At 44.4% G+C, this 72,089-nt stretch overlaps 1 protein-coding gene and 1 pseudogene across 1 annotated transcript; one reads left to right on the top strand and one right to left on the bottom strand.

Moving 5' to 3' along the window:
- Positions 1-6,787: 6,787 nt before the first annotated feature.
- On the top strand, positions 6,788-7,333 carry LOC148043084 (homeobox protein Hox-B5 pseudogene; annotated as a pseudogene).
- A 21,911-nt stretch (positions 7,334-29,244) lies between these two features.
- On the bottom strand, positions 29,245-70,357 carry TCEA3 (transcription elongation factor A3). Its single transcript, XM_087727538.1, has 12 exons — positions 69,903-70,357; positions 61,065-61,127; positions 57,447-57,552; positions 55,520-55,643; positions 43,056-43,103; positions 42,061-42,141; positions 41,564-41,641; positions 38,950-39,110; positions 37,361-37,417; positions 35,094-35,248; positions 32,638-32,856; positions 29,245-31,812 (listed from the first exon to the last, which is right to left on the bottom strand). The coding sequence occupies exons 1-12, from the start codon at positions 69,969-69,971 to the stop codon at positions 31,804-31,806; spliced, it is 1,170 nt and encodes a 389-aa protein (XP_087583664.1). The 5' UTR covers positions 69,972-70,357; the 3' UTR covers positions 29,245-31,803.
- Between the last annotated feature and the right edge of the window lie 1,732 nt (positions 70,358-72,089).

The following is a 72,089-nucleotide window of genomic DNA, read 5'->3' as shown; positions in this document are numbered from 1 at the left end:
TACAGATACTGAAACTTTTCATTAGGCTGCTTTTGAAGGAAAAGAAATTTTAAAAAAAAAGATCCAGAAGGAAATAAAAAGAAGTTCAAGTAGCTCAAGGGCTCATTCACTCAAAGTTCAAGAGCTTGCCTGATTAACCAGGATGGAGGCAGAGAGCTGTGCGCCCTCCTCCATCTGCGCATTTCTTCTTCCCCCCTGGCAACCTCAACTGCTCGTGCAGCGTTCAGAGAGGAGCCGGCAATGATACATATGCAAAATGACAAATGAGTCGTGTGGCATTTCTTGGGGGAAAAGGGCCATGTCACATTAGACGATGGACGCATACTAAGAAAGCCAACCTGGTGCTCCAAGATGAACCTTCTCACTCGCACATTTTAGGGGCTGGAGGTTAGATATAGATATCTATATTTTAATTTATAACTATTCTATATCTTAATTATATCTTAATCTATATCTATATCATAATCTATATCTATATATCTAATCTTTATCTTATCTATATCTATAATCTCTCTCTATATATATGTCTTAATCTATATCTTAATCTATATCTATATATCTAATATTCATCTTATCTATATCTATAATTTATATCTATGTCTTAATCTATATCTAATCTATATCTATATATCTAATATATATCTAATCTATATTTTAATTATATCTGAATCTGTATATTTTAATCTATATATCCATATCTATATCTTTATATCTATAATCTATATCTATATGTCTTAATATATATCTAATCTATATCTATAGATCTATATCTTAATCTATATCTATATATCTAATATTTATCTTATCTATAATCTATAATCTATATCTGCATGTCTTAATCTATATCTAATCTATACTATATATCTAATCTATATCTATATTTCTAATCTATATTTTAATTATATCTGAATCTATATATTTTAATCTATATATCTATATCTATATCTATATCTTTATCTTTATCTTTATCTATATCTAATCTATATCTATATATCTAATCTATATCTATATATCTATATCTTTATATCTATATGTCTTAATCTATATCTAGATTCTATATAGATAATCTATATCCATAATGTATATCCATATCCATATCTATATCTATACAGGTAGTCCTCATCTTACAACAGTTCACTTAATGACCCGTTCGAAGTTACAACAGCACTGAAAAAAATGACTTATGAGCATTTTTCACACATGATCATTGCAGCATCTGTGTGGATCATGTGATCAAAATTCAGATGTTTACCAATTGACTCATACTTACGACAGTTACAGTGTCCCCTTTTGCAACCTTCTGACAAGCAAAATCAATGGGGAAGCCAGATTCAAATAATAAGCGTGGTACTAACTTAACATCTGCAGTGATTCATTTAACAACTGTGGCAAGCAAGGTTATAAAATAGAACAAAACTCACTTAACAAATTTCTCACTTAGCAACAAACATTTGGGGCTCAATTGTAATCGTAAGTTCAGAACTACCTCTCTCCCCCCCACCCCTCTCTCTCATACACACACATTTACCTACCTATCCATCAATTTATCCATAGCATCAATGCCCTCAGTGCTTTTAATTAAATATATATATGGAATGGCAATTTATCCTTCCTAAGGGTAACCTGTGGCAGTGATTAATTACCTTTTTCTTAAAACAAAAGTCAAGGAAAGGGGGTGGAGAGACTTCAATTTTTAAAGTCCTTGAATCCAATTGATCTTTCCCTGAATCAGACTTAATCTATTTTTAATGTCATTGATTCTAAATGTAAATCTGTGCCTTTCCTACCACTTTTAACTGTCCGAATCAATTAGGATGGGTCCTTTGTAAATTTCTTCCTCTGGGGGCAGTTTTCTATCTTGTCTGATTGCTTCCTAGGACGCATCCCTTCTCCTGGTCCCCCAAGGTCACTCACACATTCCATTGGCACGCTATGGGTAAACCTTGGCAATAAAAAGGTGTAAGATGGACTTAGTATTTTTTTTTCCTCCTGTTGCATTGGTGTCAGAGAATTCCATTCTTACACTATTTTAGCACCAGTACTAAACTAGTCAGCAATTACTAGACCCAAAGCTGCATACTGCCCAAAAAAGTCTTCCTTTTTTTTTGTTTTTAAACAGCTTCTAGAGAGCATTTTGAGTTTTCCACTTTTTGAAGCAGGAAAAGCTGAAAAGCAAAATATGTAAAACAACATTAATGCAAAAGGAGAAGCAGAAGCAAAACATTTAGCCTTGTTCTACTTTTAAAAAAATCCTGGGTGGCTGGGTGGAGGAAAATTTGGCCTTGCCCCCATGCACCAAATGTCCCCACCCACTATACAATGACCTTCTTCCTTACAAATCCTCAAGACCTATGAGAACCTTTGATATCTGATTTAATTCACTGAATTTCTCTCTCTCTCTCTCTCTCTCTCTCTCTCTCTCTCTCTCTCTCTCTCTCTCTCTCTCTCTCTCTCTCTCTCTCTCTCTCTCTCATTCTCGCTCATTCTTCCCCTCCCTCTGTCCCTGCCCCTGTCCCCACCTTTCTCTCTCATTCTCTCTCATTCTCATTCTCTCTCATTCTCCCCCTCTCTGTCCCTGCCCATCCCTCTCTCTCTCTCTCCTCTCTCTCATTCATTCTCATTCTCTCTCTCATTCTCCCCCTCTGTCCCTGCCCATCCCCCCTCACCCTTTCTCTCTCTCCTATCTCTCATTCTCTCTCTCATTCTCTAATTCTCATTCTCTCCCTCTCTGTCCCTGCCCGTCTCCCACTCTCTCCCCTGTCATTCTCTCTCATTCTCTCTTTTCCCCTCTCATTCTCTAATTCTGATCTCTCTCTTTCTCCCTCTCTGTCCCTGCCCGTCCCCCCCTCTCTCTCCTCTCTCTCATTTTCCCTCTCATTCTCTAATTCTGATTCTTTCTCATTCTCCCCCTCTGTCCCTGCCCTTGTCCCCCCTCTCTCTCCCCTCTCTCATTCTCCCCACTCTCTCTGTCCCTGTCCCCCCCTCATCTCTTTCTCTCCTTCCCTCTCTCCCTCCTTCTTGCCGGCGCGCACATAAATCTTTCTCTTTGATATCTGATTATAGACTAGTCTGGGTAAATTATTCCACTGCAGAACAAAAAAGGTATTCTGTAAATCAATACATAATAATGAAGGCAATAATTCCTATCTTGTCTGTCAACTCATCTATAAATCTGTGTTGTTTTTTTTTAAAAAAAAAAAGAAAGGAAGGATGGAAGGGAGACTGGGGGAAGGAGGAAAGAAATGTCTCTCAGCCAATGATTGTTAGATATTTGCCGTTCGGATGAATTAGCCTGTTTCACGTCAAGAGTTTTCATCTCCCCTTAATATTGCAAAAGCACTTGTAAACTGTTCCTTGCTCTGCTTACACCCAGCAGAGACATTTCCTTGATTTAATACAGGAAGAAGAGTGAAGGGGGAAAACAGACGCAAAATGAGAAAAGTCTAGATGCGTGTGGAGAGGGTGAAAGTAAATATTTCAAATACATTCTCTTCTTCTTTTATTTAAATCAGAGTTATTATTACGAAAAATGCTTCAGACAGCCCACCCCCTGGAATTCACAAGAAGAAAATTGTGGGTGCTCCAACACTGGAGGTTTTAAAGAAGAGATTGGACAACAATTTGGCTTCCTGCTTGAGCAGGGGGTTGACTAGAAAGACCTCCAAAGACCCTCCCAGCTCTGTTATTCTGTTATTAACCTGTTAAAATCCCTTCTGCACCAGAAACAAATTCCTTGAATCTAATCACACTTGGCCAAATAAAGCATTCAATTCAATTCAAAGATGTGGTATTCAGCAGTTTTGGAACAGTTCGCCCGAATCAGCAGCGGAAATCACGGGTGGGCCTGCCCACCCGCCCCAGCTCTATGCCATCCTATTTAGGCATGTTTTTTAGGCTGGGCACATGCGCAGAAGGGGGCGTGCACGCATGGGGAGCCGGTGGTAAGAAAATGTGAAATCCACCGCTGAAGAGAGTGAATAAGGGGAGTACGTTCAGGCCTAGAAGATTCTCTTCCTATAGCTGTTCTAATACAGGTAGTCCTCAACTTACAACCACAACTGAGGCCAGATTTTCTGGGGCTAAGTGACAAAATTTGTTAAGTGAGTTTTGCCCCATTTTACAACTTTTCTGGCCACCTTTGTTAAGTGAAACGCTGTCGTTGTTAAAATAAGTAACAGAGTGGTTGTCAACTCTCCGTGTTGACATTGTCGGCTGGAGCCGAATCTCAGATTACAGTAGCTGGGTTGAGAAGAGTGTATCTATTGGGTAATGTGATTTATGACACAGACTGAGGGGAGGACAGGAACAGGAGCAAAGTTCAGAAGCAGATAAAGAGAGCAAAGAAATGGCTGAGAAGAAATATTGCCTAATGAAGAATGCCTAATGAAGCTGTTAATAAATCACTAGTTTTTGTATTAAGACATTGGCGTGCTTATTATGAATCAGGAATGGAATCATTCGGAAACTTTTCAGGCAGCCATTCCTGATTCATAATCACTCTCCGTGTTGACAGTGGTTAAGTGAAACTGGCTTCCCTGTTGACTTTATTGTCAGATGGTCGCAAAAGATGATCACACGACTCCAGAACACGGCAAACATCATAAATGTGAGTCAGTTGCCAAACGTCTCAATGTGACCATGGGGATGCCACAGCAGTCGTAAGTGTGAAAAATGGTCCCAAGTCACATTTTTTGGTAACGCCGTAACTTCAAATGGTCACTAAATGAACTGTTGTAAGTTGAGGAATACCTGTAAAAGTAGTTTTAGGTCTGCACGGTGTCCGATGCTTAGTCTGCTCTACCTGACTAAGCTGCAAGTACCAGCGGTCTCGACACAGCTGGGAAGAGCGGCGTGCTGGAGGCAGCTAGAACCACCTCCTGAGAGCCAATTATTAAATTTTCTGGAATTTTGTGAACCTGCGGAGAGCTGAGCTGAGCTACAATGCCTGGCCCGCTGATCAGCTGTTTGGTGGCAAGCAGAGCATCAGTGGCGGTTGAGCCAGACAGCATCGATGGGGACTGGAGGCCCTGTCTGGAAGGGACCAGGTTGGGGAAAGCTTTTCTCTTGAATAAAACAGTACTGACACATCTGAGCTGATTTGGTAATGCTAAAATCAAATGCGAATGTTCCCTAGGGCTGTTTGTTCTTCTGGTGATAAGGCTGCTAAGCCCAGAGTTCATTTAGCCTCACAATTCACATCGATTGATTGATCGATCTTCTCCTGTGCTGCTGCTGTGCATTTCCACCATTTTTCCTCCTCTTTACTTTCCTCTTACTCAAAAATCCCATCCCAGTGGTGGGATTCCATTTTTTTACTACCGGTTCTGTGGGCGTGGCTTGGCTTGGTGGGCATGACTTGGTCTGGCTTGGTGGGTGCGGCTTGGTGGCTGTGGCAGGGGAAAGATATTGCAAAATCTCCATTCCCTCCCGATAAGCTGGGACTCAGGAAGCAGAGAATAGATTAAGGTGACCAGATTTTCAGGTTGGTAAAGAGGGACACCTTTGACCGGGGGGGGGGGGGGGGGGGGGCTTGATTAAAAATTTTATATGGAGCAACAAAAATTTTCATATAACGCAAAAATAGTATTGTAGGTTTTTTTTTATTTCAACATAACTACAATTTACAAATATAAATTGTAACTGCGGCCAAACATCAAAATTTTGATCACGTGACCATGAGGATGCTGCAACGGTTGCTAAGTGTGAAAATGGTCGCTAAGTGTGAAAAATGGTCATCAGTCACTTTTTACAATGCCATTGTAACTTTGGTCACTAAGCCCATTATACCACCTTTCTTGCCACAGTTCTTAAGTGAATAACTCCAGCTGATAAGTTAGTAACATAAGTGATCTGTGATAAGAGCCTGGAGGAAACACTTTGTGGCTTTGAGGTGGATAGAAGCTACTTGAGATCGACCAATCAATCAGTCTCAAGACGTGGAGACTCTGGAAAGAGTGCAGAGAAAAGCAAGAAAGATGATGAGGGGACCAGAGGACAAAATATATGAAGAACAGTTGCAGGAATTGTGGATTTCTAGTCTATAGAAAAGAAGATCTAGGAGTGACATGATGGCAGTCTTCCAATATTTGAGGGGCTGCCCCAAAGAAGAAGGGGTCAACCTATTCTCCAAAGCCCCTGAAGGACAAGAAGCAATTGATGGAAACTAACCAGGGAGAGAAGCAACCTAGAACTAAGGAGAAATTTCCTGACAGTGAGGACAATTAACCAGTGGAACGGCTTCTCTCCAGAAGTTGTGGGTGATCCATCACAGGAGGTTTTGAAAAAGATAATGTACAACAGTTTGCCTGAAATGGTATCAGGTCTCCTGCTTGAGCAGGGGGTTGGACTAGATGACCTCCAGCTCCGGTATTCTGCATTCTTCTCTAAGAAAGACAACAGGGGCTGGAAAGTCCATTTAGTGGCTTGCAATGGCCATTGCAACCCTCATTCCACAATGTCGGTGTTGCAACTGTTGACCAGGGCTCTGGTCAAATCAGAATTGAGCTGGAGGGGACCTTGGAGGTCTTCTAGTCCTTCCCCCCCTCAAGCAGGAGATCCTATCCATTTTAGACAAGCGGCTGTCCAGTGCCTCTTCTTAAAATTTGCTGACCGATGCTGCGGCTGAGCTGAAGCCGGCAAAGCCCAGCACCCCTGCCTGCCCAGCTGAGGTGTTCCTAGCGGGGGAGGGGGAGGCACCGCTGCTATAACTCATTAATACATCATAAATTATCAAGCACGGGGGCCACCACAAACCCCACAAATCAAGCCCTCCAAGATACAAACCCACATGAGTTATTACTTTGTACATTCGTTCTCAGGACGCTACCCTAATGCCCCAGACTATCAGCTGTTAAATTATGGGGCCGGTAGATCCATGGATGGATCCTACAGAGATCCAGGCAACATGCACACCGGCTCTTACGGGGGATACAAATACAATGGAATGGATCTGAGCATCAGCGGATCAGCCACCACCACCTCCTTCTCCTCCTCCAGCCAATTTGGAGCGGTTGGGGAGAGCTCTCGCGTCTTTTCTGCCCAGGCAGCGCTCGAAAGCAGGTTAAGAGAGGCGTTCAGCTGCTCCTTGTCCTGTCCCGAATCTCTCCCTTGCACAAGCAGCACCAGTAGTGGCGGCGTCAACGAAAGCCGTGGAGGCAAGACAGCCGGGTCCTCCCACGCCAACCAGTAGCTTCTGTCGGCGCAGTTAGCGTCACCGCGTTTGCCGAAATAGATGAAACCAGCGCGTCCTCACGAACCGGAGAGCGGTTCTCAAGCCAACAACGGCGCCCGAGTTCAGACGGAGCCGAACGCCACCTCCACGCCGGCCGCATAAAGCCTGCCCCCTTCTTGTCTCCCACCCAACTTGTTTCGCTGAACGGCGGCCAAGTTCTAAACTGCCGGCATGACTTTGAAGGGCTGGATTGCCTTCCGCGCGGGCCGATGTGGAAGGCAAGCAGCAAGCCAGCACTTCAAAGTCATGCCGGCACTTTAGCGTGCCGGCAGGCAGGCTGGAGCGAGCGAGCGAGCGTGCTCCGTCCCAGTGGGTGCACTCACTCACTATGCTACCCCACCCATGCGAGCGGCAGCGGATGGGCGGGGGAGCGAGTTGAAGAAGGCGCCAAAATTAAGCGGGATTTTTTGGGAATGGCCCGGGATGCGGGAAAAATTATGGGAAGGCGTGCTGTCCTGCCAAATGCGGCACGTCTGGTCACCCTAGAATAGATGGGGGAGGGGCCAGTCAGAGGTGGCTTTTACCAGTTCTCTGAACTACTCAAAATTTTCACTACCGGTTCCCCAGAACTGGTCAGAACCTGTCGAATACCACCTCTGGACAGATCCCACCATAAGGAAGGGACATCCCACCAGGGATGGGCTTCAAAAAATTTAGCAACAGGTTCTCTGCCCGGTTGCTGGGTGGCCGTGGCCATAGTGGCAATGGCCTAGTCAGCCTCCTGCAACACGGTTTTGCCCTCCCCAGACTCCGGTGGTTTTCTTCGAACTCCGGGAGAGTGAAAACAGCCTCCCCAGGCTTCAGAGGCCTTCTGGAGGCCAAAAACTGGTAGGCTGAACTTCCAGTAGGCCCGTTTTTCACCCTTCCCGAGCCTCTGTATGCACCCTGCACTTACCTGCATCCAAATGGGGCCACGTGGGGACTGTTAGGAGGGGTGAGGAGGGAAGGGCGGGGCCAGCCACGAGTGGGATTTGGGGGTTCTCCGAACTGCACAGAATCTTAGCTACAGGTTCTCCTGAACCCCTGCGAACCCCCAGCAGCCCACCCCTGCATCCCCCCCCCAGTGGTTTCTCCCTCCCGTTTAGCAGGCAAGCTCTATTTCAGAGCTCCATCAAAAGAAACATTTGGCAGGCACCTATCTCAAGAATGCAACCAGCTCACGACTCTCCTCTGCTGATTATTCCTGCCATCCTCAGAAACTGTTCTGGCTGGAAATTATTTTTACTACCTCGGTTTCCAATTAATCCTTTCTCTGGCTCTGCCCTCCTCGTTCCTCGGTGATGGGAAGCGGGCGGGCTTGCTTTTTCTTCCAAACAGCCCCACCTTTTATTTCCCAGCGCTGTTTTTATCTCCGTTGTAAATCAGACAGGCTGCAAGGATAAACAGTTGGGAGTTTATGCTAATACGTTTCTGATGATAATCAACCGTTCTCTATCGGCAACCGAAATGGAAGGGCAGGAATCTTTGCTGCTCTAGCCGTGCTCCTGGGAAGCCACATCTGCCTCCTCAGAAGACCTTAATGATGCCTCCAAGTAGATTCCATAACCAGGTCTCCTGGGACCTCTTGCTTTTCTGCTAAATACTATTTGATGGTAATGTTCCAGCTAAAAAATGCAGTAGTACCCCACAAACAACTCCAGATATGAAAGAAAACACTAATAAAATCTCATCAGTGCCGCAAGCCAGGAAAGATAATTTCCATAGTACGCGTGGAATTGATGACGCACATGTGTCCTCCAGAGCAAAGTACCACTTCATAAAGCTGCAACTTCCCTATTGCTTTGTGGGAAGAAAAATCCATCTGGTTCAGTTCCAAGTGGGGAGAAAGACCCTGGAAACATGGAGGCTGGTTGGAAAGATGGTTTACTGATGGACAGGACCACTTGGATTTCGAGGTCCTGGATAGCTGATCACATGGAGAGTGAAGGTTATTTATAGCCTCTCTTGGGCCTTGCCCTTGAGCTTCCTGTTCCTGTGGCAACAGCATGTATTCTATTGGTTGCTGTAGGGCGTCATAGCTAACCTTTTAGGTTGTCTGAGTTAAGTTTGATTGAAGCCTGGACTCTCTGAGAGAGGCTTGTGTCCTGAAAGGGTGTTGGGTCATTCCTATTGTGTCTTAATGACTTTGTCCTGGTTTGGATCTTCAGTGAGGGCTAATCCCATCACCTTGAGGCTGAATGTCTTTTGTCTTGTAGATAGGCTGGCCCAGTCCTGCTAGGGCTGTTAAGAAAGGTGAGGTCTGCTTTCTAAGAGCATGTTTCTCCTTTAGGGAAATATAATATTCTGCCTTTTTAACATTTCATTCTTCTAGGAGAGGGGTGGGTACTCACTTTCTACAGCTTCTACTAGTGAAACAGGCATTTTGTTCTTCAGACGTGCCTCCTCCAGTTTAATCAAATGTACAATACATGCCCAATGCTGGCACAGAAATGTCTCATGGACAATGAAGTTGCCGGAGGAGACATTAAGGAGGTGTTTCCATTTTGGAAGTAGCTATAGGTGAGCTGACTTAACAGGGCAGCAGGCAGTTTCAGAAGGAAACTTCTATTGTTGTAACCTGAGAAAGGGATACATCCAGGGCGGGGGGGGGGATTGAAAAATGTTAGCAACCGGTTCTCTGCCCAATTGCTGGGTGGGCATGGCCATGGTGGGTGTGGCCTAGTCGGCCTCTTGCACCACAGTGGGGGGCATTTCCACCCTTCCCAGGCTCCAGAGGTTTTCCTCTAGCCTCCGGAAGGGTGAAAACGACCTCCCTAGGCTCCGGAAGCCCTTTGGAGGCTGAAACAAGCCATTTTCAGACTTCCTGTACTTCCAGTAGGCCAGTTTTCACCCTGCCCAGACTCTGGAGGCTTTCCCTGAGCCTCCAGGAGGGCAAAAATGGCCTCCCCCAGGCTCTGGAGGCCCTCCGGAGGCCAGAAGCGGGCACATTTCTGGATTTTCGGGAGGCCCTTTTTTCGTCCTCCCAGAGCCTCCGCCCGGGCTCTGCACTTACCTGGCATGATGAAGGGGCTGCTTGGAGACTCCTGGGAGGGGAAGGCGGGGCCAGGCGGTCCTTGCAACAACTTGCTCGGTGAATCAGATGCAAAATTAATATCAGTGCGAACCAGCTGAATCCCACCCCTAGCTACATCGTGTCTTCTATGGCTGGGTCTTCTATGGCTGGGGAATTCTGGGAGTTGAAGTCCACAAGACTTAAAGTCACCAAGGTTGAGAATCACTGCATTAGAAGTTCTGCAACTCATGATGCTGGGCTAATTCACAAGTCTTACCGGCTTGTCTTATGTGCTTGGCTTTATATGCCTTCCACGTGTACATCTGCAGTGTAGCTTGCTGACTGCCAAATTGGTTGAGGTGGAGTGAGGAGGTTAGGTTGCTGATCTAAGACAACCTTCTCCAAGGGGTTAGACCTCAACTAACAATTGGATAGTGTCGGGTTGAAGCAAAATAGCCTGGAACAATGACTCTCATTGTTCTTTCCTGGGGAGGAAAGCTAGGGCAAATCTAGACAGCAGACTAAGCAGAGACCTCACCCTAACAATAAAAGTGCGTACAGTCAAGGCTGTATTTTGCTCTGGGAGGTTGGGGGGAAGGAGGGTTGGAGAGGGGGTAGGGTTGGGGTGGAGGGAGGGAGGGAAAGGGAAGGGGAAATATTTGTAAAATCTATTAAAACTCTTGAATAATAATAAAAAAAGAATTCCCCAGCCAGCCATGAGTTGAAGTGCACATGCTTTAAAATTGCCAAGGCTGGACACCCCTGCCTTAGAACTTCAGCCTATTAGAAATACATTAGTTAGAGTTTCCAGCACACACATTTACTGAAAAGTGCTTTTATTTATGAATCACTGAACACCGAAAGATGAAGAAGGTGCCTAATCGTTTTATATAATTGGCACTATTTAATGAATCTTCCATTCATTATGGAAGATGCATTCCTTTTTTTAAAAAAAATTAACCATCAGGAGGCTTTTTGCCCAGACATGCTATAAGGCTGAGATGAGCCCCTCACAACTGTCCCCCTCCCCAAATGAAATAAGATGTGGTAGAGTTTATCCATCTTAATTTACATTTCCACCAATTCCTTTCTGTGCCATCTTTTCTCATCTCTGGAATTTCTAGGTGGTTAAATATTAATGTTATTATATTATGCAAAATATTTTTGAAAGCTTCTACTTTATTTTTAGTTAACATGATGAATCTTGCAAAGATCCAATTAGCTCCTTGTGACATGAAACCATCCCTCTCCTTTTCCCATCTCTACCATTTCTCGGCATTGGTAGCAAACTAGATATTACAGCTAGTCCTTGACTTAAGGTCGAAGTTACAACCAACCAATCCCCCAAAAATGGGGTCTTTGTGACCCAGATGTGAAGTTTTGACAGTCAGGACCCCTCTACAGTCCTGTGACCGAACAAATTTGTAGACAAAGGGAACAGCTAAAGAACAGGGGTCGACTTGGGAATAAGGCCACAGATGGACGATGAATGGCCCCTCCCAGAGGAAATAAAAGAAGAGCGAAGAGGGAGTGGAGTTTGCAGGAGACAATTAGTTCGCTTAATTGGTTCCTGACTCTCCGAGACTCCTTGGCAAGTTCTGCAGATATCAGCCTCTTAGGTCTCCAAGCCAGATAAGGTCTGTGACTGTAAATCCTCCCTTGAAAGACTTTGCTGGCTGTGAATGAGCAGAATTCACAGCAAATTAATATTAGGTTTTTTTTGTTGGGATAAGGAGTGTGCTTCAAGGTCTTGTGAAGCCTAGGTCAGAACATCTTTCACCCAAAATTAGATATAGCAACTTGCAGCCCTCTCTAAGCAGTTTATAGAGTTAGGGTATTGCCCCCGATGATTTGGGTCCTTATTTTACCGACCTCAGAAGGATGAAAGGCTGAGCGAACCTAGAGGCGGTTCAGGCTCAAACTCATGGCAGGGAGCAGAGTTAGCCTGCAATACTGCATTCTAACCACTGCGCCATCAATGGCTGTATAATTCCAAACATGGTTGCAACGGTGGGGAGAATGGCCGAGATATTGGGAATTTAAGACACTGCAATACGGGGTTAGGACTCCCCATTTCCAGTGGCTTTCTTCCCCTTTTTATTTTTCCTTTCGTTAATTTAGAACCATGTTTAGATGCAATAAACCCAAACCTTCAAAAGTACACAAATTCAGCAGTGGAAACAATCAAAAGTTGCACAGACTGAACCTTAAACAAGGCCAGATGTTTTGAAGTGTTTCCAGCCAAGAGGGACCTATGAAGGGAGATTTTTCAATTTCATGGCCACATAAAACTGGAAAATTGGGACATACAAACTGCAGATGACTCTGATATTGTTCACCAGGATTCCCGCAGGTGCTCCTTCCGTTCATTGAGTGGGGACATATGCTGACATCCTATCCTGGAATACTGCCTTCAAGATTGATAGTTGGTGTTGGATCAGGCCCAGCTTTAATTAAAGGTATTTCTTAAATTTATACATTTATGAAATTTATATTGCCACCTATTCGCACACGTCAACTCAGGGCACCTTACAACAATACAAAAACCTCATATAAAAATAATAAAACTAGTAAAAGAAAGAACCATGTAATAAATTAATAAAAGAATGTAATAAGTTAATAAAAGAATATAATAAAATAATGTAAGCCCTCTCGAGAGAAGTTGATTAGCTGCTAGAACACAGCAGTCACCAATGCATGTTTCTGAAATCCAGGGGGAAGACATTCTACCCAGAAACAGAGACCTAAAGGAGCATCCTTAAGAATCGTAGCATGGGTTGGCCTTGCAACTATAGGATAGGCTTACTGTCATCGGGCCTGAATCTGCGGAGGAAGATGAGACGGAACTGGAGCTGATGAAGATTTAGGGGGTGGCTTCATTGGCTTGGGAGGAAAATGGGGAGAGTAGGCCGAGTCAGGCCAGGGCCTTTCAGGATTGGGACATCTTGTAGGCAGGGAGGAAGGGGGGCCAGGATGACCAAGAGAGGCTAAGCAGTGAACTCTCCATGCTTGACAGACAGAGCTGAGGCGATGGGCAAGGACCTCCCACTCCTGATCCTCAAGCATGGAGAGTGGAGAGAAGGTGAGAACAGAACAGACTGGCCCAAGTACTTAGTAGGAGACCCGCCCCTCTTCAGAAGGCACACCTGGGAACGGAGACTTAAGGAGACGCTATGGGTAGAGGGGAATTTGTCAGAAGCAAATGCTGAATTCATGGAATGTTGCGTGCCGACGTTTGAATTTTCCTGGATTTCTTGCATTCTTTCTGGATTTCTGGATTACTTGTCATGCTCCTTTGCTTCCTGGACCCTTCAACTTGCCCTTCTGGATTTCTTCTTTTGCAGCCGTGGTGCTCACAGCATTGGGCTGGACTATTTGTGTGTGTCACAGAGGTGGGATGCTCACGGTTTTACCACCAGTTCGCTTCACACGCGCGCCAGACGTGCGCTGTTTATATGTGTGCAGTTCACTGTAAATTGTTCTTCGCGCATTTGCAGAACAACTTACAGTGAACTGCGTGTGTGCGTGCACTACAAAGGAACATGCCGGCAATGGCAGCAGGGCCCAGGGAACCGGTTCAGGGGCTTGGCCAACCTGGGTCACTTCCGGTTCTGTGACCAAAAAATCAATACCAGTTTGGCCAAACTGGGCCAAACCGGGAGCAACCCACCACTGGTGTGTCACCACTTTGCTCTGGGACCTGCCAGAAACGTGGGAGCGTTTGGGGAAATTTGGAGCAATAAACGGGCAGTTTGAACTGCCAACTTCCTATGTTACCTCTGGGCTGTGCCCTGGGTCATCACACTTACCATACACAGGACGTAATAGTGTAAACAGCCATTAGGGGGACAGGAAATTTATACAGAAATCTGGTACCTAGAGGTTTTCTGAAGTCAGTGGTGGGATTCAGCCAGTTCGCACCTATTCGGGAGAACCGGTTGTTAACTTTCTAAGCAGTTTGGAGAACCGGTTGTTGGAAGAAATTTGTGTTTTTTCCACTTTACATGGGTAATCCTGTTAGGAAGGCAGGAAGGAAATATTCTAGTGTTGTTTCTAGCCTAATCTTTATTGCCCTGCTTACAGAAACTGCCTCTCTGGTTAACACTTATTACATTGTAACAGCTAAGGCAAAGCGCCCATCGACCTGAGTGACATTGAGTTGGCCATGCCCACCCAGTCACGTGACCACTGAGCCATGCCTGCCCAGCTGGTCATTAAGGCAGAGAAACAGTTGTTAAATTAGTTGAATCCCACCACTGTCTGAAGTACTGCAGCACCAATAGTGCAGACCTTCAAGTAACCCAATTCATACAACCAACTAACCAAAGGTGTGGTCATGCGAGTTTAGATTGGTGCCTTTCTCAACTCCTTCCTGTCCTTAATAGTGATGCGCATTACTCCATTTACATCAAAATGATTTAATCCAGTTTTGCTTTGTTTACCTTATGCAGCTGCAGTATATTTACTTTCCACCAGAGGTGGGTTCCTACCGGTTTGGACTGGTTCGGCTGAATAGGTAGTAACTCAGGTGGACACATGATCATACCGCTTCTATCCTGGGTGCCGCCATCTTTATTTTCTGTTCTGCACATGCGCAGAACAATCTTCATTGAAAAACTGTGTTTTCCCCCCCCTTTTTTATGGTGTACCCATGCGCAGACCTTTTTAAGTGCAAATGAGCACACACACATTTGCACGCGGGCACCAAACCGGTAGTAATGTCGGCAGGAACCAACCCCTGCTTTCCACCCTGCCTTTCCACCCAACCAGGAGAATCAAAGAGGGCCGGTATCGTTTTGAAAATACAAAAGTGAGATAAAAGGGAGCTGATTACAGGATCTCGGTAAGTGCGTAAAAGCTAAAAACCATCAAAAAGCAATTCAGGAGGACAAGGGGCCACATTTCCCTCACAGTCAGGGTCACCTGATTTACAGACAGAACCAGAAACATTTGAAGTACTGTATTTTCGGAGTATAAGATGCACCTTTTTCCCTCAAAAAAGAGGCTGAAAATCTGGGTGCGTCTTATACACCGAATACAGCATTTTTTGCCTCCTGAAACTCCGCCCCTTCACCAAAATGGCCGTGCAGAGCTTTTAGAAGGCTTTCAGAGAGCTCCTGGGGGCTGGGGAGGGCAGAAATGAGCAAAAAACAACCCGTTTTGTGCCCTCCAGCCCCCTGCAGCCCCCCTAAAGGCTATCCATGCCCTTTTTTTTTACAAAATCCGGGCCCATTTTTGCAAAAACCGGACAGTTTTTTGCTCTATTTTACCCCCCTACCCCTCCAGAAGCACTCTACAAGCCTCCTAAGGGCTATTCATGCCTTTTTTTAAAAGAAAAATGTGCCAGTTTTTGCGAAAAACGGGCCGTTTTGGGGAGGTTTGCAGAGTGCAAAAACTTTTTTTTTAATTTTCCTCTTCAAAACCTTGCTGCGTCTAATACTCCACTGTGTCTTATATTCTGGTGCATCTGATACTCCGAAAAATATGGTATTTGCTGCAGCTTTTTCACAGTTAGTTGAACTGGGGAGACATTACGACGGCCTTTTGTTCCCCAAATAAGCAGCTTGCTTTCCCCTTCACCTAAATATTCCTGATATTCATTTGCCCTTACAGGTAGTCCTCGACTTACAACCGTTTGTTTAGTGTCCATTCAAAGTTACCCCACTACTGGGAAAAGTGATTGACAGCCAGTTCTTGCACTTAAAAACTGTCACAGCTTTCCCACGGTCCCCTAATCAAAATTCGAATGCTTCACAACTTACCACCATTGCAGTGCCCCAGGGTCATGGGATGGCTACTTCTGACCTTCCCAGTTGGCTTCTGACGAGCAAAGTCAATGGGAGAAGCCAGGTTCACTTAATGACCATGTGAATCTGGTCAAGCTGTTTTCCAAGACACCCGAAGGCCAGACAGGGAATAATGGATGGAAACTAATTAAGGAGAGAAGCAACCTAGAAATAAGGAGAAATTTTCTGACAGTGAGAGTGATCAACCAATGGAACAGAAGTTTTCTTCGGAAGTTGTGGGAGCTTCATCCCTGGAAGATTTCAAGAAGAGACTGGACAGCCATCTGTTAGAAATGGTGTAGGGTCTCCTGCTTGGGCAGGGAGTTGGACTAGATGACCTACAAGGTCCCTTCCAACCCTTCCACACTTGGAATACTGCATTCAGTTTTGGTTGCCACGATGTAGAAAAGATATGGAGACTCCAGAAAGAGTGCAGAGAAGAGCAACAAAGAGGATTAGGGGACTGGAGACTAAAACATATGAAGAACGGTTGCAGGAACTGGGTATGTCTAATTTAAGGGAAAGAAGGACTAGGGGAGACATGATAGCAGTGTTCCAATATCTCAGGGGTTGCCACAAAGAAGAGGGAGTCAAACTCCAAGTCACCTGAGGGCAGAACAAGAAGCAATGGGTGGAAACTAATCAAGGAGAGAAGCAACTTAGAACTGAGGAGAAATTTCCTGACAGTGAGAACAATTAATCAGTGGAACAGTGGAACAGTGGAACAGCTTGCCTCCAGAAGTTGTGAATGCCCCCAACACTGGAAGTCTTTAAGAAGATGTTGGATAGCCATTTGTCCGAAACGGTATAGGGTTTCCTGACTAGGCAGGGGGTTGGACTAGAAGACCTCCAAGGTCCCTTCTAACTCTGCCATTGTATTGTATTGTATTGTATTGTATTGTATTGTATTGTATTGTATTGTATTGTATTGTTAATCTGTTTATCTGAATCACTTAAACTACAGTCGGATCCCAACTGTGGTCATATATCAAGACTAGGTGATGATAGCAGATTTCCAAAGCACAGAACCAAAAGTACAAGAGAATGACAAGAAAGTTCATATTATGTTATTAGCTGAAAATTACTAGGGTCACTTGCTAACAGTAAAGCTGCAGAACAGCCACAGAAGAATCAAGGAATGAGAACAATCCCTGCCAACTGTTTATTACATGAATAAATTCTCTTTCATTCTTGCTAGACTTCCTTTTTAAATTTCTTGAAGGTTAAAAACAAAACCCAAACAGTTCAGTTTAATCCAGAATTGAATTATTAAAAAAAAAACCAAGCTATTCCATATGTTTGTTATGATCCCTGGATGTGCTCAGTGGTTTCCTACCCTACCTGTAAAAACTAAACTAAACTAAACTAAAACTAAACTACCTGAGCTGCAGGAACCCACTCCTCACCGACACACAGGAAAATGTTTTTGCGGGGCGGTAGGGCGGAGCAAAGATGGATAAAAAAACCCCACTTGGGATTGCTGGGAATTGTAGTTTTGCAACATCTGGGTGGCCACAGCATGATCAGCATCATCTTTTTTTAATGACCCCACAATCCCTTGTGGGGGGGGGGCGTCTGGGCAACTGATGGAAGCCAAGTGTTTACTGGCCAGATGCCCTTCCTGTTGCCAATGCAGAGTTTTATTCAGCAGATATAATCTCATTGTGGCCATTCTTGTTGCATAATGTGTCTCTACATACACCTAAAAGTCAATGTTCATGGCAATTGCTGCCTGGATGTGCCCCCCCCCCGAGGGGGGGGCATTGGCAAGATTTTGAAAGTGCTTTGTCATTTTCTCTTTCCTAGGGTCAAGGGAGAATGACTGGCTCAAGGTCACTCAGCTGGCTTCGTGCCTAAGGCAAAACTAGAACTCAGGGTCTCCCGATTTGGTGCTTTAACCACAAAGACCAAACTGGCTCTTTGCCAGTTTATGGTTATATCATCTGGATCTTTTTTTAGAGGGAAGGCAGACCAATGGGAAGAAGGAAGACTGATTCCTGGGAGTTAGACACTGGCTGTCAGAGCCAGTGGTGGGATTCAAGTTTTTTTACACTAGGTTCTATGGGCATGGCTTGGTGGGTGTGGCAGGGCTTGGTGGGCATGGTAGGCGAAGATTACTGTAAAATCCCCATTCCCTCCCCACTCCAGGATACTGCAAAAATCTCCATTCCCTCCCCACTCCAGGGGAAGGTTACTGTAAAATCTCCATTCCCTCCCCACTCCAGGGGAAGGATTCTCCAAAATCCCCATTCCCTCTCCACTTCAGGGGAAGGATACTGTAAAATCCCCATTCCCTCCCAATCAGCTGGGAATCAGGAGGCAGAGAATAGATGAGGGCGGGGCCAGCCAGAGGTGGTATTTACTGCTTCTCCGAACTACTCAAAATTTCCACTACCGGTTCTCCAGAACTGGTCAGAACATGCTGAATACCACCTCTGGTCAGAGCCACAAAAAGCCAACTCAACTAATTGGAATTTTAAACCACTTAAAACCATTCATTTAGTGACCATTCAAAGTTACAATGGCACTGAAAAGAAAGCAGAGGGACCATTTCCCCCCGCTTAGTAATGGTTGCAGCCTCTCTGGGGTCACATGATCAAAATTCAGACACCTGACAACTGACAACCATGTTGATGATGGTTGCAGTGTCCCAGGGTCATTTGAACCCCTTGTATGACCTTCTGACAAGCAAAGTCAATGAGGAAGTCAGTTTCACTTAACCATGTTACTCACTTAACAACTCTGGCAAGAAAGGGCACAAAATGGAGCACAGTTCACTTAACAACCTGCCTTGCTTCTTCTTCTTTTTTTTTTTTTTTTTGGTTGAATTTATGTTTTACCAACAATGAAATAAACCCTAACCTTTATTTCTTTGTGGGTAAAACATAAATTCAACACAAAAATAGTTTGCCTCGAAATCGACTGCCTGTGAAGGCTCCTGGATTGGGGCTGAAAGGCGAAAGCGGGGCAGTAAAACCCTTAACTGTCTTGCTTAACCACAGAAATGCTGGACTCGACTGTGGCCGTAATTTGAGGACTACCTGTATTAAGAAGTTATTCCAAAGAACTGTATTTTCCAACAATAGCAATAATAGCAATAGCAATTAGACTTATATACCGCTTCATAGGGCTTTCAGCAGTTTACAGAGTCAGCATATTGCCCCCAATAACAATCCGAGTCCTCATTTTACCCACCTCGGAAGGATGGAAGGCTGAGTCAACCCTGAGCCGGTGAGATTTGAACCGCCGAACTGCAGAACTGCAGTCAGCTGAAGTAGCCTGCAGTGCTGCATTTAACCACAGCGCCACCTCGGCTCAAGAAGAAGATCAAGGTGCTGATTTTCAGCAATTTTCTTACCATCCTAATTTTGAACATCAGGAGGTACCTAAAGACAGGTCTCTTAGGCCAGTGTTTCCCAACCTTCTCAACTTGAAGATGTCCGGACTTCAACTCCCAGAATTCCCCAGCCAGCGTTCGCTGGCTGGGGAATTCTGGGAGTTGAGGTCCAGACATCTTCAAGTTGCCAAGGTTGGGAAACACTGTCTTAGGCAACCATTCCATCTGTCTGACTGATTTAGTTTGCTATGAGATGCTGTCACGCTGCAGGAATTATTTTCCTGCCCTGTTAACCTCTCGGGCAGCTTGGCCTCCCAGCGAAGAGCCTCAGGGCACCTGAAAAAGCTAACAAATTTCCCGACACTTGTGCAAGTTAAAATCACCAGCTTCACTTGCATGTAGAACAAAATGCAAAACATTTCAGGGTAAATACTGCGTTTAAGCCAGGCTTCGGCTGCTCCTGCCCAGCCCTTTGTAATGTTGATAAAGGGCTACCGATGGGTTTATGACCTGCCTTGAGAACAAGTGAGCCGAATTACCGCAACTTCTCCGTTTGATTCCCTGCCTGAATCTCATTAAGCTTGAAGCCTAAAATGAAAGGAAATGAAAGAATAAAGAATTCTAAAGAAGAATAAAGTCTAGCGGCTGCCTTCACCTGTTTTAACTAGCTCAGAGGGAAGGTTCTCAAGGTTGCATTGTCCAGTGTGCAAAGTTGGATGAAGGCAAAACTAGCTTGCTTTGTTCCTTAGCGTAACACCTTGTGCAAATCCAATTATGTGGCCCTTTAATGTACTGTGTCATCCTAGAAAATGAGCTGATTTTGTAAACATGTTGTAAAAGTACAGGGCAGGGTAGGAATCAGATGCTACCCTAATTTTCTAGAGAAAAGAAGGACTAGGAATGATGTGATAGCAGTATTCCAGTAATAGAGGGTCTGCCATAAAGAAGTGGAGGTCAACTTATTTTCCAAAGCACCACAGGGCAGGACAAGAAATAATTGATGGATAGAGACTAACTTGATTCTGCACCTAATAACGGCAGCAAGACTGTTGGTGGCGCAATACTGGAAGAAGGAAGACTTGCCTACAATTCAAGAATGGACATTGAAAGTCACAAACTTAGCCGAAATGGCTAAAATATCGGCATATCTTAAAGATCACTCAAATGAGAGATATAAACGAGACTGGAAAAAATGGATTGACTATATACAAAATAAATACGGGACCAAGAAATTCCAGTTAGCCTATGCTTAAGATCAGAAATGATTTAAATTGTTTAAAGTTAGTTCAGCAAGAAGAAGCTAAGGTCAATGTAGAATGTCATTAATTTCTTTATTTCTTTTTTCTCAATAGATTTTAGACTGTGTTAGTTAAAAATCCATACCGTGTACGGGTTCTGGGAAGTCGGGGGGGGGAAGGAGGAGGGGGGTTGGGGGTTGGAGGGAGGGAGGGGCATACAAAAAAATTGTACTTCGATGTTTTAATGATTGATGAATGATGAAATATTTGTGTTTTAAAAGAAATAAAACCTTTGAATAAAAGAAATAATTGATGGAAATGTTGTGGTCCGCCAGTGGCCAGCACAGCTGGCAGCAGATTCAGACAGTGAGGAGGTTGGGGAGGAACATGGGCCAGTCCTGGAGTCTGGGGAAAGTTCTGATAAGGGCTCTGCATCAGAAGCAGAGAGGGGGCCAGGGCCATCTGACAGTTATCAGCTGCCTTCAGAGTCAGACATCAGTGAGGTAGACAAAGAGCTGGAGCTGTTCACAGTGTGCACATGCGCAGAGTTGCCAGACGAAGGGAACAGCTAAAGAACAGGGGTCGACTTGGGAGTAAGGCAGTGGTGGGTTTCAATTTTTTTTAGAACCTCTTCTGTAGGTGTGGCCTGCTTTGTGGGAGTGGCTTGCTGGCCATGTGACCAATTGGGAGTGGCTTGTCAGCCATGTGACTGGGTGGGCATGGCCAACTTGTAAAATGTGGTGAAACTCACTTAACAATGCTCTTGCTTAGCAACCAAAATGTTGGCTCAGAAACTCCGGCATTTGAAGCACGCAAGTCTTAAAGCTGTCAAGTTATAAGACCCTCGTACCCCTAACCCTTTAGAAAAAAAAAACCCCAGGGATGTTCAAACTTGACAGCTTTAAGACTTGTGGACTTCAACTCCCAGAATTCCTCCTCTCGCTCTTCATCTTTATGATGTGCAGACGGGCAGGGGGAGGGAGCTGGAACCGGTTCTAAATGGCACTGTAGATTTGTGGAACCTCTTCTATAGAAGAGGTTAGAACTGGCAGGAACCCACCCCTGGAGTAAGGCCACAGGTGGACGATGAATGGCCCCTCCCAAAGGAAATAAAAGAGGAGCGAAAGGGGAGTGGAATTTGAAGGAGACAAGACTTTGCTAGATGTGAATGAGAGGAATTCATAGTAATAAAAAGGGTTTTTTGTCGGGACAAGGAGTCTGCTTCGTGGTTTGGGGGAAGCTGAGGTCAGGACAGGAAACTAATCAAGGAGAGAAGCAACATGGAATTAAGGAGAAACTTCCTACCAGTGAGAACAATTAACCAATAGAACAGATTGGCCTTCAGAAGTTGTGGGAGCTTCATTACTAGAGGTTTTTAAGAAGAGACTGGACAGCCACTTGTCTCAAATGGTGTAGGGTCTCCTGCTTGAGCAGGTTGTTGGACTAGAAGACCTGCAAGGTCCTTTCCAGCTCTATTCTGATTGGTTGATATGCTTGCAGGAGAAAGAACACCACAATGATCCAATGCATTTAAGTTAGTTTGTTATTAATGAAGTTATGTCATTAACTCAGTGTCAATTCTTGGTGGCCACGTAGATTTTCTCCACAATTATCTGTGCCCAACCTGCTCCTTCAGGTCTTCCAATGGTGAGCCCACCACCTCTGTAACTATGAAGTCCATCCACTTTAGAATAAAATAACAGAGTTGGAAGGGACCTTGGAGGTCTTCTAGTCCAACCCCCTGCCTAGGCAGGAAATCCTACACCACTTCACACAAATGGTTATCCAACATCTTAAAAACTTCCAGTGTTGGAGCATTCACAACTTCTGGAGGCAAGTTGTTCCACTGATTAATTGTTCTGTCAGGAAATTTCTCCTTAGTTCCAAGTTGCTTCTCTCCTTGATTAGTTTCCACCCATTGCTTCTTGTCCTGCCTCCAGGTGCTTTGGAGAATAGGTTGGCTCCCTCTTCTTTGTGGCAGCCCCTGAGATATTGGAACACTGCTATCATGTCTCCCCTAGTCCTTCTTTTCATTAAACAGGACTTACCCAGTTCCTGCAACCATTCTTCATAAGTTTTAGCCTCCAGTCCCCTAATCCTCTTTGTGGCTCTTCTCTGCACTCTTTCTAGAGTCTCTACATCTTTTTTACATCGTGGTGACCAAAACTGAATGCAGTATGGGGGTCTTCTTCTCTTTCCATCACTTTCCCTGCATTACAGCCTTCCCCAGAGAGCTGAGCTTTCGCATAATGAGTCATAATGGATTTGAGCCCAGTTGCTTGTGCCTGAAGTAAGAACTATAAAGGAAAACATTTGTAGCTCAGGGTTGAAATGTGGGGTCCTTGGTGCTCTCTGAGCTTGCTTAGTCTTCTTGCAGACGTTTCATGACCCAAACTAGGTAACATCATCAGTGCTAGGGGTAGTTTGGGTTATGAAACGTCTCTGCAAGAAAGCACGAAAGCTCAGAGAGCATCAAGGACCCCTCAATTCTGTGTTGATTGGATTAGTTGATTTTTTTTATTTTTTTAGTCAATTTGGCCGAAATGACTCATAATAAAGCATCAAATTTGATAAGCAATTGCATTCTCAATTTAAAAAAAAGTTTGATATATAAATAAATTAATGCTAGCCCTTGCATACGTACCTACTCATAACAAAAGGTGTTGACTAACTGCCCTTCTTAATGTGGGGATCCTCTGGAAACAGAAGAATGGTTGCTATCTGCAAGTCTCCCTTCCATTCTTCCAAGAGTGCAGAGAAGATCAACAAAGATGATTAGGGGACTAGAGACTAAAACATATGAAGGGTTGCAGGAACTGGGTATGTCTAGTTTAATAGAAAGAAGGACTAGGGGAGACATAATAGTAGTGTTCCAATATCTCAGGGGCTGCCACAAAGAAGAGGGAGTCAAGCTATTCTCCAAAGCACCTGAGGGTAGAACAAGAAGCAATGGGTGGAAACTAATCAAGGAGAGAAGCAACTTAGAACTAAGGAGAAATTTCCTGACAGGTAGAACAATTAATCAATGGAACAGAAGTTGCCTCCAGAAGTTGTGAATGCCCCAACACTGGAAGTTTTTAAGAAGATGCTGGATAGCCATCTGTCTGAAAGGGTATAGGGTTTCCTGCCTAGGCAGGAGGTTGGACTAGAAGACCTCCAAGGTCCCCTCCAACTTTGCTATTGTATTGTATTGTGTTTCCTACCATCCAGTCAGAGCTGAAGAAGCTCCTGGAATGAGAAGCGAAACTTCTTCCCCACAAAAAACCAGAAAATCCAGTTGCGTCGGGAAAAAAAAGGCTAACCATGACCTGGATGACTGGGAACTTCCATAGACATTTGGTATCTGCAAAGGAAGCAGCAGGAGATGGAGGAGCGGGGGGAGGGGGCCCCTCTTCCGTTGCTCAGCTACGAGACAAACGGAGAACTTGCCTTTATGGGATCGGCGGGTGCGAGGCAGAGATCCCCCCCCCTACCCATCCCAGCCACGTTTTCTCCTGCTCCGCTGGGCGAAATCGACCGCCGTGACAACGTGGAGCGGCCCTCTATCGCCCTCTCGAGGCCTGAGCTGGGAAAGCTCCTCATGACCTGTAGGGAATGGCCAAACGGGGTTCCGGGGGTCTCTGGGTGGGCGCCGGTAAATCCTAACTGCTGGCCGGTGTGTGGGGCAGGAGGGAGGGATACGGGGCGGGAAAAACAGAGTGCTTCGGGAACCGGCAGGATAGAGGCCCTTTCGCGCAACCGCTTGCGTAAGGGAGCGGGACTTAAAGGATTCTTCGTGCCAAATGGGAGCGCCGCTTGCGAACTTCTGCAAAAGATCCTGCGCAGCGTTAACGAGGTCGAATTCTCTTACCATTTAAAATTCGGGGTAGGGTGGGGGCCGCTGTGGGTTAACCTAAGGGAGATGAGTGGTGCAAAAATGGGAAAAGTAAAAATAAAATCGAGCCAAGGTTAGGATTCAAACTGGAAAAAAAAGCCAGTGGTGAAAAAAGTAAAAGTTCTACATTTAGGCAAGCAAAACAAAATGCACAGGTACAGTATTTGATGTGGTACCATGCTCAATAGAGAGGGATCTTGTAGTCCTAGTGGACAATCGCCTAAATATGAGCCAGCAGTGTGCTGCAGCTGCCAAAAAAGCCAACATCATCAACAGAGAGATAGACTCAAGATCACATGAAATGTTAATACCAATTTATAAGGACTTGGTAAGGCCACACTTGGAATACTGCATCCAGTTTTGGTCACCACAATTTAAAAAAAAGATTTGGAGACTCTAGAAAGAGTGCAGAGAAGAGCAACAAAGATGATTAGGGGACTGGAGGCTAAAACATATGAAGAACAGTTGCAGGAACTGGGTATGTCTAGTTTAATAGAAAGAAGGACTAGGGGAGACATGATAGCAGTGTTCCAATATCTCAGGGGTTGCCACAAAGAAGAGGGAGTCAAGCTATTCTCCAAAGCATCTGAGAGTAGAAGCAGCAATGGATGGAAACTCATCAAGGAGAGAAGCAATTTAGAACTAAGGAGGAATTCCTGACAGAACAATTAATCAGTGGAACAACATGCCTCCAGAAGTTGTCAGTGCTCCAACACTGGAAGTTTTTAAGAAGAGATTGGATAACCATTTGTCTGAATAGGTATAGGGTTTCCTGCCTAAGCAGGGGATTGGACTAGAAGACTTCCAAGGTCCCTTCCAACTCTGTTATTCTAATTGAATCATTTTTTTAAAAAGTTTTTACATTTAAAATAGTGCAGCACAGCGAAGCCGTTATGACCATACAATCACATTATATACAGATAATCTCGTCCATTAGCTATTAGCCTGCTTAATACATTATCTATCCTTCTATCCACATTATTTACAATTTGTTCCAATCGTGTCACCTTGTCTTATACCAATAATAAAAGCTATTCCAAACTTCATAATATCCCCTTTATTTTTTAATTCGAAGGTGAGCCTATCTGCTTCCGGAGAAATTATCTCTGATGGGATATTGTCTTTTTTCCAATGCTGCACATGTTATTTGTGCCGCAGTTAATACATGTATAATTAGATAAAGTACTTATTTCTTATACCCCTCCGGTATTACGCCTAGGAGAAAAATTTCTGGTTTCAACAAAATTTGATCTCCTACCATTTGTTCCAGCCATGATTGTATCATTTTCCAATATCTTTTTGCCTCATTGCATGTCCACCACATATGAAAAAGGTGCCTGTTGCATTTCCAACAATTTGGGGCCAAATTTTAAAACATTTTGGAGTGCCATGCTGGGTGAAAGATGCCACCTGTAGACCATCTTATACAGATCTCCCTTATAAGCCGTGGCCATTGTTAGTTTCCGATTAAGTGTCCAAAGTCTTTCCCATTTAGCCAATTCCACATTATAACCAAAAATTTGCGTCCAGGCGACCAAAGTTAATTGAATCATTATTGAGTTGTTCAGGGCTTCAGGTGAACTGGGCAGGTCGTCAACTTAGAACAGTTCATTTAGCGACTGTTCAAAGTTACAACGGCACTGAAAAAAGTGAGTTATGACCGTTTTTCACACTTATGAGCGTTGCAGCATCTCAATGGTCACGAGATCAAAATGCAGACACTTGGCAAGTTGTTCATGCTTCTGACCATTGCAGTGTCCCGGGGGTGTATGTGTCACACGATCCCCTTTTGCAACCTTCTGACAAGCAAAGTCGATGGGGAATTCACTTAACAACCAGGTTACTAACTTAGCAACTGCAGTGATTCACTTAACAAGTGAGGCGAGAAAAGGGGCCAAACTCGCTTAGCAACATAAATTTTTGCCTCAATGGTGATCGTAACTCGAGCACTACCTGTACTGTACAACTACTGTTCTCCTTGGACAATTGTAACAGATGTTGGGTCATTCCCAGACTGAAACCCCAGTCTTAGGGAGCCAAGCATTACATGAAATGCATGGATTCTGTGATCTATTGAAATGGAAGAAATGAAGACTTAGCATCTATCATCAAACTGGGATTCATAGCAGCCCCAGCCAGTTTTTCTAGGTAGGAACTGAAGTATCTGATCTCTAGATTCTATACAAGCAGTTGCATTTTTGACAAGAACCAACCCCAGATTTATTAAGTTATGTGCCATCAAGTTGTTTCCAATTCCACATAGTTTTTTTTCCCTCTCTCTCTGTGATGATCTGATCCTAACCTGGTCCTTCAGCTTCCAACGATGCCTCCCACCCCAATCATCATTTCAACCAGGTTTGTCCACTTTGCTGCAAATCATCATCATCATCTTCTTCTTCTTCTTCTTCTTCTTCTTCTTCTTCTTCTTCTTCTTCTTCTTCTTCTTCTCCTTCTTCTCCTTCTTCTCCTTTTCCTCTCCTCCTCCTCCTCCTCCTCTTCCTTCCTTCCTTCCTTCCTTCCTTCCTTCCATCTTTCCCAGCATTAAAACCCTTTCTGGAGAGCTGGGTCTTTGTGTAAACTGCTGGAGCAGTGACAGATAGTGCTAGGTTATGACGCATGGCACTGCATGGAGGCACATTTGACAGGCTACTAGAAGACAAGAGGCCTTGAAGAACAGAATGAGCAAGCTGGGAGGAATACAAATTTTGTCCTTCATGCATGGTCCTTTGGGATTGGGCGGCATATAAATATATTTAATAACTAAATAAATATTTAATAAATAAATTGCCCTGACGATTGCATTCATGCAACATATTAAGAGAAACACGGACATGGAATTTTCATTCTGATCAAATGGTCAAAACATTGTAGTTGTATGTAGTGAAGTTTTCCCAGAGGTCATTTAGTTCTCAGCAAAAATTAGAGATTTCCCGCTCACATTGTATACACTGTTGCAAGATCTTTCCCTTCCTCTCTTGTTTCAGCTGTCATGGCTTTGGTTCAGCCATAGTGGCCGTCCTCTCTTCCAACGGATAAAGGGGTTTTCTTTGGGTCAAACACGGAGACTGCGCTCTTCTCGTGACTTCCAGAGCGACTTGGTCCCCGTAGGGCTTCTCCAAGCAGAAGAAATAGACAGGACTTTGCGGATTCTGCTCGTCCACGTCTCTTCGTTGTGACTTCAACAGCCCTTCTTCAGGTCATTTAGTTCTCAAATGGATTAGAATCTAGGATTGGATTAGATTAGAATTGGTTCTCGAACGGATCAGAACCAGGGGTTCAAGGTTATACAATTCTGTTAGAATATTCATGAACCGGCAGAGACATGGTAGCAAGGTCAGCCAATGAATAGGCATAGCAACTAAGTCAGCCAATGAGGGCTGTTTGGAAACTGAAAAAGGGACATTCAGAGGGTTCAGGAGGCCAAAAACGGGCCCGTTTTTGGCCTCCAAAGTGCTTCTGGGGGGCGGGGAGGGCAAAAACTATTAATTTTTCCCTTGTTTTTCTCCCCTAAATCTAGGTGCATGTTATACTCCAATGAGTCTTATAGTCCAAAAAATACGGTAAATTGTGTTTGATATTGACAGGGATCCAATCACTTTCCCTTGTTCTAAAGGGCTTTGAAAAGTTTGGAGTGGAGCAGTAGTGAGGCACACAAATGGTTAAGCACTTTGATCTGATTCCAATGTAACTTAAGCCAAAAAGTTACTTATATACATTTGCATGCAGCATTTAATTAGTTCTCAGTACCCAGGGATTTGTTTTCATGTCTGTCCCTCTGGCTTTATCTTTATCTTTCGGTTTCTTCCAAATTAACATGGCATTCTCGGCTGTAATATCGCATCAACGTACTTGAAAATAGAAGCAAACAATTTTGTGGTTAATTATTAATCGGTGATTAATCACAATCAGTGGAACGACTTGCCTCCAGATTTTGTGGATGCTCCAACACTGGAAATTTTTAAGAAGTGAATGGACAACCATTTGTTCATAATGGTAGAGGGCGGTGCTTCTCAATCACCATATAAATACTTTTCTTGGCCATAGATCATCGCCACGAACCACCAAGACTTAACTCACGTTTTAAATTATAGCATTTATTCAAGGCTTTGTGAATCCCGTGACCATATCACACACATACACAACCTGGGGTCCGTAGACCAGAGGTTGAGAACAGGGGGAGGGGGGCCTTCAAGAATTTTAGCAAAGGGTTCTCTTCCCGGTTGCTGGGCGGGTGTGGCCATGGTGGGCATGGCCTAGTCGGCCTCCTGCACAATGGCAGGGGGTGGGATTTGGCCTCCCCGGGCTCCGGAGGCTTATCTTGAGCCTCCGGGAGGGTGGAAACGGCCTCCCCAGATTCCAGAGACCTGTTTCTGGCCTTCCTAAACTTCCAGTAATCCTGTTTTTTGTCCTCTCTGAGCCTCTGCGCACGCCCTACACTTATCTGCATCCAAAATGGGATGCATGGGGATGCCTGGGAAGAGTGGAATGGGCAGGGCCAGCCAGGAGTGGGATTTGGGGATTCTCTGAACTGCACAGAATCTTAGCTAGAGGTTCTCCCAAACCCCTGCGAACTTTCAGCAGCCCACCCCCGGTTGAGAACCATTGGTATAAGATTTCCTGTTTGAGCAGGGGATTGGACTAGATGACCTCCAATGTCCCATCCACCTCTGTCGTTCTGTGGTGGTCCCAGACTGCAGAAAGCATCTGATATTTTGAAGATCCCCCTGTATTGATTGGAGCAACTGGTGTGGGAATTCCCATGTCACAGAATGGACAGAGCCACAAATGACAGGTGAGGATTCAATTTACTTCTTTCCATTGGTTTGGACAATTCTAGCACTTGCTCTACATGGCACAGTCATTTGAAAACAAGAGAAAAAATAAACATTAAAGTAACAAAAGAGAAAATTCATCATCATGCAATAGCTGTACACTTTTCATCACTAGTTGTGTTCCTTCCAAGCCAAGGGTCAGCAATCTGTGGCTCTGGAGCCACATGTGGCTCTTTCATCCCTCTGCTGCGACTCCCTGTCTCCAGTCAGCACCCCAATTTTGAGAGGAGCTTCCGGTTGGGAGGGGAAGCAGGGCGTGCCAGGAGGAGAGCCTATGGCAAGGGGTGGGTTTTCCAGTCAGCTCCACAATTGATAGGGCTGTCGGTTAGGACAGGCCAAGGAAAAAGGACGCCGCGCTAGGAAGAGACTGTATGGTGGGGAATCCTCCTTCCGACTTCCAGTCGGCTCCAGAATTGAATCGGAGGCCTCCGATTAGCACCTTTGTGGCTCTTTGAATGTTGCCTGTCCTAGGGGCCTGTTTCTCAGGCCTAGTTCCCTCCTACAAAAAAAAAATGTCCATCTTACCCCAATTTAACTGTTCTCCAGAAACATGGAGCCAGAATAACCATGCTAACTAGGGCAATTCCCCAAGCCCACATAGCAACTGAATGCCCAAGATGGAGAAGCAGATGAAACGAGCCACAGATCCATCATCAAATCCATTGAAGGAGGATTCATAACTGCCTTATATCCAGTGACTGACACATCCTTTTTCCTAAATAGGTATTCGCAAGAACAGTTGCCTATTCAAAACTAGCTTCTCAGTGTACTTGGATGACCCGGAATCTATCATGTTTAATTTGTTATTATTTGATTCTGTCTTTACAGTGACAAGGAGCAGGAAGGGGGACGAGTTGTGTCATCCCCTGGGGCTAGGAAGCATACTTTACATGCAGATTCAACCTGTAACCATCACCTCCTATAAAGGATTCCAGGAGGGCAGATTTGGGAGAATTTGGAGTGACAGTGCCAACACAAAAGGATCAAAGCTTTTTGATTTATAGCCTCTGCAAAAGTCACAGGATAGGAAACAAAATAAAACTGGTAGCTGAGAGCATAGAGTCAAAAAATGGGAAGAGAAAATAACTGGGCTGATAGTCTGTCCGTTAAAGGTCTCTTTCGTGACATCAGGTGACCTCTCTTGCCCAAAAAATACATCCCAAACTTAGCAAAATAAATAAAATAGGGGCTCGGCGGTCACGGTTGAACTAGAGTGGATGGAAATGCCAAGGGGATCAACCAATCCAGCTAATTAAAGGTTGTACCTCTATGCACCTTCTACTAGATCAGAGGTGTCAAACTCAATTTCATGGAGGGCCGCATCAGGGTTGTGTTTGACCTCGGAGCGCGGGGAGCAGAGGTGGGATTCTGCCAGTTCGCCCTGGTTCAGGCGAACTGGCAGTCGCGGCGGCAGGAGGCTCCGCCCACCTGCCATTACAGACGCTCCTGGTTCCGAACCAATAGCAAAGGTAAGAGAAAACCATTACTGGTGGGGTGGGGAGGGGATGTGTGTGGCCGGGGGGGGGGTCGTGGCCAGCTTGATGTCACTCATGGCAGGGGCACCTGTGGTGGCCAAGTGCTCTGCCAGAGAAAACGGGCTCCCGAACTCTGATTCCGGCTGCGACAGCCTCCTGCAACCTCCGGCTATTAAAAATGGAGCCCGGGGGGCCCCTCCCGAGCTCCATTTTTGTTGGCCGAGGGTTGCCGGAGGCCATCACAGCCAGAAACGGAGCTCGGGAGCCCATTTTTGCTGCAGAAGCACTGCAGGCCGGTTCCCGTTTCCAGGATTGCCCCATGGGCCAGATATCTACACACCCCCGAGTTTGACTTGAGTTTGACACCCCTGTTCTAGATGCTACCTCTATTTGCAGTTTTTGACTCCGAATTAGAGTCAGAACTGCATACATCCCATCCTTCTTTCCTCCGTTGCCGTTACAGTTGCTGATTTTAAATGTTACTTTCAATTTGCCTCGACAAGCTTACACTTTGTGATTCAAATCAGCGGTTGATCACAGAGCCAGGCCTTCCGAACCTATGTGCTCAGGCCATCAGAAACGGTCTCTGCTTTGGAGACTTCACTGGACATTGCCCATGCATGCACTGCCAAGCCAATCTTTTGCAGCCTTGAGAATGGAAAATTTTACATTTCCCCACACAAAAGCAGGGAACAATCCACAATCTGTTGGCCTTCTCCTATGCTCAGTGTTAATGTCTGCCTTTGCATAATATAACTGCAGAAGACACACAGCCCTCTCAGTGAGGGCGCCCATCTACCACCTGAATGAGTACCAAGATAGGATTCCATTGAAGTAATTCATTCAAACCGACTGCGTATTTTTAAAAAGAGATATCCGATGGGGTTGGGGTTGAAACTTCAGCATTTCAACCTCGGCAGGCTGTTTTCCTTTCCCTGCTTTTTATTTCATCAGTTGAACAGTTCAAAGGTTCTCTTATCTCTTCGGCTGCAACAGGCACAACATCTTCGTGGTGCTGGCATATGGGTGCAAAGAGCGTCAACAGAACTGTAAAAACAAAACATTTTCTCATTAATAATGCAGGAAATTGCAATCCAGATGTTTCGCCCCTCTGCACCGGAATACTAAATTCTGCACCAGCAGTTAACATAAATTGGGCATAAGCCAAGCTCCTTATGGAATAAAGGCGGTGTGGAACCCTCCCACGTTAAGGAAACATAGTGCCAATGGAAGATAATATTTGTCGCTCAAGGGATCCTTGGTGCTCTCTGAGATTTATGTCCCAAAGGTGCTTTGATTTTATCTATAGTAATAGTAAAAGTAAAGGTAAAGGTTCCCCTTGCACATCTGTGCTAGTTGTTCCCGACTCTAGGGGGTGGTGCTCATCTGTGTTTCAAAGCCAAAGAGACAGAGCTGTCTGAAGATGTCTCCGTGGTCGTGTGGCTGGCATGACTAAACGCCGAAGGCGCACGGAACCCTGTCCCCTTCCCACCAAAGGTAGTTCCTATTTTTCTACTTGCATTTTTACCTGCTTTCGAACTGCTAGATTGGCAGAAGCTGGGACAAGTAATGGGAGTTCACTCCATTACGCGGTGCTAGGGATTTGAACCGCCCAACTGCCGACTTTTCTGATCGACAAGCTCAGCGTCTTAGCCACTAAGACATCGCGCCCTTATAGTAATCATCTGCTTAAAGCAGAGCTCCACAACCCCCAGTCCATGGACTGGCACCAGCCCCATCCACAGGATGCAGACAGCACATGGAACCACCACCTCTCCGGTTCGTGGAAAAACTTCTCTCTAAGGACCAGTTCCTGGTCCCCAAAAGGTTGGAGGCCGCTGGCTTAAAGCATTTACTAGCAACAATACAAACCTTCCAGCGATTGCCACACTCATTACAGAGCACGAAAGTCGTCATGGGCTCATCGGCACTCCGGGTTTGCACCTGATTGTAGGTGCAGTTCTTTTTCTTGCACTTTCCGCACTGGAAGAGGTCGGTGGCGGTACCTCCGGTCTTCGCCATCTGATGCTCTCGGATAGCTTCTTGGGTCATGGCGTTTCTTAGCTCCTTCAGTTCATCACTAGCCATTTCCTGCAACGCACAACAGCCTTCATTGTACCAATTGGCAGCAGGCGCCCCTTTAGTTAGGCAGGTTTCATCCGAGTTCAGTCTTGCTGGCCCTGTTCAGTTCCAAAGCTGGTGGGAGCATTGGCACACAATGCTCAATTTTGTTTAAACCTTGGTTAAGGGGTGTGTGTGTGTGACTTTGTCTGATAGGCGAACTGGGTTAGGGAATGGGTTATGCAATCCAGAAGATGCTTGCTTTAAAAAGATTAAAAGCAGGGTATGGACACAGCAACAAATTGTTGAGCTCTTAATTTGTGGGTTACAGTTGAGGCATTAAAGGACTTAGATCAGTGATGGCTAATTCTTTTTGCCATCGCGTGCCAAAAGCAGGTGGAGCGCAGGGGTGGGCATGCGTGGGCAGGCCAACACCCATAATTCTATGCACGTGCCTCCTGCCCTCCCCTGCTTTTGGCACGTGATGGACCCATTTTTCACCCACCCACCCACCCCCCAGGCTCCAGAGGCTTGCTAGGAGCCTGGGGAGGGCAAAAACGGCCTCTGACCCCCACCACCCCGGAGGCTTCCCTGAAGCCTTTGGAGGGAGAAAAAACGGCCCAACGCGCAAAGCGGAAGTCCAGGAATGGACTTCCAGGTTGCCCATAGGGCTGGTTTTCACCCTCCGGAGGTTTCAGGAGGCTTCTCTGAAGCATCTGGAGGGAGAAAAACGGCCCAACGCTCAAACCGGAAGTCCGTTTCCGAACTTCCGGTTTGCGTGTTGGGTTGTTTTTCGCCTTCCAGAAACTTCAGAGAAGCCACCAGAGGGTGAAAAATGGCCAAAAATGAAGGCCAAAATAAGCTCAACAGCGCGTGCAGCTGACAGGGCAACACCTTGCATGCCCTAACAAATGGCTCCGCGTGCAACCTGTGGCACGCATGCCATAGATTTGCCATCGCAGGCTTAGATCAACTGGACAGCCGGAAAGACCAATGGCTGACTAACCCATAATGTAGCCTGTTTGGTTTTGGCTTCAAACAGGTTACTAAACTAACGGTTGTAAGTCAAGGACCACCTATATACTATACAGGTAGTCCTTGACTTGCAGCGGTTATAATACCCCTGAAAAAAGTGACTTGTGACCATTTTTTACACACTTATGACCTTCGCAGCATCACCATGGGGATGTGATTAAAATTCAGATCCTTGGGCAACCGGCTCCTATTTATGACCGTTGCAGTGTCCCGGGATCATATGATCAGCTTTTGCGACCTTCTGACAAGCAAAGTCCACGGGGAAGCCAGATTCACTTAACAACCGGGTTCCCTACTTAACAACTGCAGTGATTTGACAACTGTGACAAGAAGAGTCGTAAAATGGGGGCAAAACTCACTTAATGAATGTCTCACTTAACAACAGAAATGTGGGGCTCAATGGTGGTCGTAAGTCGAGAACTACCTGTACAGGGCTACCTTCAGGGGTGGGCTTCAAAACTTTTAGCAACAGGTTCTCTGCCTGGTTCCTGGGTGGGCATGGCCATGGTTGGCATGGCCTAGCCAGCCTCCTGTACTACTGGGGGATGGAGGGGGGTGTTTTCACCCTCCCTGTCTCCAGATGCTTTTGCTTGAGTCTCCGGGAGGGCAAAAATGGCCTCCCCTGGCTCTTCCGGAAGGCCTGTTTTTCGGGGCCCCACCCAACTTCCATCAAGGCCCTGTATTTACCTGATATCCAAAACAGGCTGTTTGGGGACTCCTGGGAGGGGAGGATTGGGCGGGGCCAGCCAAGGGTGGGATTTGCAGGTTGTCGGGACTGGGCAGATTCTTAGCTAGAGGTTCTCCCGAACCCGTGTGAACCTGCAGCAGCCCACCCCCTCTTACATTATGCTATGCTGATCTATTTAGTCAATAACGAGCATAAAATTTGCATGAACCCACATATGCAACAACTGTCATGTATCATTAAAATAGCTGCTATATTTATATTTTAAAATGCCATTGGAGATTTAAATTAAAGTAATCAAGCTTAACAAACAGATAGCTTTAAAACCTGATGTGCCAAATCTCGATACAACAGACTTTGCACACAATAAAGCCAATCCCTGTGACAATATCTGGCTTTTGCATAACGATGCCATCATTCAAGTGCCCGGGGGTCACCCTCTCTCATTCAACACACCATTTCTCCCACACAACCGATTTGTTAAATTCAAGTTTTATTTGTATTATACAGGACTGAGAAAAACAACACGCCGCCTCTTCCTACTGACCTCTGCCGTCATCTTGGCAATTAGGGCTGGCGGGATGCTTCCACACAGCACATTGCGCCGCAAACCAGGATTCTTGGGGTCCTTTAGGTTACTAATTCTGCTCCTCACTCGGTTCCGGTATTTCATATCTGTGCCCTTCAGTTCTTGGTAGATACGTGGCAGCATTAAGGAATAACATTTTTTTAGTCTGGACTAATTTGGTCTAGTGATCAAAACCAGTGGTGAGTTTCAATTTTTTTTACTACCGGTTCTGTGGGCATGGCTTGGTGGGCATGGCAGGGGAAGGATACTGGAAAATCCCCATTCCTTCCCTATCCCACTAACCTGCTTTCCAGATCCGTTGTCCTGTGCAGGGCAACAGAAGAAGACCCCAGCCAATCAACTGGCACTCAGGAGGCAGCGAATAGATCAGGGGCGGGGCCAGCCAAAAGTGGTATTTGTCGGTTCTCCAAACTACTCAAAATTTCCACTACCAGTTCACTAGAACTGGTCAGAACTGGCGGAATACCACCTGTGAAAAACCCCAGGCAAGAAACCAGGAGAATGTGAGTTCTAGTCTTACTTTAGGCATAACTTTGGTCCAATCGCCAGGAGATGGTGAGTTATAGTCCCACTTTAGGCATGAAAAGTCAGCCGAGTGAGTTTGGGCCAGTGCTCCTCTTTCATCCCAACCCACCTCACAGGGTTGTTATTGTGGAGAGAGAGAAGTATTAAGTATATTCTCTTGTGTTACTGAAGTACTAATAGTAGTAGTAATAAAGGTGAGATAAAAATTAAATGTGTGGAAAATGTCCAAATCTTCACACTAAGAAGCGAACTAATTGTCTCCTGCAAATTCTACCCCCTTTCGCTCCTCTTTTATTTCCTCTGGGAGGAGCCACCTGTGGCCTTACTCCCAAGTCGACCCCTGTCCTTTAGCTGCTCCCGTTGTCTGGCAACTCTGTGCATGCACACACTGGGAACAGGCTTCAGCTGTTCATCTGCCTCACTGATGTCTGACTCTGAAGACAGCTGATAATTGCCAGACGGATCTGGGCCCCTCTCTGCCTCCAACACAGAGCCCGCATCAGAGCCTTCCCCAGACTCCAGGACTGGCCCATCTTCCTCCCCAACCTCCTCAATGTCCGAATCTGTTGCTCGGTCTGCTGGCCACAACAAGGTTGTTTCTTTCTCATTCCACTTTTCTGCTCTAAAGGCTTTTCCCAATCCCTGAAGACACTGATTTTTATTTTTTATTTTTTGTATTCCTGCAAACCCAGGATCTTGCCAATTCCTCCCTCTCCCATACAGACAGAACCACCCTGCCTACAGCAGAGACCGAGAATTGCCATTAGTCTTAAAAGATAGTTATAGCCTTTTATATTTCTCATTGCTCTCATTTTTAACAATGCCTAATATATTCCCAGAAGAGCACACTTTCTGTCCGAAGCAGTAGGCAATTACTGTAGTTCCCATACAAAATTTGAACCCCTTCTTTTTAGCCTCCTAACCTTTTAGAAAAAAAAGTTCAAGAAAGCATCTCCTGAATGTATACAATTTAAATGACTGGAGTTTTTGTTTTTACCCATCAAGGCAACACCTGTCCAATATTAGCATAAACCTTTCCCACTCTGATGCATTTCCCACCCTATGTGATCTCTTTTATTATTATTGATTAGCCCTTGGTCATATCAAAGTGCAGAGTTCCAGAAACAAATTATTACTAAAATTTGATAAAAGCAATTTAAAATGGAATTGGATAAAATACAATTTAAAATGGAATTGGAATAAAATATGATGTAAAGTGGAACTGGAAACACAATAAACACAATAATTTAAGATATAGATAAAATATGATAAAATTATATTTTGGTGTCACCCCTACAATCTAACACAATCAGTCCCACATATGCCAATCTCAACCGAACCATTTTGCTTAAGTACTGTGCTGTGTTAAATATTATTTTCTGGCCACACATAAGGTAAGTTGCTTTGATATAGGGATCCCAATGGGTCATTCATTTGGTATATAGACCGAGATACCTGTCTCTTACACCCTTATACAGGCAACAATCAATTAGGATGTGAGCCAGGTCTTCTACCTCTGCCACTCCGCAAATACAGAGATGTCCATTGTAGGGTATAGAATGGAATCTCCCATATCTGACCATTGTGTCAAGCTGTTCGAATCTCACCCATGTAAATATCTCCCTAAGATGTTTTGGCAGTTATAACTTCATTTTCCCACTCGCACTAATAACCAGCAGACCCAAATATCAAAAAGATATAATCTTCAATCTCGGCTGCCATCTTATCACAGTTGACCGCAAATTCTTTGTAATCATCTTGAATGGAGATGAAGAGGAGAAAGACATGAAAACAGGGACATAAGGGGGGGAAAATCATTGAGCACAACCAGATAAAATTCAGTTTTGTGTCCAACCGAAACACCTGAACTTCTATACTTAGATCAGGGATGTCCAGCTTTGGCAACTTTAAGACACATGGACTTCAACTCCCAGAATTCCCCAGCCAGCAAGGGAGCTGAAGTCTACACGTCTTAAGATGCTAAGGTTGAACACCTCTGGGTTTAAAAAATAGATGCATAACATAATTAACTAGTGTAAGAGCAACAATAAAAAAATTATAATGTAAAGGTTCCCCTCGCACATATGTGCTAATCGTTCCTGACTCTAGGGGGGTGCTCATCTCCGTTTCAAAGCCAAAGAGCCAGTGCTGTCTGAAGACGTCTCTGTGGTCATGTGGCCGGCATGACTAAACACCGAAGGCGCATGGAAGGCTGTTACCTTCACAATGGTGGCTCCTATTTTTCTACTAGCATTTTTTACATGCTTTCAAACTGGCAGAAACTCGGACAAGTTACGGGAGCTCACTCTATTATGTGGCACTAGGGGTCCGAACCATCGAACTGCTGACCTTCTGATCTGGCTCACCATCTTAGCTACTAAGCCACTGTGTCCCTTCTATGATTTCCTTATAGAATGCCTATTAATATCAATAACGCAATAGTAGCAGCAGAAAATAATTGCTTACTTCTGAATGTTAATTTTTTAACTGTGGATTGTTGTTTCCACTACATTTATTTGAACCAGGAGCATTTGCAGGTTCTGATGCTTTCATCAAAGTGATGAGCAACATGCCATAAGCTTTGTCCCTTCCATACCCAACATTTGATGTTGTGACAACCCCACCCCCCAAAAGGGCAGAATTTGCATCGTGAATTAGCTCTTTTCATCATTTGCCTCCTTGGCTCTCCCTGCAAATGCCTCTCATTTGCAATCACTTTTTAACTTATGGTAGCTCTTCATTTTATCTTATTTTACAGACCGTTTTTACAGACGTTTTCTGCTGCTGCTTGGTGTAGTAAGTAAAATTGATCCTATTGGCATTATCAATCTTCTCTATAGCAATATCATTTTTGTGCCATGGTGGCACAGTGGTTAGAATGCAGTTTTGCAGGCTGACTCTGCTTTCTGCCAGGAGTTCGATCCAAGGTCAGTAAAAGGAAGACCCAGATTGTTTGGGGCAATATGCTGACTCTGTAAACTGCTTAGAGAGGGCTGTAAAGCACTGTAAAGCGGTATATAAATCTAAGGGTATTGCTATCTCTATATCAATAACTGTGGAAATGCTTTTGTAGTTATGTAATCTAATCAATACTCATGCACTTCAGAAATCACTGTTTGATCGCTTCTCCTCTCCTGAATTTTGCCATACAGGTAACTCCCAGAAGAATGGAAGCTGGAGATAAAAACATCGGAACCAGAGCTCCAGGTCAGACTGTAAACTCTTTAGATCCCCTTGACTCTCCTCCTAAGTTAATTTCTCAATTCCCCCAGGATGTTTTCTTTCTCACCATCCATTTTCAGGGCTGCAGAGACCATCTCAATACACTTGTCCCTAATGGAGTCTCCAGTCAAATAGGACGAGGGCAAGAAGCAGACAGAAGTTCCAAATGTTGGCGTGACAGGGCTGGCTGGCATCTTGGGCACCTCACTTCGAGATTTGTCATTTGATCTGAGCAGGACAACAAGGGAGATTTTTGTTTTAAATGGGGGGAAAAATGCTAATTTACAACCATTTCAATATAGCCTCTAACCCACTTGGGATCACTGAAGTCAAGAGCAATCAAATTATTTTGCTATCCAAGCCAAAACAACCTCTTCCTTCCCTAGCTGCAAAAATCCAATAGAAAGACACCAGAAAGCTAATTCTTTGCTTTCTTTTCTTGAAACTCAGATTGAGCAAGCTGGAGCCCTTGTTTAATGGCAAGGCCTGTCCCACCTTCTAATCTGGAGTGTGCTACTTACATTTTAAGCCAGGGCTGATATGATTAATCGGCATGTTCATACAAGTTAGCTCAACCAGTTAAGAAAATATTTAAGAGATGTGCTTGTAGAACTTTATGGGATTGGTTAACATGCGTTTAAGTACAAGTGTTGGTACTTAGCCTACAAATCCAGCCAGATTGCACTGTTAAACCCAGAAAAAGGGTTAAACCGGAGGTATCAAACTCAAGGCCCAGGGGTGCTAGGATCTGGCCTAAGGGGCCGTCTGGGAAACAGTGAAGGACTGGCCCGCAGTGCCTCTGCCAGTGAAAACGGAGCTCGGGAGCCCGTTTTTGCTGGCAGAGTGCTCGGGCCACCACAGGCACCCCGGCATGAGTGATGTTTGGATGTTTGTTGTTTAGGATGTTTATTAACATTTGTAGGCCGCCCTTTTCCCTGAGGGGACTCAGGGCGGCTCACATAAAATCAGGAGGGGGGAATACAATGACGTAGACACATATAATAAAAGTAATAAGCAACATACATTCATCATTCGGGAGGGGCGGCTATCCTTGTCCCCAGGCCTGACGGGCTAGCCAGGTCTTAAGGGCTGTGCGGAAGGTCTGGACGGTGGAGAGGGTACGAATCTCCACGGGGAGCTCGTTCCAAAGGGTCGGGGCTACTACTGAGAAGGCCCTCCTCCTTGTAGTTGCCAGCCGGCACTGGCTGGCCGATGGAATACGGAGGAGGCCCAATCTATGAGATCTAATTGGTCGCAGGGAGGTAATTGGCAGAAGGCGGTCTCTCAAGTATCCAGATCCACTACCATGCAGGGCTTTATGGGTGACTAATAGCACCTTGAAGCGCATCCGGAGATTGACAGGTAGCCAGCGTAGCTCGCGGAGGATAGGTGTTATGTGGGTGAACCGAGGTGCACCCACAATCGCTCGCGCGGCCGCGTTCTGCACTAGCTGAAGTCGCCGGATGCTCTTCAAGGGCAGCCCCATGTTGAGCTAGCCATGCCCCCCATGGCCCCCCCAAAGATTTAACGCAACCCTGACGTGGCCCTCAATGAAATCAAGTTTGACACCGCTGGGTTAAACAAATCTCTGGATTACAAGCTTTGCATGAATGCAGGCAACTTAATTCAAAGCCAATACGATATGACATGAAAGCTCTTTTTTTTTTTTTTGGTCTCTCACACACATTAGAAAATACTGTGGAAACCTGTGCAGAATTCATAAGAAAAATGAAGGCTACACAAGAAGTCACATGCCAACAACCACAAGGTTATGTCCTTTTACAGAAGGACAGTCCTCTATTTGAACATGTGCTCTGTTTAAAAAGCTGCCAGTTCATATTTTGGCCTATGGGAAAAATCACCTAAAGCCAGGGGTCTTTAAGGAATTTATCCAATATAAAAAACTGCCCATCAAACTGAATAGGCACGCATATTACTCGTTCACATAATGAGACATTTCACATTCCCATTTAAGTATTGGTATTTTTTTCAAACATAAATCTTTATCAGAATTGGGCACCTCATTCCCTGCAAATAGCTTAGCCTACAATTCTCATGATCTACGACTGGGATAGTGGAAGTTGTAGCCAAATGGACTATCCCTTATGCAAGCTGCATGTGTAGCCTTTTTCTGTCCACCCTAAGAAGCTGCAGTTAAATTGATAGCTTAGATAGCTTTGAAGAAGTTTCAGATAAAAACACAGGGACTATATCTATTAACAACTATTTGTTTTACAGTGATATAGGAAACATCCAGTTCTAAAGCACTGTAACAGCGAACAGCGGCTCTTGTAGAACCAACTGAAGAGGAATGTTGTCTGCACACTCCTTTGATTGATCTGTTAAACAATGCCAATTGGCAATTGGAGGCACTCAGAAGTGGTCTTCTGCCGGTTCGGACTGGTTCGCCCGAACCAGTAGTGGGAATCGTGGGTGGGCCTGCCTACCCGCCCCGGTTCTATGCCATCCCATTAGGCACGTTTTGAAGCCAAAGCGCATGCGCAGAAGGCTGAGCACGCACGCTCACATTTCCGAACCAGTAGAAAAGGTAAGTGAACACCACCCCTGGAGCCACTTCATTTTTTGGTCCTGCTCTCCATTCTTATGCCTTATGGCTAACCGTCTCCATGTAGCTAGTTTATCCTGTTTTTTTCCTTTGAACACCAACAGTCAAACAATACCTTTCATCTTTGCTATCCTCTTTGTTTTTATGGAATCCAGGAGGGGAGGCTGCTGGGTTGGAGCTGGTAGAGGTTCTCCTAGAGTGGATACAGAGAGGGGCATCGTAACAATTTCAGCTCAGGCCATGATAATTCAAAGCACCATTTTAGGTCCTTTTGAAAATAAAGAAGCAACGTAAATTTTCTCCATGCCAACATGTGTGATCTTATCCCCTCTAAGGTAGGAGTAGAAGAAGAGTCATTTCCTCAGTTAATCAGTGGAACAGCTTGCCTCCAGAAGTGGTGGATGCTCCAACAATGGAACTTTTAAAGAAGAGATTGGACAGCCATTTGTCTGCAATGGCAGAGGGCTTCATGCCTGAGCAGGGGGTTGGAACTAGAAGATCTGCAAGGTCCCAGGTCTCGTCTTACTCTTGTTCTTCTGTATCTTGCTAGATCAGTAGAACCAACGTAAAACGATTAGTAGTAGAGTGAGCACAAGGGCTGGATTAGCTTACCTGTCCACCGACAGTCTCTTGGGAGAGGAAGTAGAGGAACTAGAAGTAGAGCTGGAAGATCTTGAATCTTTGGAGTCCCTCCTTTATAAGGGGAAAAAAGAGGGGATGAAGAATGTGGGCAAAGAGGCATACATCATTAGACCTCCTTGCTGTAAAACTGTAAAGGTAAAAGTTCCCCTTGCACATATGGGCTAGTCATTCCCGACTCTAAAGGGTGCTGCTAATCTCCATTTCAAAGCCAAAGAGCTGAAGTTGTCTCTGTGGTCATGTGGCCAGCATGACTAAACACCAAAGACACACAGAACGCTGTTACCTTCCCACCAAACGTGGTCTCTATTTTTCTACTTGCTTTTGAACTGCTAGGTTGGTAGAAGCTGGGACAAGTTAACAGGAGCTCACTCCATTACGCAGCGCTAAGTATTCGAACCGCCAAACTGCCGACCTTCTGATCGACAAGTTCAGGGTCTTAGCCACTGAGCCACCACGTCCCCGATTCACCGCATGTAAAATTGAATCTATCTCAATTTAGGACTGCAATGGCTTACAACAGAAATCCTGGTCCCCACTGTGGTCATAACTCAAGGACTACCTGCATCCTGTCAAGTCAGAAAGTGCTTTGCATGCGACCCTCCTATTTAACAAGCTCAGCGTGGTGTGGGTTTATATACTGCATTAAAACCCACTAATTCTGGCTACAGCGGGGGGGGGGGAGGGCAGATGGCCAAGTATATAGATTGCAGCATCATTACCGCATAAAAGGCCAGCTCCTGTTTGTTAAGAAAGCTGCACTGCAATTACAAGCTCATTTATAATGCAACATTTGCATACACAAACAGCAAGAGTCGCTGTCGCCATTGTAGCGGTGGGAGGGAAGGGTTGCCCCCAGGGTCACCTTTAAGAACGTTTCATCTTTTTCCCTTTCTAATTCTTTACGTCGCTGCATCTTTAAGCACCTTCCTTGGACAGGAGTTCCCGCCAGAGCCCTGAAAACATACCTCTCTTTTTTGAGCTCCAAGTGTGACTTTCGGGAAGTAGACGCGTCTCTGCAGGGTGAGAACAAATGTTAAGACTGCGTTATATCTTGGCTCGAAAAGACTCGGAGGTGACTATTTTTTTAAATCAATGTTATTCATAAACACTTTTTTTAAAAAAAACCAGCACGTTGTGGGGTGTTGTGGCCCAGCAGCGGCCGGCCGAGCTGTTGGTAGAATCTGACAATGATGAACATTATGGGACTGCCCTGGAGGCTGAGGAAGACTCTGGGGAGTCAGAGCAGGGACTAGAACAGTGGTAGCAATTACCTCCCACAGACCCATTAGATCTCACAGGGTTGGCCTCCTCCGGGTGCCATCTACCAGCCAATGCCACCTGGCTATTACCCGGGGGAGGGCCTTCTCTGTGGCAGCTCCGGCCCTCTGGAATGAACTCCCCGCAGGGATTCTCTCCAGGCCTTCCGAAAAGCCGTCAAAACCTGGCTTTGCCGACAGGCCTGGGGGTGATGAGTTCCCTCCCCTCTCGACATGTATGGTTGTGCGACTGTTGTCTACTTTTATTATTTGTATTTTGTCTTTTTATGTTCCCCCTTTTTCCCCCCCTTGAATTGTTCGCCGCCCTGAGTCCTCCCGGAGAAGGGCGGCATACAAATAATAAAATTCTATTCTATTCTATTCTAGTCAACCTGGTCCCTACCGCCCACTAGTGGGCATTCCAGCTTTCAGGGTGGGCGGTAGGGGTTTGCTGTAACTCTGCTTTATAAATTTTATAAAGTAAAGTTACTTCCCTACTTTATAAATCACCATTACTGTGGAACCGGTGGGCGGTTAGAAAATTTTACTACTAACAGAGATACAAAAGTGGGTGGTAGGTATAAAAAGGTTGACTACCCCTGGACTAGGGAGTCCTGTTGGCCACCAGATGGCGTCTGAGCCAGGGAGCAGTGAGGAAGAACAGGGGGAGGTTGTCCCTGACATACGGATGCCGAGAGCCAATAGGAGAAGGCAGCAGCTGTGGAAACAGGCTCGCAGAAGGAAATAGGACTGATTGGCCCCTCCCAGAGAGCTTATAGGCGGGGCGATGGGAGGGGAATTTTGCAGGAAACAACAGTTACCATCTCAGTTTAAAGTTTGAAGAATTCTGTGAGTTCCGTTAGTCTTGTTTTTCATAGAGATTATTTGCCTGGGCTTCTAGCCAAGGGATGGTTTATCTCCCTTCTTACTCGTGGCAGACAGCCAAGCCGGTATCAGTGTAATTTAGAGGCCGGGAAAGAACAGTCGGGTATACCATTTACCAGTGATGGCGAATGTTTTTCTGCTCGGGTGTCAAAAGGGCAGGTAAACACATGATAGCCCGTGTGTGCCCACACCCATAATGCAATGCAGTGGTGGGTTCCGGATCCCGTTCCAACCAGTACGGTTGGAACAGGCACAGCAGCGTCAACCTGGACGCGCACAGCGTGCACGCATGCGTCCTAGCACCTCCAAGACGCTCCAGGTGCTCAGCGGAGCATCGCACAGGCATTGTACATGCCGTGCGCGGAAGCACCGAGGACTTAAAAGACCGATAAGGAGCGAGGGCGGGCGGGTGGGCCCTCCGGAGCACCGTACCAGAACATATCGCCTGCAACCCAACACTGATGCAATGCCCTCCCCCCCCATGCATGTGCGCACACACACCCCGCCTGCTCTCCTTCCCCCCCTCCTGGCACATGGCTGCAGGCCTCACTGAAGCCTCTGGACTTCCAGTAGGTCCGTTTGGATGTTTTTCACCCTCCCCAGGCTTCAGCAAAGCCTCCTGAAACCTGGGAAGGGCAAAAAACAATTTTTTTTTGGCGCGCCCTTCGCCATTCCCGGAAGTTACTTACTTCCGGGTTCGGCGACCAACCGGTTCGCAAGGACCGCCGCGAACTGGTTGAAACCCACCCCTGGATAGTAGGTACCTGGGGTATGATTACATTTCCAGCACTTAGTAGACAGGTTGATAAACATTTTTGCAAGTCTTGCAGGTGGCAAGAAGTAACTTTTTTGATGACATAATAAATGACTGGTGCCTCAGCTCTGCTATTCACAATCGTAAGTCATTCCTCAATTCAGTTTTCTCCAGATAAAACAGGATAATCTTAGAATATCCATCTTCCAATTACCCCACCCCACCCCAAAAAACCCCACTAAAGCATAAGAAAAGTACAAACTGAAAAGATACTCCGCGACTTGTAACCGGTCACCTAGCAACCCGTTGGAAGTTACAACAGAGCTCCCTAGGATGTACTTACAATCGGGTTCCAAATTTCTGATACACCCTTGCAGTCATGTGACATTTCTACAGTTTGGTAGCCACCCCCGCAGTCATGTGATCAGGCTGTCAAGATTGACTCGTAACACACCTCAACTCGCAGCGTTACAACAGAGACAACGGGAGGGGGGAAGGGGAATGCTTGGGATGTATTGGGAGCTGGAAGGAGACGAGGAATGTATGCAAGCCATCTGCAGCCTGAGAACATCCCGAGACTTCAAGGCCGCATGATGGAGACCTTCCGAAGGCGCAGACTGTTTTCCCAAAACAAAATGAATGTGCTGGATTGGCCCAGATAGGAAAAAGGGGAAATTAATTATGCTGGTTTGCACGTGCAAACCTCAGAGTGAGCTTCACTTCTTCTGTGCCTGTTTGGTTCTATCAGTAAAGTTATACTCTTGATTTTTAAAAAAATGACCCAGGAATTTTTCTTTTGTTGCATACATCAACGGGATGGTTGACACAGGTTTTGCAATGGTTTTGCCAAAAAACCAACATTTGCTTCCAGTTTTCAGCAAAACTGGCCACAGTGAACAATTGGTTAATGACCACAGTGCTCACTTAATGACTGCTGCAAAAGAAACAGTCACAAAATCAGGTCAGATGCATGGGTGAGCCATTTTACAACCAAGTTCCATTACGGTCATAAGTCATAAGGACTATTTATATTTCTTGCTTAGCTTTTTCCAAGCGGCTTCCCAGAATGAAGCAGATTTGAGGGGTTATGTAAACAAGTCGATTGCAGGCTCCTTGTTTCAAGGAAAAAAAGCCCGTCTCCCCGCCGGATTACAACAAGGCTGTTAGAACAAAATAAATCACAACATCTCCACCCAGATATACGCGGGGATTAATTGGTTCTAAGCAGAAAAACATTCAGTTCCTGAAATTGCTTCCCTGTCATTTCAGCCAGCCTTGCGTGGAAGACTTTTTGTCAGTTTTGAGGCAGCTGCCAAAGAATCTGAAAATAAACAGGATTACAGCTGGGATACCCTGGAGCAAGGGTCAGCCAATCTACGGCTCCACGCATGTGGCTCTTTCATCCCTCTGCTGTGGCTCCCTGTTGCTCAAAATATGCGTTATACCCGCCAATGTGCGACACCCGCTGGAACGTGATTTCTTTTCTTTTTTTTTTAGACTTATATACCGCTTCATAGGGCTTTCAGCCCTCTCTAAGCAGTTTACAGAGTCAGCATATCGCCCCCACAGTCTGGGTCCTCATTTCACCCACCTCGGAAGGATGGAAGGCTGAGTCAACCTTGAGCCGGTGAGCTTTGAACCGCTGAACTGCTGAACTAGCAGTCAGCTGAAGTGGCCTGCAGTACTGCACTCTACCCACTGCGCCACCTTGGCTCTTCTTGAGCTTTTCAACCCCCAAACATGGTGAAATCCAAGACAAGAAAAGTTTCAGAAGAAAACAGAATTGCTTACTTCAGCTACATATACTAGTTTTGTGGCCGCTCAAGAAATAGACATGGGAAGGGTTTTGTGGTGGTTTCCCGGTGTTTTCTTTTCTGTGGGAAACGGGTCCAAATGGCTCTTTGGGTGTTTAAGGTTGCCAACCCCTGCCCTGGAGGATCTCTCAACCAAACTTGTAGAAGTTTGTGTTAAGTTTACAAAGAATCTGTCCTGTCCTATCTGCAGATTTCCATCCTACCTTCCCCATCCAAGCAATAACAGGTAGTCCTGATTTAGGACCACAATTATATCAGGGTTCCAAATAACACCCCCTACAAAAGAAGACAGGGCCTTTATTTTCTTTTGACCTCAAAATAAGCACTTGGCCTTATTTTCGGGGAGGTCTTATTATTTTTGAGGTGCAGGAGGCAACGAGCGTGGTCACCTCATGGCTGCTGCTGTGCTGCAATATTTCCGGGGAGGGCTTATTTTCAGGGAAACAGGGTACCTGTATTTCTCCGTACTTCCCTTCTTTTAGAAGAGCCTCTCCCACAACAACAACACCTACTTCTCCCTCGTTTTGGAAAACCCATTTAAACTCTGCTGTCTAATAGACCTCCTGGGATGCAAAGGTTATCAGAGAGATTGAGAGAGCAGAGAGCAAACCCTCATTATGAATTCTGACTTCTTTTTATCAGAGTTTATGATCTGCCGTGTTTTATGGCCTTCTTGTGACCCCCCCCCCTCCGGGAGCCTCTCTGGAATGCAACCGTTTATACAAATTGCAAATAAATAAAAGATGAGCCTGCCTTTGCTTGGCAATCAACTGGAGACCTCCTGAGAGGTGAGATGGATATTCACTAAGGTTTCAGCTTTTCCTGCAGTAGCAACCCCTTTGTTCCGATTAAGCGCTACACAACACAAGTCCTAATAAAGCAGGCAGAGACAGGGGATGCATTTAAGGAAGGACTGGGCAAACATCTCCACTCGCCAGCATCAGGGGTGAGAGGACAAGCAAGTAAATTGTCCTGATGACATCACAATGGAAGCCCTGCAACTTCGGTTCGAGGGCGGAGTTTGCATCATGACATCATAGCCTGTGTGATGTCATTTTTCCAACAAACAAAAAAAACCCAGCCTGGTTTTTAAGAGACAATGCATCAAAATCTACATAAAATCTGATTTACTAAAGCAATTAAATAATTTGCATTTGGGGCTAAAGTGTTGTGGCCTCCGGCCCCTCCAACAGCCAAATCAGGAGGAGGAGGAGGAAGAGGAGGACAAGGAGGAGGAGGACGAGGAGGAGGCATGGTAGTCAGGGTTAACATCAAGGCAACCTGACAGCTCCGAGAGGGAAGAGGGAATTGAGCTGGCACAGAGAGAGAAAGAGAGACAGAGGCGGAGCCTGGGCCGTCCGTCAGCCCTCAGATGGAGACTCAACAGCCCCCAGGTCTGGAGGTGGCTGATGAGGGCGGTGAGGAACAGCTGGGTACAGTGCCTGACGCGCGGATGTGCAGAAGGCAGAGGAGAGGAGAGCAATGGAAATCCATGGGCTGATCCTTGGGAAGGAAGAGCCGCCACTGCTAGAGAAGCCCCACCCTAGCTCTGGGGGTAAAAGTCAGGGGACGGAGATAACTATGTGGCAAATAACTATTCATCTCACTGCCGGACGAACCTGCTAGCCTGCGGTGAGAAAGAAACTTTTTGCCGGGGCTGTTGACACTCGTAATAAAGGAATCTTTGAGTCAACTTCAAAGGGTTTGTTGTGTTTGGGGAGCTGGGTCAGAACATACAGATTTCAGGCGTAAAGAATCCGGATCATTTGTAAAGTTATAGCATAGGATATTTATTCTAGCTTATACATAAGAATCTCCTCAATTTGCGGTCACCACTAAATTGGTGCTAAATAAAGGTCAGCAGAATTCAAGTAGGGTTCGACTTGGCTGACTATGAAAGGATTGCAAACTGATGATGCATTTAACTCCACCTCTTCTCTTCTCTGCTGTTCTCCTACACAGATCCTACCTAGAGTTGAGAATTGGATCTGATGTCATCTGAAATTTTTTCCCCATTTTTTACAATTTGGTGAACCAAGAAAACCTACTTGACAGTGTAGAAAGTCAGCATCCACCTTCCTAGAAGAACGAAATATTTTGAGGAATATTTAAAAAGGCAGAATATTATATTTCCCCTAAATGAGAAATGGAGAAACATGTTTTTTTAGAGGCAGGAAGCAGACTCAGTCTTTCTTAATAGCTCCAGCAGATATTCTGTGCCCATTGAGAAAGATTGGGCCAGCTATTCAGAAACCAGCCCCAGTCTCCCTGCCCCAGGCAGAAACTGAGGAGGCCACCTTTTTAGAAATGCAGAGTTGGATCCATTCAAGACAGGATATTTTGAATCTCCTTGCAGCAAAGTCTGAACAAAGGCAGAATGGTAGGATTAGCCCTCACTCAAGAGCCAACACAGGACAAAGCCACAATAGGAATTGCCCAACACTCTTCAGAACACAAGCTCCTTCACTGCATCATCTCAGAGAAGTCCAAACTTCAACCAAACCTGGGAGCTCAAACAAACACCTAGGATTTGCATTTCCTCTTTTGCCTATAGAGCCAACTATGACTCTTAAATAACCCCGGCCCTACCTGACCCCATAGGAATCTGGCAACAACCAATAGAATACATGTTCTTGCACAGGAACAGGAAGCTTGAGTGCAAAGCCCAAAGAAGGTATTAAAAAAAAAACCACTCTCAACTCCATGTGCTCAGCTGCCCAGAATCAAAATTCTGCTTCATCATTAAACCATCTTTTAGATAGAAAGGGGAAATCATAGTTAGGATAAATTAGCAAAGGAAAGAGAATAAAAAATGACTTCACACTATATTTGGGTTTGCGGAAATACCATCCCAAGAAAACATAAATTGAGAGCTGAAAGTGACACCCACAACAATATAAAAAGAAAGGAAAAGAGGAAGAGAGGAGAGGAGAGGAAGAGGAGGGAGGGAAGGAAGGAAGAGATAAGGAGAGGGGGGTGGAAGGGAAAGAAAGAGGAGAGAGGGGAGGAAGAGTAGGAGTAGGGGAGAGGTAAAGGAAGAAGGAAGGGAAAGGAGGAAGGAAGTAGAGGAGGGAGGGAGGGAGAAAAGAAAGGGAAAATAAGGGGGTGTTAAATACAGTCAGATGGGATGGTAAACAAAGCAACCCAAATGGTATATCACAATCTTTTACATGGAATAACAAATATACAAGAATGACCAATGTAAAGAAGAACAACTATGTGAATGTATACCTACAATTGTATGTAAGGGAATAACAAATAAAAATAAAAATTCCCCCCAAAAAACCCCACCTTCTTTCCAATCAGCTTCCATGTTACCAGTGTCTTTCTCCCAGCTTGGAACTGAACCAGATGGGGTATTTCTTCCCACAACAGTTACAGCTTTCTTGTCTTTCTGATGCCAACTTGACACCAAAGATGTATGTGTCCTCTTTATAAAGAGGAGACATCAGAACAAATACCCAGAGTTTCTCAAGTTTGTTTTCCATGCTTGTAATGCAGGCACAGTCCCTGCAAGCCTTTTTTGCTCAATGTGAAAAGATGCGATGAAAAACTGCTTGTGAATAAGGCAAAATAAGTAAGCCTGCTGGGAAAAGTACCTGGAAGGTAGAGAGGAGAGAGAGAGAGACTTTTTCCCAGAACTGAATGTGGAGTTTAAACTTTTATGAGGTTACAAGTCAAGTGAAATTGCTTTAAAAAGGAGGCAATAAAACATACAAATAAACCAGAAAGCTGTGGCACTTTTTCATCTTTTAAGCTCATATTTACAGAAGATCCTACATTTTGCTTAGAAAAGGCAATCTATATTATTTATAGGTTTTGGTAGTAACACAGCTGAGAGATGAACACCCCATAAGTAAGAAATGTACCGAGCCAGCAATTTTTTAAATGCAACTGGTCTATTCACTGAGGACCTCTGAATGCCATGTCTCTCTGCGTCAATAAAGTGCCACACTTCAATAGATTGTTTCTGCTATGGTCAGAGAAGACAGAAGAGATTAACAGGTCATGTGGATGTTATTACTTAGCACAGCATAGGCACAAAAAGCTGTTATATACTACTTTTGTTAAGGACAGGTAACATGGCTAACAGAGGGCAGCAGAGGGCAACTCTACCTGATACAAAAAAAGCTAAGCAGGGATAAATAGACTAGACTATAGAATAGAATAGAATAGAATAGAATAGAATAGAATAGAATAATAAGGAATGGAATGGGAAGGGAATAGAATAGGATAGAATAGAACAGAACAGAATTCTTTATTTGCCAAGTGTAATTGGACACACAAGGAATTTGTCTTTGGTGCATATGCTCTCTTGTATATAAAGAAAAATAAAATAGAATACATTCATCAAGAATCATAAGATACAACACTTAGTGATAGTCATAGGTTAACAAGCAATCAAATCATACTAGGAAACAAATAAAACAATATAAATTGTAAAGATACAAGCAACATGGTTATAATAAGTGGGAGGAGATAGGTACTAGGAAGGATGAGAATAATAATAATACAGTCTTAGTAGGTAATATGACAGTGTTGTGGGAATTAGTTGTTTAGCAGAGTGATGGCATTTGGGGGGAAACTGTCCTATAGTGTTGTTTTGAGGGTAGGAGTTGAAACAATTTATGTCCAGGATGTGAGGGGTCTGTAAATATTTTCACAGCCCTCTTTTTGACTTGTACAGTATACAGGTCCTGTATACAGTATATATTTGGTATGCAGTACATATACATTACAGAGACAAAGAGACCGAGAGAGGGGGGGGAGGGAGGGAGGGAGGGAGGGAGAGAGAGAGAGGGAGAGAGAGAGAGAGAGAGAGAGAGCAGTATATAGGTTTGTAAATGTGGTTAGGATTTGGATGAGTTATCCTGGGGCTAAAAGATAGACCAGCAATTTGCAAACTGTATTCTTGATGGTGGGTGGGTGGGTGGGTGGGTGGGTGGGTGGGAGGGAGGGAGGATGGAGGAAATCAGTTCACTGTCAATATTCTATTATTAGAGTTTTGTCTCTTGATCATGAGTCCTGTCAATTCTTTTTTATCTAACAGTTGCCACATACAGCTTAATGTACTACTTAATGAAAGGATAAAATGATGTACAAATGCAGAGGTGTTGACTTATGTAAACAGCCATTACTGATTTAAAAAGGCAGCAAAATTAATCTGGGGGAGAAAAATGAAACATTGAGGGAGAAAGAACAAGAGAAGAACCTTTGGGATCTGCCCCTGTACCGCAGATCGGTTACAGAATTGAGGAATAAGCAGTAAATTGGCCTCTTTTTGCTCAATTATATATCCACCTAAGCAGCAGATGTGCTGCAGACTTTATTTAATAAACTTTGGAAGAACTTCCCAAAGCCATCAGCTCAGTGCACCTCTGTCATCTTTCAAATAGCGAGTTAGCGAGTCCAGGGACAAAATCTGACTCACCAGCACTGAAGTGGAAAGTGAAATTAAGGAGGCTCTCTGGCAAAATAAAACTGGCATTTCACCAAGGACAAACAAGATCAAGAGAGAGACATTTTTCATCTTAAGAAAGCTAGAAACGGACTCCTTTCCTGAGATAAGAACGGCGCTAAAGGCCTACTAATATTCTTTAATTCAAAAATCTGGTAATTACTTTTTAAGCTGTAAACCAGAAGGAGATAATCTCTTATAGACTGGAAGCTGCATTTTTTTTATTAAAAAAATTATTTGCAGCTCTAAAGATGTGTATCTTTAACACTGTAATATGATTGGACGAGCAGAAATATTTTGGGCCTTTTGGGAAGGATTTGTGGAAAGTTAACTGTGTCCATTGTGCTGATAAATTTTAGCAATCCCAAATCAATTAGGGGGACAGTGTTATCAAGGAAAACAGCCTTTGGCCTGCAAATCTTGCCATTTCTACCTAAATGGAAGGAAAGTTGGTAGAAAGGGAAATTCTTACTTTCTCCCCCATGGAAGCTTGCAAGTAGGAAAGAAAAGTGAACATTTATTCAGGAATCAAAATAACAGGTTCCAAAAAATCAAGGCTACCCGTACCATTCATGGTTACTGCATCCAGTTTTGGTCACCACACTATAAAAAAGATGTTGACACTCCAGAAAGAGTGTAGAGAAGAGCAACCAGGATGTTTAGGGGACTGGAGGCTAAAATATATGAAGAACGGTTGCAAGTACTTGTATGGCTAGTGTAGTGGAGAGAAGGACCAGGGGAGACATGATAGCAGTTATTTGAAGGGCTGCCACAGAGAGGAGGGTGTCAAGCTATTTTCCAAGGCCAGATAATGGATGGAAGCTGATCAAGGAGAGATTCAACCTGGAAATAAGGAGAAATTTTCTGATAGTGAGACAATCAACCCTGGAACAAAAGTTCCCTTCAGAAGTTGTGGGAGCTTCATCACTGGAAGCTTTTAAGAAGAAACTGGACTGCCATTTGTCAGAAATGATGTAGGGTCTTCTGCTTGGGCTGGGGGGGCGGGGGTTGGACTAAATGACCTACAAGGTCCCTTCCAACTCTAATGAGCTGTATAATCTGTTAAGAGTACTCACCAAAAGAACAGTGTTATGCAATGCTCTGCTTCCTGCAATCCCTAATCAACCATAAATTTCATTGAATAATGTCACCACTTACCAACAAAAAATTACCCAATTCTGCTTTGAAGCAAGACAAAGGCAAATATCGAGCTAATTTTTTTAATTAAAACAGTAAGATCTCGTAGTCAAATGCAAAAGATAAATCACGTTTAGCAAGCCCTCCTGTCCGTTTTAGCATCCACTTCAGCACACTCCAAATCTAGAAATTTGATTTCTGCACCAGAGTGGGGGCCAAAGATTTAAGTATCTCTCAAAAAACTCCATTTTTTATGTTTTCTTTCTTTTATTGGTTTCAACAGTCTGACGTAGGTGGAAAAATATGTTGTGGTCAGAACAATCAAACAATTAGATTTATGATTCATTACAAATTACTTGGGAAATCTACATGTAAACACTAGAACTCTTCTAAGGCTGCCTTTGCTCAGAAGGGAATGGCTGTTCCCGGCCAGCCCGCAGGGGAGAACTTCAATGCTGATCTGGCCCTCGAAGAAATCCAGTTTGACACCCTTGTACTATAGCAAGTCTTTCTCATCCTCAACAACATTAAGATATGTGGACTAAAACTCCCAGAAAGCATCCTGGGTGGGGAATTCTGGGAGTTGAGGTTCACATTTTAACATTGCTGAGGTTGAGAAACACTGCATTAGAATGTATATCCTGTTAAAAAAACGCTTCCTTTGGGAACTGTAAATTTCTTTAGCAGTATAGTTAGTTAGTTTACTTTACTGATTAGTCCTTGGGCCATATCAGAATGCAGAGTTCCAGACACAAATATTACTATAACCTGATTTAAAAGAACAATTAAAAATGGAATTGGATAAAATACAATTTAAAATGGAAATTGGAATACATTTTATCTATCTATATCTATATCTATCTATGAATTTTATATCAATATATATCTATATATATCTATGTATGTATATATGTATGTATCTATATCTATATCTATATATGTTTTCTGAGGTTTTCGCGGGTGTTAGTATGTAGCTTTGGTTATTTGGGTTTTCTCCCACGTAAAATTGGAGGTGTCTTGGCGACGTTTCGATGAAGTCTCATTCGTCATCTTCAGGCTTCGTGCTTCCAGGAGCAATGTGAGATCTCGGCTGTTTCTTCCTTTTAACTGCCAGTGGGGGGTTGAGCTGATTGGGTAATTGGGTATTGATAAACGAGTCCCTAACATGATGAATGACACCAGGCCCACACTCACAAGAGCCACACAGGATGCCACCACCAAACATCCACAAAGAAAGCAGACAAAAACCCACACTGATGAGGAGGCACGACCAAGGACCAGAAGCCAGACTGCAAATGCACCATTAGCCTCTTTAAACCCCTCCTATCCCTACATGAAACACAAACCCCCAACCAATCAGAACACACCTCCACCCAATCAGAACACAGCCAAGCTCCCACCCAATCAGCTCAAACCCCCACTGGCAGTTAAAAGGAAGAAACAGCCGAGATCTCACATTGCTCCTGGAAGCACGAAGCCTGAAGATGACGAATGAGACTTCGTCGAAACGTCACCAAGACACTTCCAATTTTACGCGGGAGAAAACCCGAATAACCAAAGACCTACATCTATATATCTATATCTATATATCTATATCTATATCTAATCTCTCTCTCTCTCTCTCTCTACACACACACACACACACACACACACACACACACACACACACACACGATCTCCGGAACTTAACATCGTCAAAAGAGTGTAAAAGCCATTAAAGAGATATCTGCCTTTATACACTATTAGTCAATTTGGCCATTGCGTGCTGACAGCCTGATCCACCCGCCTCCCACCTGTAATTAGCTTGGTTGTTTTTACATCAGGCAGGCTAATCGATGCTCCTATTCCTTCCTCCCCTATCAAGCACAGCTTGGGCTGCTCATTCCCATAACTAATTTTTTTTTTATTTTGACTGAAGAACTTACTTGGATGTGCAATGAAACACATCTGTTTCATAAACTTTGGTCCAGTTACCATGATTTAACCTTGTTAGATACTCAAGGACGATCTGCAGCCAATTCTACTCTCTCAAGTTCATCCAGCATGGTATTTGCAAAACACGATTATCCTAGCTATTTGTTACACCACTGACAGATTTATGCAAACAGCTTTAATATGCCAATACCTGTCCTTCTGCTTTCCATCAGGATTTTTGCATACATCGAAAGTGTTGGAAAGTGGCCCTTCAGCTTTCCAGCCAGAGGCAGCTATGTCTTTCTCCTTCTTCCCTTTCTGTGTCCCGGATGACTCTGAAAAGAAAAAGTTCAGGTAGAATTGGAGCCAACTGATTTCTTCAACCTCAAGAAAAGGGGATTGCAAACAAGGGGAAAACATCTGAATCCCTTATACCACAGGGGTCAAACTCAAGGCCCGTGGGTCGCATCCGGCCTGCAGGGTGCTTAGATCTGGCCCGCGGGGACACCCTGGAAGCAGTGAAGGACCGTCCCGTGGTGCCTTTGTGAGCGAAAACGGACCTTGGGAGAGCTGTGCGTTTTCGCTGGCAGAGGGCTATCAAAACAAACTAATAATAAAGCAAAAGGAGAAAGAGAGCCGAGGTGGCGCAGTGGTTAAATGCAGCACTGCAGGCCACTTCAGCTGACTGCAGTTCTGCAGTTCGGCTGTTCAAATCTCACCGGCTCAAGGTTTGACTCAGCCTTCCATCTTTCCGAGGTGGGTGAAATGAGGACCCAGACTGTGGGGGGCAATATGCTGACTCTGTAAACCGTTTAGAGAGGGCTGAAAGCCCTATGAAGTGGTATATAAGTCTAACTGCTATTGCTATTGCTATTGCATTTGAGCATGCAAGAAAGGACAGGAAAAGGGAAAGGGAAAGAGGAAAGACAAAGAAGGGAAGATGGGAAAAGAGCAAGGAAGGGGGGAAGGAAAGAAGGGAAGGAAGAAGAAAAGAGAAGGAAGGAAAGAAGGGAAGGAAGAAGAAAAGAGAAGGAAGGAAGGAAGGAAGGAAGATTATGAGAGGGAGGGAGGGTCTGAGGGAAGTTCTGCCTTAGCACTTGCCCACCACAGGTGCCCCCAATATGAGTGACGTTGAGCTGGCCATGCCCACCCCTGGCCATGTCCACAGAGGCTCCCGAGGTCAAACACAACCCACAATGAAATGAAATTTGACACCTTATAGTAACCCTTTCCCCAAGTTGAGCCATTAAAAATCATTCTATTTGTCAAGGGGAAAAAAGTGGAATTAAGGGCAAATGTCACTTATTTCTTAATCCCTTCTTTTATACGGCGATTACATTTATTACTCATTTGTACTATTTTTGTCCTACACATTCGCAGTTAAAAATAATAACCCCAGTGCAGGCGGGGATGCAATACTCTGAAAAACTAGTTGCAATAAATAAGGTTAATTTTTAAAAATAAGTGACACTATTTTTTTTCAAAATTATTGTGGACAGATACCTTTAAACTAGCTATAACAGTGTTTCTCAACCTTGGCAACTTGAAGATGTCCGGACTTCAACTCCCAGAATTCCCCAGCCAGCGCTGGCTGGGGAATTCTGGGAGTTGAAGTCCGGACATCTTCAAGTTGCCAAGGTTGAGAAACACTGAGCTATAACCTTCAAAAATAGGTTATGGCTAGTTTAAAAATTCCATGATACAGGACCACTGAGGCAAACAAGACAAAATGGGGCTGATTAAAGCAACAGCCCAGGTCAACTAAACTGGAAAGTGATTTTGTATCCAGGATGCCCGTCCATCATTCTGAGTGGTGCAGTGGCCTAGAGGCGGAGCGCTCACCTCACAATCAGGAGGCTGTGAGTTCAATCCTAGGTAGAGGCAGGTATTTCTATCTCTGGGCACACAGAAAATATATCTGCTGAACAAAACTCCACATTGGAGACAGGAAGGGCATCTGGCCAGCAAACACTGAGCTCCATTCAGTCGCCCAGACTCCACCCCGCAAGGGATTATGGGGTCATTAAAAGAAGATGAAAGATGATGCCAGTCCATCATTGCCTTCGCATCTAAGAATCCCCCAGATCTGATGGCTGCCATTTCTGATCATCCATTACAAAGAGCAGCTGGATTCTTACCTAACAGCCTCTTCCAGTTTTTGATAAGGAGTTTAGCCAGTGCCACCACTTCCTTGTCTGAGCAATGCTTACGCACTGCGTTGACAGCCACACCAATTTTGGTGGTCTGAAACAAAGAAAGAAGGATTTTCATTACTGGAATCCATACTTTGTGGGGAGAAGAATCTTAGTATCTGTTGTAGAGGAGCCGGCAGCAGAGATGGACAGTGAGGAGGTTGAACCAGTCCTGGAGGCTGGGGAAGGCTCGGACAAGGGCTCTGCATTGGAAACAGAGACAGGGCCGTCTGGCAGTGATCAGGCGCCTACGAAGCTAGACAGCAGTGAGGCAGAGGAACACCTAGAGCCTGTTCCCAATGTGTGCATGCGTAGAGCTACCTGAAGAAATCAGGGTAGACTTGGGAATCAAGTCACAGGTGGAAGGTGATTGGCCCCATCCCATAGGAAACAAAAGAGGACCGAAAGGGGAGTGGGATTTTGCAGGAAACAATACATTCATTCTGTCATTAGATTTGTTTCAGGAGTGTGAAGATCTGTCTGTGAATCTCAGAGACTCGGTGCCCAGTCTTTCCTTGCACAACACCTCATTTGGAAAATATTTACATGGCAGCTTTCCAAGATAGATGAGGTCTGTAGTCATAAATATTCCTTTGAAAGACTGTTTACTAGGCCTTTGCTGACTGTGAATGAGAGGAATTCACATTCGTTTAATAAAAGGCGTTTTGTCGGAACCAGGACTCCTGCTTTTTGGGGAAGCCTAGGTCAGAACAGTATCCCCATTTTCAAATCATCATCGTAAGGGATGTCAAAATAGGGGAGACCTTTCTCTGCTCAAGACACTTCATTTCCTTAATTCTTCCTCACCACCAATGAAAACGGTGGGGAATCATGTATCCTATTTATTTATTTACTAGATCTGTTTACAACCCCCCTCCCCCTCAATTGCCAAACAATAAGTGACAATGCATTAAAAAGATCCACTTGTGTCGGGGGTTAGCAGATTGTCAAAATCCGCACAATTGGGTGCAACTATTATGAAAAGAGATGAGGCTCCGTTTTGACATCTTGCAGATTCTGGTCTTCCCTGGCAAGTAGTCCTGATTGAAATCAAGCAAAAACAACAACAAACTATTTAACAAAACCAGCATTAAATCACATCGGGTAATAGGGAGAGAACAGTATAAATACCAAGGTGGTCAGACAAATTCTTAAAACTTCGGGGGCAATTTGGTGTCACATTTGGGAGGTGGTGATCTTCCGTGACCCGTCAAAAGCGCGGACGACAAAAGCGCGATCGACAAAATCGCGCCTTTGACGTCATCACAGCGCGACGAAAAAGATCGAAAAATTCAAATAAAAATTAATAAAAATTAAATTAAAGCAAGCCGATTCACATAAAGGTAAGGGTTAGGTTTAGGGTTAGGGTTAGGTTAAGGGTTAGGGTTAGCTTTAGAGCGTTAGCGTTAGGGTTAGGTTAAGGGTTAGCGTTAGGTTTTTCGTTACTTTAACGGTTAGGTTTAGGGTTAGGTTTAGGGTTAGGTTAAGAGTTAGGTTTAGGGTTAGGTTTAGGGTTAGGTTTAGGGGGCTTAGGGTAAGGTTTTCGCTTTATTTTTACATTTTTCGAACTTTTTCGTCGCGCTGTGATGATGTCACAGCGCGCTTTTGTCGAGCGCGATTTTGTCCTACGCGCTTTTGTGGTGGAACTGTGATCTTCAAGGGTAAACTGGAGTTACTGTATTTTTCGGAGTATAAGATGCTCCGAAGTATAAGACACACCTTGCTTTTGGGGAGGAAAACAAGGAGAAAATATCCGCCTCTGCCTCCCAGCAATTTGCCTCCTTGCAACAAACAGCAAACAGTACAAACTATATACACTGTAGTGTTACATTTCAGACTAGACTTGTGCAGATGCTGTTAAAATTGATGTGGCTTTCTGGAAGTATAGTTAATTCTCTGCTATTTAAAAGAAGATACAATAGCACTGGGCCTCTTCAGATCAAGCATTTATTTTAAAAAGCTTCTTCGTTTTGTTAAGCTGTCTAGAACAATAATAAAGCAGTCTTAAAAAAATAAGTCTAATAATTTGAACATTCTATAGGCAGTTATAGTTATTGACTTACCTCCTTATAGCAAACAGCCTGATTAGCACAAGAAAAAATTTTTTGCCTCTGCCTCCTAGCAATATGCCTCGGGAAGCAAACAGCAAGTTTCACTTTCAATTTCAACATGGGCCTCTCCATCATCAGCTGTTTCAGGCTTAAGGGATTACCATAGCCTATTGCCGCCTCCGCAAGCCCCATTTTCAGGGGTGAAATCCAGCAGGTTCTGGAGAAGCGGTAGCGGAAGTTTTGAGTAGCTTGAAGAACCTGCAAATGCCCCCTCTGGCTGGCCCCAGTGTGAGGTGGGAATGGAGATTCTGCAGGACTCTGCCACTCCCACCAAGCCACACCACATCCACCATGCCCCGCCCACGGAACCGGTAGTAAAAAAAAATTGAATTTCACCACTGCCCATTTTCCCCGTTTGCTGCAAGGAGGTAAATTGCTGGGAGGCAGAGGCCAAAGGGTGAGGGCCAGTGGGTGGGTGGGGCTACATTCAGTGTATAAGATGCATCCAAATTTTCACCCTCTTTTAGGGGGGGAAGGTGCGTCTTATACTCCAAAAAATATGGTAAAATGTATTAAAATTATCTTCAGTTTTCCCAACCAGGCATCAGACTAGAAGTGAAGGCTATCTCTAAGTGACCTCAAATGCTGGCTAACTGGATGGCTTTGGTTCCCTTGTTCTCTCTCATCCTCCCTCTCGGGGCTGTTGGGAAGACAAAGTGGATCCTAGGAATGAGGAAATCCATCTGAATTGCCTCTGCAGTTCCTGGAGGAAGACTGAAATTAACCTAATACAGGCTGACGACATCCCTTTGCAAGAGATGCCTGTTTTCCATGCTGGTTCTGCTGTCAGTAATTTATACCATCCTTAAGGTAAAGGTAAAGGTTCCTCTCACACATATTTGCTAGTCATTCCTGACTCTAGGGGGCGGTGCTCATCTCCGTTTCAAAGCCAAAGAGCCAGCGCTGTCTGAAGACGTCTCCGTGGTCATGTGGTCGGCATGACTCAACGCCAAAGGCACACGGAACTCTTTTACCTTCCCACCAAAGGTGGTTCCTATTTTTCCACTTGCATTTTTTACATGCTTTCGAACTGCTAGGTTGGAAGAAGCTGGGACAAGTAACAGGAGCTCACTCCGTTAGGCGGCACTAGGGATTTGAACTGCCAAGCTTTCTGATCGACAAGCTCAGCTTCTTAGCCATTGAGCCACCGTGTCCCTATAAGCATCATCCTTCTCGTGGCCATATCAAGCATGTGACATTGCACTTAATGATCACGCAGCATTCACTTAACAATGGCAACCAGAAGTGAAGGGAACTGCTGTCGATAACCATCACAATAACATGACATCTTGCTTTAGTGTTGCTTAGCAACAGAGTTGCTGGTCCCAATGACCATCATTAGGTGAAGACTGGCTGTTTTACAGCTGGAACATAGGAATACCTGGGAGTTAAAAGGCCTGTTCAATGGGTTCAAATCTACATTTCTCAAGAGGACAAATGGACCCAGCCTTACCTGCAGCAGCTCAATGCTCATGGTGCAGCTATTCAGTTTCTTCAATAGGTCCAGAGCTCCATCCTAAGAGGGGCAGAAAGAGCATCGTTTAGACTTCATTTTCAGTTTTTCTTTCTTTCTCATCCTTTAAATGTTCCAGGAGAGCGAAAAGTGCCAGCTTCCGAAGCCCAGAGAAGCTGCAGATGCTGTCGTAAAAACACCTCCCCATCTTCAATGCAGTCGGTCACAAAACATTCACTTTTATTTATTTCACTTTCAGCCCACCTTTATTAATTTATAAGTAACTCAAGGTGAAGAGCACACATTAATACTCTTTCCTCTTCCTGTTTTCCACCAAAAAAAAAAAACCCTGTGAGATGGCTTGGGCTGAGAGAGAGTGACTGGCCCAAAGTCACCCAGCTGGCTTTCATTCCTAAAGTGGGACTAGAACTCATAGTCTTTTGTTTCTCCTAATCTTTTAGCCCCCTCCCTCCTTCACAACCCTTTCATTTTTGTAAAATATTTCCTAAGAGTTTCCGTTTGCCTCCTCCTTGTTGCAGGCAATTCTGCGGCAGGAGGCTTGGAAATTAAATTGGAACACGCCAGCTTCTCAATCATAAGGTTCTCTTCATTAAAACAATTAAAACATCATCACTAATTGGGGCATTGGCCAAGATAGATCGTAAACGAGATGTCTGAAGACACCCCTGATAGGGTGATATTTGGGCAATAGATATTCCCAATTTGTTAGTCGCAGACAATGGGAATCAAAAGAAGTTTTTTTTTTCTTTCTCTAAATTCTGACCTTAATAAGAACAGATCCATAAAAAAAGGCCAGTGTTTCTCAACGTTGGCAGCTTTGAAGATGCGTGGACTTCAACTCCCAGCATTCCCCAGCCAGCTTTCTGGGAGTTGAAGTCTACATATCTTCAAGCTGCCATGGTTGAGAAAAACTAAAACAGACAATCTGGAAAGGAATTTTCTTGCAGACGTTTAACTGGTTCAGTCAGTGCAAATTAAACAGATTAACAGAGTTGGAAGGGACTTTGTAGGTCATCTAGTCCAGCCCACTGCCCAAGCAGGAGACTCTACACCATTTCTGACAGATGGCAGTCCAGTTTCTTCTTGAAAGCTTCCAATGATGAAGCTCCCACAATCTCCGAAGGCAACTTCTGTTCCATTGGTTGATTGCTCTCACTGTCAGAACACTTCTCTTTATTTCCAGGTTGAATCTCTCCTTGGTCAGTTTCCATCCATTATTCCTTAATCTGGCCTTCGGGTGCCTTGGAAAATAGCTTGACCTCCCTCCCTCTCTGTGGCAGCTCCTCAAATATTGGAACGCTGCTATCATGTCTCCCCTGGTTCTTCTCTTCACTAGACTAGTTCCTGCAACCGTTCTTCATATGTTTTAGTTTCCAGTCCCCTAATCATCCTAGTTGCTCTTCTCTGCGCTTTTTCTAGAATCTTAACTTCTTTTTTGATGATGTTCCCTAGTTTAGATAATGAAACAAAGTTCAGAGAGCACCAAAGGCCCCTCATTTTAATCCTGGGCCACAAATACTCTCCTTTATTGGTACTCCATCCTATATCAAAACACCAAAACATCTATATCCGGCACAGGTAAGTAAAAGAGGTGGTTAAAAGCTTCCATAAAGCAATATCATCCCCCACCTGAATGCCTTCAAGGGCCAAAGAGAAATCCAATATATACTGTAACTTTGCCATCTGTCTCTTGCATAGATTCAATTCCCTGCAATCTTCTACTCATTTTGAAAGCCAGGGAAGAGCAGAAAGGTGGGCGGAGGAGGAGGAGGAGGAGGAAGAGGAGGAGGAGGAGGAGGAGAAGGAGGAGGGAGAAAAAGAGAAAGAGTGATAAAACATAAGCTTCCTTTTGGTGTGATGTTTGAATATCAGAAACGAAAAGGACATCACACTGGGTCATTTCGATCATGTTCGTCAATTCCAAGGTAAAGGTAAAGGTTCCCCACATACATATGTGCTAGCTGTTCCCGACTCTAGGGGGCGGTGCTCATCTGTGTTTCAAAGCCAAAGAGCCAATGCTTTCCGAAGACATCTCCGTAGTCATGTGGCCGGCATGACTAAATACCAAAGGCACACGGAACACTGTTACCTTCCCACCAAAGGTGGTCCCCATTTTTCTACTTGTATTTTTACCTACTTTAGAACTGCTAGGTTGGCAGAAGCTTGGACAAGTAACGGCAACTTACTCCGTTATGCAGCGCTAGGGATTTGAACCGCTGAACTGCCAACCTTCTGATCGACAAGCTCAGCGTCTTAGCCAATGTTCTAGATATAGGCAAAATTTCCTCAGCTAAAGGCCACACTTTATTTATTCCTACATACCCCTGTATGCCACCTACTCCCTATTTCTAGATAGCCAACAATAAAACCATTAAAGCATCAAGAGACAAAATATTTAATACATCTTGTGCTTGTTAACTCTATCTCATTGGTGGGGGAGTCAGCAATGCTAGACACCAGGAAATTCCATGGCTGAAAACTGGTTTGGGAAGTTTAAAAAAAAGCCTGGAAGGCGGCAGTGGCACATTATTTGCATATTATTGCCATCAAAACAATATGCATGTGTTCAAGATGTGATCAAGAGCCAAGCTTAATTTGACAAGAGTTTACTTTTCTAAAACAAAAAAGAAAATAGAATGAGAAACATTGACAACACTGCAATTGGGACACGTTTCAAAAATGAGAGTCATGTTTGCTTCACTGTCATTCTTTTTTTAATATTTTTTTATTTTTAATTTGTAAAACAAACACAACACAAAGAATCCTCCTTCTTTACATACTGTAGAAAGTGTATCAGTTGGTTACAAAAGACAGTCATCAACCATAATTCATATTAACTCAAGTATTTTAACTCAGATATTTATACACATTACCATCATCATACCTCCATTTTCATTTGACTATAATTTTTTAAACGTCCTTCATCATAAAATATACCAAGATTTAATACATAACCACATACTGGCATTTCATTTACTATTTCTAAAATCCTCCAATTACACTGAATCCTTATGGCCTATTTTAGCTAAACATCCATAATATTTAGTAACAAAAATTTCTAATCCTCCTTTCCAAATCACTGTTTACAATTTACATCCAGTTTCCTTATGTTGTACCCATACATATATATATGTATCTTCCTTTCATGGGTAACATTCAATATTCATATCCAATTATTACTTATCATAACAGTACATATGTATACATTATTATCATTATCAATTATTTATTTGACTATATCTATTGTCATTAAATTTCACTAAGTTCAACTAGTTTTAAATTATACACTTCCATCTATCAACCTGTATCTTTCCAGTAGCAAAACAGTCTCATGTCTTCTGCCATTTGTGGTATCAGTCCTCTAATCATCTCCTTAATCGAATTTGCATTGACTCCTCTTAGCAACTCATTGCTTATAAAATCTCTCATGTAATTTCGATGCCCTTCTTCTGTTTCCTTAATCAACTTATCTTTAATTGTCAGTAGTGTTATCAATGATGTTGCTAATAAAATTTCTCTCTTTAAATCCATAATTTCTTTTGTTTTTTCTTCTCCTGTATCTTGCCATCTGGGGTAGATTCCCCTTCATTTAATTCCTCTTTCAGTGTTCCACTCTTTCCATTTCCAGACACAAACCAATCATCATAAATACCAGCAGATTTAATTTCTTTATGGTCATTTTCCTCTTCATTTTTTAGGATTCTAACCTCCACTTTTTCCACTTGATAAACATTTCCAACTTTTTCATCATATTTTACAGTTAGATGCTCTAGGTCTGGGATGGCGAACCTATGGCACGCATGCCACAGGTGGTACAGGGAGCCATTTGTCAGGGCACCCGAGGTGCTGCGCTATCAGCTGGCCAGCACGCATGCACACACTGGCCAGCTGAGTTCACCCTTTTTTAAAGCCATTTTTCGCCCTCCCCAGGCTCCAGAGGCTTTATGAGCTTTCCTGAAGCCTCCAGAGCACAAAAAAACCGGCCCTACGGGCAAACCAGAACTTCAGGAACGGACTTCCAGTTTGCTCGGAGGGTTGTTTTAAGTGCTCCGGAGGCTTCAGGGAAGCCTCCTGAAGGTCCCGGAAGCCTTCGGAGCTCTCAAAACAACCCTCCGAGCAAACCAGAAGTGACTTCTACCCTGAAGCCTCCGGAGGACTTCCGGGGGCGGGGGAGGCTGTTTTCGCCCTCCCCAGGCTCCTATAAAGCCTCTGGAGCCTGGGGAGGGCAAAAAAAGGATGCAAAAAATGGGGGGGGGAGTGCCTATAGTGCACACTGGGGGGGGGTCACGAATTGCATTATGGGTGCAGCACGCCCACACACGATCCCCCTGCACTCCCCCCCACTTATGGCACGTGAGCCAAAAGGTTCGCCATTGCTGCTCTAGGTCTTCCAACTTCTTCTCCGTCCTCTCAAATGTGTTTGATAATTTCTAAATTTCTAAGAATATCTTTTGCAGACTTAGTTTCGTTCTGCTGTTGAAATTGTGCCATTATCTCCAGCTGACAAACACTGCTGCTCTGGCTTGGAAGGTTTTTACAAAATTAAGCATAAATTCACAATAAGGTTTTATTTTCACTTTTCTCTGGTTAAAGATATATTTCAAAGGAACATCTGTATGCTTTTCTTATCACTTTCTATAAACAAGCAGTGAGACCTTGAAGTGCCAAGCCAAGATAATCAGTGAGGAAAGTAAAAATGTTGTTTCCAATACACAAACCTTCAGCCTTCGAGTAGCAGTGTTTTTCTTTCCCTCTGTTATTACAATTTTGTTTCCTTTTGTATCTTTTTTTATATTCCAAATTTTAAAAAAGTCAAATTCTTGAATGAGTTAAAGATGGGGGGGGGGAAACACCCGCAGTAATGAAGAAGGAGGTTTAGGTTACAAAGAATAATAATAAAAGAAGAAAATAGAAAATGTAATCCATTCGTTTTAAAAGGCTTGCATAAATTCCATCCATGAACATAGCATTTAAAAAGTAAGATAACCCACTGTCCAAAACCATTCAAAGCTTAATTCTGCTGCGTATTTTTTCTGTTCTCAAATTTAAATTAACTTTAAGTTTTTTATAGGCAGTCTCTTTTAAAACGCTAAAAATTCCTCACCAGCTGGAAACACTTTCTCTTTCCGTATCCTTTGGAGCTGTCCCGACTTCATCAGCCTTGGCCGGCTTGAAGAACTTCTCTTGTATCGATCAGGGACTTTGCGATTCTTCCTGTTCACCATCTCTGCGGAATGGTTTAGGTCCGATTGGACCATCCAGTGGCAAAAGTATTGGCTGCGGTCTCGGAGCATCGAGACCACACATCTGTATCATCGCGACATTGGTTCCTCCTTCCTGCTTCACTGTCATTCTTATCCCCTTTGGCTTATCAGTTATTCCAGAAACATATTGAAGCTCAACGCTGAAAGCTTGCAAGCTCCACTGACTGTTGCTTAATTCTAAAGAAAATTAATGGCCTGTCCATCCAGGCTGGCCTCCCCCAAATCAGAATTTCTAATCCTGTTCCCGCAGAGTGTTGTGGCCCGCCAGCGGCCACCAGAGCTGGCAGCAGATTCGGACAGTGAGGAGTTTGGGGAGGAACACGGGCCAGTCCTAGAGTCTGGGGAAGGCTCTGATGAGGGCTCTGTGTCGGAGGCAGACACGGGGGCCAGAACCATCTGACAGTTATCAGCTGCCTTCAGAGTCAGACATCAGTGAGGCAAATGAACAGCTGGAGCCTGTTCCCAGTGTGCACATGTGCAGAGTGGCAGACGAAGGGAAGAGCTAAAGAACAGGGGTCGACTTGGGAGTAAGGCCATAGGTAGATGATGAAGGGCCCCTCCCAGAGGAAATAAAAGAGGAGCGAAAGGGGAGTGGAGTTTGCAGGAAACAATTAGTTCGCTTAATTGGTTCCTGACTCTCCAAGACGCCTTGCCAAGTTTTGCAGATATCGGCCTGGCAGCTCTCCAAGCCAGATAAGGTCTGTGACTGTAAATCCTCCCTTGAAAGACTTTGCTGGGTGTGAATGAACACAATTCATAGTAAATTAATAAAAGGGTTTTTTGTCAGGACTAGGAGTTTGCTTCAGGCTCTTGGGAAGCCTATGTCAGAACATAGGACTTCCACTGTGGGAAGACCACTACCAGCTGTCCACCTTTATAGTTGAAGGAGATCCAGGAAAATAAGATTAAAGAAGTTGTTTGTAGTCCACCCAAGCTAGAAGAACAAAGTTTGCAAGGGAAGTCAAACATTAACCTCAAGGTGTAATCTTGCTGTAGAGTGCTCAGCACTTTTCATGCTTACATTTCTGGGATTTAAAGAGCTAAAGCCTCCAATTTTAACCAAATGCACTGCTTCTGCTGGCATGAAAGGACAAAATATATCTTTCCGGCTTAAATAGGTTTCTGGAATAAATATGATAAACCAAAGTAGATAAGGATGACAGTGAAGCAAACACGATTCACATTTTTGAAACATGTCCCAATTAAGTGTCTAGCCTTTTCACCCCTTTTTTTAAACAAGGGCCCTTATCAACATGATAGCTGATAGAACCAGCCCCCACGTAAGGCTTATAAAATATTATAGGCGGGCAACTTCTGTTCTGCACTTGCCTAAGTGTCAATTAGTCTCTTTTTCTGCTTTCAGAAACAAGACATGTCATTTTAATTGAACCTTAGAAAATGCTCAGTGCGAGCATTTAAAAGTCAGATGCCTTCCCAGTTTAATCTAGCATACGAATTATATAGTTCAGGGGTGAAATTCAGCAGGTTCTGACAGGTTCTGGAGAATTTTGAGTAGTTCGGAGAACCGGCAAATACCACCTTCTGGCTGGCCCCAGAGTGGGGTGGGAATGGAGATTTTGCAGTATCCTTCTCCTGTCACGCCCACCAAGCCATGCCCACAGAACCGGTAGTCAAAAAATTTGAATTTCACCACTGATATAGTTCTTCTGAATTTCTGTACATCCTCCTGTTTGTTCAGTTAGGTCTGGATAGGTTCCAGAGACTAAGGAACATACTTTGAGGAAGGGGCACCAAATGAGACAGACCACATCACATATACAGGTGAGAGTTGATTTCTGGAGAGGATCTGGGATTTGTTTCTTTTTTTTAAGTGTCATTTATGTATTTGGGATTTATTGTTTTTCATATGAAAAATGGAATTAATTGTCTTACATTTTCAACAATTATGTCTACTGGGACATGTGAGAGTCCAAAAAAGAAATATGAGGGTCAGATACAGCTCTTAATCTATAATTGGCTTACCCCTAGGTTAAGCAATACAACAACATTACAACAACATTACTATCAGCAACGAAGTAACCACATTCACTATGAATAGAGGTTGGCCAGTTATAGAAGAGTGAATCCCTTTGGTCTATAGCAGGGGTCTCCAACCTTGGCAACTTTAAGATTTGTGGACCTGGTAGGGCACCAGGCTAAAAAGCATAAGACCATGAGTTCAAGTCCAACCTTAGTTATGAAAGCCGGCTGGATGACTTTGGACCAGTCACTCTCTCTCAACTCAACTCACAGGGTAATTGTTGTGGTGGGGGAAATAGGAAGAGGAAGTCGTGCTGCATACCTTCACCGCCTTGAGTTATTTGTAAAAAATAATAAAGGCAGGATATAAAACAAATTTAAAAGTATCAATATCAGCAATAAAGGTAACCAGAGCCACCATGAATAGAGAGGTTGGGCAGTGGTAAGAAGAGTAGGCCCTGGAATGGATTTGTTGAACCAAATTGAATCCAATGCCAGTGGAAAAGTCTACAAATAACCAAGGTCTGGCAAATAAACATTTGATGAAGCTGAAACATGTACTATTGGAAGAAAAGCAGGACTACCTGTTACCTACTGGCTCAAATCAAAATAGCTTTTATAGCTTAACATCTTGTTCCCTTCCCAACCTCCAAGGGCCTTTAGCTGAGACCTTGAATGTGACCAACAAATAATCTAGGTTAATATCATAATTGTTAGTAAATTATCTACTTGCCTCCAGAAGTTGTGGATGCTCCAACACTGGAGGTTTTTAAGAGGGTGGAGAGCCATTTGTCTGAAATAGTACCTACTTGAGCAGGGGGTTGGACTAGAAGAACTCCAAGGCCCCTTCCAACTCTGTTATTCTGTTATACGTGTAGGAGAAGGCCTCTTCCTGTTTCACACAAGGGTTCCATCGGCCTGGTGTCTTCCAAAAATTTTAGGCTGGGTGGTGTCATGTTCGGTTTAAAAAAAAATAGGGATGTGGGCCACTCCACCTTACAAAAGCAGATAGGCCCCCCTTCCCTCCTCCGGTATTTCTATTTCTCCCCGACTGTCCCTGCCTTTGGAGCCCTGCCCCAAGATCAAATTTAAGAGCTCCAGCCTTTGCCAAGCACCTGTTCCCCCAAGCCTTCCCTTCCGCCATCAGGAGGCTCTGCTTGGTCTGAAAGTTAACTGCAACTCGGATGTGACTTCTGCTTGGTTTTACACGCACGTGGGAAAGGGGGCAAGAGAAAGCTGGAACTGACAAGTAAGTTAGAGGAGGTCGAAGAGCGAATGGGTACTACTACTGACTCAAGTCAAGGTTATGTGTAACCCCATTTCCTCTTCCCCTCCTCCCTCCACCCGCGCGTTTTCCAAGACGCAACGCCTCTTCTTCGCCTGCTGAACCATTTGCAAACCCTCCCAAGAGTAACCCGAAAGCCACTTCAAAACAAACAAACAAACGGCGGATTGCACAAACTCTTAAAGCCTGCAAAAGGCGGGTTTGCGTTAGCAAGAGCGAGCCAGCGAAAGCGCAACGTAAAAAACAACACGTAGTACGAAAGTGGTTGGGGTTTTCACCCCTTCTTACCGTGTTCTTCCTAGACACCATCTTATCCAACTTTTTGGCCGTCCGGATCAGCTCCTCCGCTTGCCCCATGGTAGTTCAGCCGCCTAAACGGGCGCCCTCTCCGCCCAAGGTCCAGATACGTGTTTTGTTTATATACGTGTGGATCAAAACTACAGCTCGGGGATGGGGGCGGAATGACGACCCGCCGCGGGGTCTGTTTTCATAAACACTTCTAGGGTTCTGTTTGTTTATTTAAGGGAGGAAAGGGAAAGTGCTTGTGGCGTTAAAAAGGAAGTGGAGGAAGAGAAAGAAAGGAAAAGTTTTTTTGCTCCAACTAAACTACAAGTTGAGACCAAGGGAAGAGAAAGCAGGAGAAAAGGGGGAGTGGCGACCCAGGGACTTATAAACGGCTGCCATGCAGTCGAAATTAGCACCCGGGGACGAGCTAAATATAGGAGCAAAAGGCTCACGGGGTGGAAAAAGCGCAGGAAGGGCGAGATGGGCGGCGATTGAGACCACATGCGAAGGGGTGTGCTGAGAGCCAACAGGGTGGGGTTAATGAAGCAGGGGGAGGCCTTTTCACGAGCGGCCTCCAGGATCCGCTTCAGGGTTTTGAAGGAGGGGAGAACTGCCCGCACAGCTGCCTTTGACGATACGATTCACGGCCTGTAAAGCCGCCTTTCTCAACTTTTGGGCCATTTGAAGATGGGTGATGGACTTCAACTCCCAGGGAGCTCAGCGAAGAAGTCCGCCCGGCTGGGGAATTCTGGGAGTTGAAGTCCAAACCGTCTTCCAGGTTGAGAAACGCTGCCCTGAAGGCTAGGCCTTCAAGGTGACCTTCAGTGAAAACAATTTTTTGGGAGGAGGGTTGTACACACACAGAGACAGACACACACACACACACACACACACACACACACACACACACAAACTTACCTCTCCCAAATCATTGACAATGAGTCTTTATTGATTAGCCCCATCAATTAGGCCATATCAAAGTGCAAAGTTCCAGAAACAAATTATTACTAAAGTTTGATAAAAGCAATATAAAATGGAATTTGATAAAAAATACAATTTAAAATGGAATTGGAATAAAATACGATTTAAAATGGAATTGGAATAAAATACAGTCTAAAATGAAATTGGAATGGAATACAATAATTTAAGATATAGATAAAATATGATAAAACTATATTTCGGTGTCACCCCAAATCACAAACAATATTCCCTTGCCCCAGTTTGGAAGTTAAAGTGATAGCCTGCCATAGTATCCAGGGATCAAGAACTGTGGCTTGCAAGTTGTTTGTTTGTTTGTTTGTTAGTTTTGGTTTCAGGTGTGTTATCTAAAAATTGTGTTACGGAACTTTAGAAAGGAAATTGGCACCTGGCTGGTAGAAATGGGTTGTTGATACACTTTGACTGACAACATTTGAATTAAGTATTTGAAGAATGGGGGGAGGGGAAGAGAGAGAGAGAAACAGGAAGGAAAAGCAGTTTCAAACAATATTGTTCAAAGTTTGGAGTCATTCGGTTTATAACCAGGGGCTGGCACAAAGAAGAGAGAGCAAAGCTCTCCTCCAAAGCCCCTGAGGGCAGGACAAGAAGCAATGGGTGGGAACTAATCAAGGAGAGAAGCAACTTAGAACTAAGGAGAAATTTCCTGACAGTGAGAACAATTAATCAGTGGAACAACTTGCCTTCAGAAGTTGTGAATACTCCATCACTGGAAAGTTGTAAGAAGAGATTGGATCACCATTTGTCTGAAATGGTGTAGAATTTCCTGCCTAAACGGGGTTGGACTAGAAGATCTCTAAGGTCCCTTCCAACTCTGTTATTCTATTCTATTCTATTCTAACCTAATTTGAATAGAATAGAATAACAGAGTTCTCTTCATTATTAAAATTGAAAGTATATTGTTTGGTTAACAATGCTGTGCACGTGTATACAGATAGTCCTTGACTTTACAACGGTTCATTTTGTGACCATTCGAAGTTAGGACGGCACTGAAAAAAGTGACTTAGGACCATTTTTCACACTTATGACCTTTGCAGCATCCCCAAGGTCACGTGATTTACATTTGGATGCTTGACAACTGACTCACATTTATGACGGTTGCAACCCCGGGGGGGGGAGATCATGCGTGATCCCCTTTTGCAACCTTCTGACAAGCGAAGTCAATGGGGAATCCAGATTCACTTCACAACCATG

Source organism: Thamnophis sirtalis, unplaced genomic scaffold, assembly GCF_051295495.1.
Source record: "Thamnophis sirtalis isolate CommonGarterSnake01/CBP01778 unplaced genomic scaffold, rThaSir2_p1.2 scaffold_13, whole genome shotgun sequence".
In the NCBI taxonomy this organism is placed as follows: domain Eukaryota; kingdom Metazoa; phylum Chordata; class Lepidosauria; order Squamata; family Natricidae; genus Thamnophis; species Thamnophis sirtalis.
The sequence above is the reverse complement of the archived record's forward strand: the minus strand, read 5'-3'. Positions and strand labels throughout refer to the sequence as shown.

Excerpts from the sequence above, each read along its gene's own strand:
- TCEA3 (XM_087727538.1), bottom strand. The coding sequence starts at position 69,971 with ATGGGGCAAGCGGAGGAGCTGATCCGGACGGCCAAAAAGTTGGATAAG. Across the intron at positions 43,104-55,519 it reads GATGGAAAGCAGAAGGACAG|AGACGCGTCTACTTCCCGAA; the intron begins GTATTGGCATAT and ends CTCACCCTGCAG. Across the intron at positions 39,111-41,563 it reads GAGGATAGCAAAGATGAAAG|ATCAAATGACAAATCTCGAA; the intron begins GTATTGTTTGAC and ends TGTCCTGCTCAG.